The 71519-nt window shown below is 39.0% G+C and overlaps 6 protein-coding genes across 8 annotated transcripts; 5 read left to right on the top strand and 1 right to left on the bottom strand.

Annotated features, from left to right (window-relative positions):
- Positions 1-1870: 1870 nt before the first annotated feature.
- On the top strand, positions 1871-4252 carry p2ry12 (purinergic receptor P2Y12). 2 transcript variants are annotated; one of them, XM_062419256.1, is made up of 3 exons: positions 1871-1980; positions 2229-2492; positions 3010-4252. In XM_062419256.1, the coding sequence occupies exons 2-3, from the start codon at positions 2241-2243 to the stop codon at positions 3853-3855; spliced, it is 1098 nt and encodes a 365-aa protein (XP_062275240.1). In that variant the 5' UTR covers positions 1871-1980; positions 2229-2240; the 3' UTR covers positions 3856-4252. The 2 variants fall into 2 exon arrangements, with proteins under 2 accessions (XP_062275240.1, XP_062275239.1); XM_062419255.1 differs by having other exon boundaries at positions 1871-1984.
- Positions 4253-7316: 3064 nt separating this feature from the next.
- Positions 7317-8285, top strand: LOC133980597 (P2Y purinoceptor 13-like). The gene has a single exon (XM_062419355.1). The coding sequence runs from the start codon at positions 7317-7319 to the stop codon at positions 8283-8285; it is 969 nt and encodes a 322-aa protein (XP_062275339.1).
- A 2177-nt stretch (positions 8286-10462) lies between these two features.
- Positions 10463-11673, top strand: LOC133980595 (P2Y purinoceptor 13-like). The gene is made up of 2 exons (XM_062419353.1): positions 10463-10505; positions 10661-11673. The coding sequence occupies exons 1-2, from the start codon at positions 10463-10465 to the stop codon at positions 11671-11673; spliced, it is 1056 nt and encodes a 351-aa protein (XP_062275337.1).
- A 1479-nt stretch (positions 11674-13152) lies between these two features.
- LOC133980362 (P2Y purinoceptor 13-like) lies at positions 13153-16763 on the top strand. 2 transcript variants are annotated; one of them, XM_062419065.1, is made up of 5 exons: positions 13153-13401; positions 13609-13643; positions 14457-14647; positions 14734-15123; positions 15760-16763. In XM_062419065.1, exons 3-5 carry the CDS (start codon positions 14465-14467, stop codon positions 16231-16233), a joined length of 1047 nt encoding a protein of 348 aa, XP_062275049.1. In that variant the 5' UTR covers positions 13153-13401; positions 13609-13643; positions 14457-14464; the 3' UTR covers positions 16234-16763. The 2 variants fall into 2 exon arrangements, with proteins under 2 accessions (XP_062275049.1, XP_062275050.1); XM_062419066.1 differs by lacking the exon at positions 13153-13401 and having other exon boundaries at positions 13487-13643.
- Positions 16764-20377: 3614 nt separating this feature from the next.
- mfsd1 (major facilitator superfamily domain containing 1) lies at positions 20378-29411 on the top strand. The gene is made up of 16 exons (XM_062418895.1): positions 20378-20615; positions 20793-20845; positions 21043-21155; positions 21272-21314; positions 21465-21532; positions 21800-21908; positions 22069-22171; positions 22657-22755; positions 23116-23227; positions 24678-24734; positions 25180-25336; positions 25716-25813; positions 25937-26049; positions 26186-26233; positions 26400-26466; positions 28473-29411. The coding sequence occupies exons 1-16, from the start codon at positions 20447-20449 to the stop codon at positions 28474-28476; spliced, it is 1413 nt and encodes a 470-aa protein (XP_062274879.1). The 5' UTR covers positions 20378-20446; the 3' UTR covers positions 28477-29411.
- Positions 29412-31380: 1969 nt separating this feature from the next.
- On the bottom strand, positions 31381-32373 carry LOC133980594 (P2Y purinoceptor 3-like). The gene has a single exon (XM_062419351.1). It carries the CDS (start codon positions 32371-32373, stop codon positions 31381-31383), a length of 993 nt encoding a protein of 330 aa, XP_062275335.1.
- Between the last annotated feature and the right edge of the window lie 39146 nt (positions 32374-71519).

Raw genomic sequence — 71519 nt, 5'->3', positions numbered from 1 at the left:
TGGATAACAGTCAGTTATAAGATATACTGAATGAGAATTGGTGTCATCGTGACAAGCAGATGGTTGTAAATATATTTATCTTTTGCTTCTTTGACACCTGGACTATGCCGGACTATGCTACCTGAAGACTTTTACACTTTTTCAGTTCCTTACTAATTTATTTTATTAACTGTTACTTATTAAAACATGAGAAATATTTCAAATCTTTTGGTTAAAAAATGTATAGGGTGATCAGTAAATTAATAATTATATGATACTATTCTACATTTAATTCTGATGAATGCATATCATTTTAAATGGAAGCTTTACTGTGTTATTGCATTTACTAATGTGTCATTTTGTGGACAGTCCATTTGTCTTCTGTTTTAATATTCAGGAGGTCACAGCTCACTTAAGACATGTTTTATTATTCCTTTGACACACTCCAGACTTACTGGGCTGCTAGAATATCACCTCACTGATACATTATCCATTCTGCAGACTACCTCAGTCACCGTTGACTTGACACACAAAAGTTGAGAAATTTCAATAGTAAGAAATGGTAATTATTAATGACTGTGAGACACCTTAGACATTGAACATAACTACTGGGTAACTTTTTAGTTAGTCTGTTTGTTTTGTTTTTGTTTTGTTTGCTTGTTTGTTGTTGTTGTTTTTTCTTGGTCATAATTATGTTTTGTTTGGAGACCTTTAGACTGGACTCTGTTTGCTGTACAACAGTTGAAGGACATTTCCTCATGTTTTCTCTTCGAGAGAGAGAGATTGGACAAAGAAACAACTTGAAACAAACAAAACAAATGGCAAGAATTGTCTATTTCACAGCATCACACATGGTTTAGACAGCTCATAGTAAATAATGTTACAACCAAAATTACCTGGCAAGGCAGAGAGTTCAAAATCTGAACTGGGCTATGAGCAGTGGGAAAGTTTTATACCACTGAAGCATCTTCCAAAAACTGTCTCATATTTGTTTCCACTATGGAACAGAGGGTTTTGCTTCCAAGCTGTTTGCTTTAAAAGAACCTGCATTATATTGTGTCAGTGTTTTGTTTTTTGTGGGGTTTTTTTGCACGTTGGGGGATATTGTTAATGTAAACAGCTGTACATGTTAAAATAAAGAAATGTGTGTTCAGACAGTTCTGGGATAGGATACAGTTCACCAACCCTGTCAGGGAACAAGAAGTTATAGAAAAAAGAGGATGTTATTATGACTCATGATTTGACAAGTCATTTTTCCCAGCACACCCCATGTCTGGTGGTAGGTTTTCCACTTTTTGAGGAATTTAGAAGCAATAGATCAATGGAAATAACAACAGTTTTAAAGGGACAAATTACTGTTTAGTAGGAATTTATTTATTCAAAGAAAAAATCATAAGTAAAAGTTCAGCTTGGCCATGACGTGAAAAAATGCAGAAGTAGCAAAGATTACACAATAATCCAAACAAGAGGAAGCACATTCACATTTCAAAAGAGCAAATAGGAGTCATATATTTATATGATCCTAAAATACAAACTGCTTCTCCATATTTGAGAGTGCAGCAGAAAAGCTGATTGAAAGACTGCAAATATAGGGTTCTTAATATGACAATAACCTGATTGAGTGATGATGAAGTTTTTTAGTGTGCACTCAAGCTGTTTTTAGCTGTCTTTTGCTTGTGTAGAGTCTTCAAGCATGTTAAAATAGATCTAGAGTCTGTAGTCTGCAGCCTTTCCTCATGTCAGGAAACAGAAAGGAGAAGACCAAGCGAAAGTCTTCCTGTGTGTTACGCATCACAAGCCTACACACGCACGCACGCACACCCACACACACACACACACACACAGACACGCTGCACACTTTGCAACAATGAAACTGTCTGGATCTCTCACATGGTGTGTGTCACAGCACATTTCTGCAGTATACACACGACAGAAGGACCACAAACTCAATAAGACCTCCACTGGGACCAAGGAGTGATCGTTCTGGGGCTGAACTAAAAGGCAGGTCAGTTAAAGTTTTCTGTACTTACCAATGTTGAAATGTATTATTCAATAACAACAAAAGTTCATGTTGAATGTTTTTAAAATTATGAACCCATGCAAAATTGGTGTTATATTGTATTTCTTTTTATTGTAACGGTTTAGATATAATGTTGCAGCTTCTGTATTAGTCATTATAAACATTATTTACTTTTCCCCCGAAAAGTTTTGAGAACTCATGGAGAGCATATTTATCTTGTATTTTTTAGAAGACTATCTCCATGGACAGAAATGCAACTTTCCCCCTGTTCCCTGGCAATCACAGCCACTCCAACAGCACTTGTTCCCGTGACAACATTTTGAAGACGGTGGTTTTTCCCGTTCTCTACTCCTTCCTCTTCCTGGTGGGGTTGTCTCTCAATGGCCTGGCAGTTTGGGTGTTTTTACGCATCCCCTCACGGTCTCACTTCATTATATACCTGAAGAATATTGTGGTTGCAGATGTCATTATGACTTTCACATTCCCTTTTAAGGTTTGTCTAAACTCATGCCACTTTCTTTTTTAAAGCACCCTTTATGAAGGTTGTATTAATACTTTATGGATCAGCCATAGACCATTAATAAGAAAAACTCTTTGGTTACCAGATTGTGAAAAATCTTTCTTGTTTAATACATGTAATTCAATTATTATCTCTTCTAATGTGTAAGTCATTGAAAATGGGTAATAAACATCAATTGTCCAGTTGCGCATGTTTATCATTGATAAAGGATACTGAGTTTCCCACTTTCCAATAAACAGCAAAAAAATCTGCAAAATTTGGTAAGTTATCTTAAATGATGCACCCTAAATATTAAGTCATTGACTCCCTGCAGCTCAAAAGACACACCAAGTGGAGGAGGATAAACAACCTGGCAACACAAAGGTTTTTCTGATTAATGATTTTGATGAGTTATACTACAGTTAACTGTAGATAGAATAAATTGCATGAATTTGAAATAAGTTTAAAACTGTAAATTAAACTGTAAATACCCAATTCTGTGTATCTACAGGTGTTATCAGACTCCAACACGGCATCCACTGGTCTGCGTATATTTGTGTGTCGAGTTTCCTCAGTGCTCTTCTACCTTACCATGTACATCAGCATCCTCTTCTTTGGCCTCATCAGCATCGATCGCTGCAGAAAGACCCTCATGCCCTTTAGGGGGACAAACACGGCCAGGTTGACCCGTAGGAAGCTCCTCTCTGGAGCCATCTGGATCTTTTTGCTGCTTCTCTGTCTGCCCAATGTGATCCTGACAAATAAAACTCCAACTTCACCATACTTCAAGTGCAGTGACCTGAAGACACCCGCTGGCCTCTACTGGCATGAGGTGGTAAATCATGTCTGCCAGGTTATCTTCTGGGGCAACCTGGTGACTGTAATAATATGTTACACCTTAATCACCAAAGAGCTGTATAAATCTTACTCCCGCACAAAGTCTCACAGCACTGAAGGGACTATATGTAGAGCACCAAGCAGGACTACAACCCGGAAGCCCCACCAGGCAAAAAGAAAAATGAGTGCAAACGTATTTCTAGTTCTGGCAGTGTTCTTTGTGTGCTTTGTGCCGTTTCACTTTGCCCGTGTGCCGTACACCATGAGCCAGACCCGAGGCCTTCTCTTTGACTGTAAACTCAAACTTTTCTTCTTTCAGTTGAAGGAAAGTACGCTCTTCCTCTCATCCCTTAACTCTCTTCTGGACCCCCTCATTTACTTCTTTCTCTGTAAGTCCTTCAGGACAACCTTGTTCAAGACCCTGCAGCTGCCACCTGGAACCTGTAGCTGGCTAACAGGGAAAGGATCAGACACAGACTCAGGCAGCACTGCCTTGAGAGACTCCTCGGACTGTACATAGAGCCACTGGACATGATGAAAACTTCAGTAATGTATCTGAATGTGCAGCTTCTGATGGCATATGACACATCCAAATCCAGCTTTGTGACTGAACATCAAAGGACATACTGCAGCTAATATATTTTCTGCCATTTTAATCAACTGTGACTTGTGATTTTTACCAAAAAACAGTCAAAATGAAATACATAGTTTTGCTGATGTTTCCTTTCTCTTGTGTCAAATGTAGAGCAGACACAGCAGGTTTTTGTTGTTTTTCTTTCTGTACTCTATTCCAGTTGATAACAACATGAAGTTTCCCTTCTATTTTTTCCAAAACCTGATAATTTTGAAAAGAAGTAATGTGATGTTTACACTGTGAAAATAAATCTAATATCAAGACCATCCTCAGTATTCCTCACACATGGCTGATCTGCATAAAATTCATGTGGTCTCAAAAACAATCTCACAATCCCTCCATCCATCCATCCATCTTCTTTCCGCTTATCCGGGGTCGGGTCGCGGGGGCAGCAGCCTAAGCAGGGAAACCCAGACTTCCCTCTCCCCAGCCACTTCGTCCAGCTCTTCTCGGGGGATCCCGAGGCGTTCCCTGGCCAGCCGAGAGACATAGTCTCTCCAGCGTGTCCTGGGTCTTCCCCGGGGTCTCCTACCGGTGGGACGTGCCCTGAACACCTCACCCGGGAGGCGTCCAGGAGGCATCCTAACTAGATGCCCGAGCCACCTCATCTGGCTCTTCTCAACGCGGAGGAGCAGCGGGTCTACTCCGAGCTCCTCCCGGATGACCAAGCTTCTCACCCTATCTCTAAGGGAGAGCCCAGCCACCCTACGGAGGAAGCTCATTTCGGCCGCTTGTACCCGCGATCTCGTTCTTTCGGTCACTACCCAAAGCTCATGACCATAGGTGAGGGTAGGAACGAAGATCGACTGGTAAATCGAGAGCTTCGCCTTTCGGCTCAGCTCTCTCTTCACCACGACGGATCTGTGCAGAGCCCGCATTACTGCAGACGCTGCACCGATCCGCCTGTTGATCTCCCGCTCCATCCCTCCCTCACTCGTGAACAAGATCCCGAGGTACTTGAACTCCTCCACTTGGGGCAGGATCTCATCCCCGACCCGAAGGGTGCACTCCACCCTTTTCCGGCTGAGGACCATGGACTCGGATTTGGAGGTGCTGATTCTCATCCCGGCCGCTTCACACTCGGCGGCGAACCGATCCAGTGAGAGTCGGAGGTCACGGTCTGATGAAGCCAACAGGACCACATCATCTGCAAAAAGCAGTGACCCAATCCTGAGGTCACCAAACCGGAACCCCTCAACGCCCTGGCTGTGCCTAGAAATCCTGTCCATAAAAATTATGAACAGGATCGGTGACAAAGGGCAGCCCTGGCGGAGTCCAACCCCCACCGGAAACGAGTCCGACTTACTACCAGCTATGCGGACCAAGCTCTGACACCGGTCGTACAGGGAACGGACGGCCTGTATCAGGGGGGCCGATACCCCGTACTCCCGGAGAACCCCCCACAGGACCCCCCGGGGGACATGGTCGAATGCCTTTTCCAAGTCCACAAAGCACATGTGGACTGGTTGGGCAAACTCCCATGCACCCTCAAGGATCCTGCAGAGGGTGTAGAGCTGGTCCACAGTTCCACGACCCGGACGAAAACCACATTGCTCCTCCTGGATCCGAGATTCGACTATCCGACGGACCCTCCTCTCCAGTACCCCCGAATAGACCTTACCACACACTCACACTCACAATCCCTGTTATTATTAAATGTGGATGAAGGTTATGTTGTTTAGTTGTTATGCAATGATTGATCGTTAGGATAGTAAAACCTCAGTACAAGAACAATACACATTACCTGCTCCATACAGGCAAATCTGATGTCATGTGTGAGCATTTCAGAAATTCAGTAACAAAAGATTTATTGTACAATTAAGCTTGAGTTGCGACATAAAATTGAACAAACACTGATGTCTTTTGAAATCTCTCCGCAAATTTAAACTGATTTATGTCCTTACACTGAATAATTATATAATAACAATTATTAGTATTAGGAAAAAAGCACACAAAACATATAAGTGGTACTTTATCTTATGCCATTCCTCTGTATATTGTCACACATTAATGCTGTGGCATTAAACTCCAAAAACGTGTAATCTCTCTGACAAGTTAAGACAAGCTAAGCACATTTAAAAAACAGAAATTGCTTCACTGTACCCTAAAAAAACATGGCCAACCACATTGTATGTTATTTGAAACTCACTCTCCTTTGGAGCAGCTCACTGTTCATGGATTTGCATCTCTCTGTTTGAAAGGGCTGACACACTTTAATAGTTTTTCTTCTAATGTGTTTATCTCCCAAGCTGCATGGTGTAAAGGTAAGGAGATAGCATTCTTGGTGAGTGGATGAATGTTAAGCTTTATTTGTTTTGGGAAAAGAAAATGTTACATTTACAAGTTGGATAGAAAAAAGATTGGTTAATTTAGACTGAACATGAAATAATTTTAAGAACATTTTAGTGTGGCTTATAGTTTTGTTAACAGTATATCTATGCACATTCATTGCTGTTAAAATACAATCAACCCTGAGTAACCTTTCTCAAAATGAAATGGTTTAGAGCACAAAAAAACAAAGATCTTTCTGTGCAGTGGGAGAGATATTTCAAAGTTAGCCAGACACAAAACAGTGGAGATGATTGGAGGATAAATTGTAAAAAATGTCATTAATCCTACAATAAAAGCTTATTGCGCAGAAGCTTTAATTTAGCTTGCTCTGTATTTCTTCTTCTTTGATCACTGTTAATCAAAGGCCCTTAAATGCACAAATAAACAATAAATGTGTATAATTTCAGTGTGAATATACTGGTGAGGTGAATCCAGTTATTGATTATTATTAAATCCAAAACTATTACAAAGAGGACAGAAAGATGTCCCTAAAATGTGTTTCTATTTATAAGAATGTATATAACATGTCTCTATGTGATGAAATAATACAGTCCAGTCCAGTTTTTGTTCTTCACTATGGTGAAAACAATTTGCAATTGCATAACTTCCATCTCACAGTATCAAAAGTGGAAGTGTCAGGTTCAGCATTCAGCGTACATTCAAATGCTCTGGTTGAGCATTCATAAACAAATCATGGTAGAAAATGTCTTGTAACTAATGGTAAATGCAAATCAGGTTCAACTTTGCAAGTTGGAAACATTAATAGCAGTTGTTCCCTGTTTCAAACCAGTTCTAGGCAGCAGTCACCAGACAAATTCAGATGATTTTTGTCTTGCATCACAAAATGGTGCAACCTAGTTGCAATTGAAATGCCACCCACATTATGGTACAACCTAAATGCCTCCTGTCTGCTTCATTTGTTAACAATTTTTTTTTCAAACAGAGTCTGCTGAAAACTCTTAGTTTGCTATCTTTATTTGATCTGTATTTGTTTTTATATTCCAGACTCTATGATGATGTCCAACAACTCATCACACCTCTCTTCAGGTTGTGCCCAGTTCAGACTTGTGAGTGTAAATGAGGCTGTCACCTACCTCTTCTTCATCTCATTCCCCATTGCATTGCTGCTCAATGGCATAGCAGCCTGGGTGTCTGTCCACCTCCAGTCCACCTCCACCTTCATAGTTTATCTCAAAAACCTGGTGGCTACTGACCTGCTCATGACACTGACAAGCCCGCTGATGGCAGCTAGCATGCACCCCAGAGCCACATTACAGTTAAAGGCGTTTGCGTGCCGTTTCTCCAGTGTCATTTTCTACTGCTGTTTGTACACAAGCATTACCTTTATGGGTCTCATCAGTCTGGATCGCTTCTTCAAAATTGTTAGGCCATGTGGAAAGTTGTTAGGACAAAGCCTGGCCTTCAGTGTTGCAATGTCCACCTTGGTTTGGGTTGTGTTATTTGGTAGCACAGCTATCCCAACTATGATACTAACTAACCAGGATCCTGTTAATGAAACAGGAGATTTCTGTATGTCCCTGAAAAGTCCAGCTGGTGTGACTCTTCACAAGTTTGTGGTTATATTTATGGAGATTCTTTTCTGGCTCGTAAGCTTACTGATTGTGTTTGGCTACATCTGCATCACCCTGAAAGTCCTGCAGTCCTTCAGAAACTCCGGGAGCAACAACAACAATGGAAAGAAAAAGACTAAGCTGCGAGTCTTCTTGATCCTACTTGTGTTTTTCGTGTGCTTTCTGCCTCTCCACATCATGCGCATTCGGTTCACACTTTATGAAATCTTTGGCATTAATGTCTGTGCTGATACATGGGTGATGACAGCTTACAATTTTGTTTTGTGGCTCTCTACTACTAATGCCTGCCTGGATCCTCTTCTCTACATTTACCTGTGCAGGGAGTTCAAAGACAAACTGGTTGATATGTTGAAAGCTAGAGGTGTTGAGTTATATTCAGGAGAAAAAGAGTAGACTTCACAGTAGAGAGAAGCTAACAATTAGTTATCAATACATGAAAACATTTTTCAGCAGTTAGAGGCAAAAAATTGTAGTTTCACTTTATGGCCAGGTGATTAAGCATTCTAATAGTAATGTTTCATGTTTATGTTTTATATTGTACCGCCCTCTAGTGAACTATTGAGGACTAGCATCTAGATGAAAGGTCCACTAAGACTAGATCAACAATGTATGATGAATAAAATTTCAATTTGATTGTTATATATATGGTCTATTCAAATATATTTTGCTTTGTGTGTCAATGTTTAAACCTCTGTGAATATGTCTCAGAGCAGTGTATACTTTATGCATGCACCTTGTACTGTATGTGTTTTTATATTTATGTAAGTACATTCTTTTCCTTCAAGTTTTCAACAACTCAGTGTTTTAATTCCACATTGAAGTGTTTCTGTGAGAACTATACCAATAAATTTGACTATGAAGTCATCTTAATGTTTAGTTTTTTCTGTTGTGAGGAGCCTCCTCAGTCACAGTCTTCATTAGCCATTAGTAATGATATAACTCTGTTTTGCCATGGGTTTATAAGGGAGGAGATTTAATTTTAACAGTATAATGAAAACAATATAGGAGGACACTTTAGGAGAATTTAGGAGAAGAATAAGAAATTAGGAGAATATAGGGGAATTTAGAGGTTATCCCCTTCATAATTACTACTTTTATTGACCAATCAATACAAAATAGTGGACATTCAACTACATGAAAGAAAAATAGAATTGAAAGCCATAAATTTTGGACCTATTATATCTTGATCTGAAATAAAGTATAGCATCCTTGCTAAAGAGCATTGCTCAGTTGCCAAGAATCTGTTTCTTTAAACTGAATTAATTTCTTAAGTTTTTCATCACCTCATTAAATGACTTCATTGTCTTTAACTACTCTCTATAAACATATACTAAAGATTTTTAATTGGTTTGATTGAAATGGTGCTGTCAGAATAGTTCATATACAAATCAAGGAAGCTTCTACAACGTGGTGTTACCACTGTGGCCAGGGTGTATGACGTCTGTGTTGCTTTTGGATAAATAGCAAGTTTTTCCTATTTTTGCATAAGTTGTGATGAATTGCCAGCCTTATTACAGCTGAAATGCTGATTTGTTTGTTAGGTAAATCCACATTGTTTCTATAACACTCAGTGCATCACTGGTCCACCTGACTACTTTGTGCTCAAGAAGAGTGATTCAAGTCATCAACTGTAAGTCATTATTAAATTCTAGCATTTGAAATAAGAGTGGTTAATCTGTGACGAGAAAAATATACATTCAACTAATTCTTTTAACATCAATTCTCTTTAAAGAAGTCATTTAAAAGGTAAGTTCACATGTTTTCAAGTCTTTCTCCACACTTCAGCAAGGAAAAGCTGTTTGGTAATATTTAGTCTCTTACTACCATGAAATAAATGTCAACCCATCCTTTAATGAATGCACTGAAGCAAAGAATTGAATGATGTCACACCAAAAACAAAACAAAAAATATAGACTATAATTAATGAAAATATGTTCAATTTCAATTGAATCAGGCACATCTGATTCAATTTAAATTGACTGGATAAAATTGAAAACTGGATCAAATTGAAGTGAGCTTTTTTTGTCTTCTGTAGACTAAAAGGAAAACAGATAATATCCTGGAAGGCAATGTTGTTGAACTTGGAAAAGTAATACTCTTTGACTAATGCCCAGTAAGATTTCCATGGGCTCAATCAGTTTGAATTTGTTACTTTTTCATCTACTTTCAGGCAAATCACATGCACCTCTTACAAAGTTTAGCAGAGGGGGGAACAAGCCTTCCAGAACACAGAAACCTATAAATTGTCCTCAGTAAAACTATATGTCTATTCAAATATAACTGCACTTCTTAATTTACTTTATGTTCTTTTGTATTTTTTTCCTGTCACAGTAAATATGGAAAAGACCCTTCTCTGTGCTGTATGTAACAGAAGATATAAGCTAGAAAGAAACACTGTAAAATGGGAGGAAAGGGTTGAAAACTGGAAAGGAACTGATTACTTTCTGAATGATGATATGAGATATGAATAAGAACAAATCAATTACACAATGAAAAAACTATATCAGCTGCTCCCTTTGCTTTGTCTAGCCCACTATCTGTGCAACCTGGACTCGCATAGGTGGTCAAAAATGGGTGAATGGATGGATCCTCCCTTTGACAGTGGCCAAGAGAGTGAGTGGAGAACTCAAAGATTAATCTTAGTGTCACTATTAAAAGTCAAAAATTGTCCAAATAATATTGAACATTTATAGTCTACATCAACAACATGTTTCTTGGCAATAGCTGAACAGCTAAAATTTGTTTTAAACTCTTTAATTTTCTTTCAGGTACAGCGATGCCATCGGATCTGACATCTCACAATCATGTGGGGTGTACCAGTTTTATTTACAACACAAGCATTGTCCCAGCTCTGTACTGGTTAACATTCCCCATAGCCTTAGTGCTGAATGGCGTGGCAGCTTGGGTGTCTCTGCACCTCAAGTCCACCACCACCTTTGTGGTGTACCTGAAAAATCTAGTGGCAGCTGATCTAATCATGACCTTGATCATCCCAATCAAAGCCGCCAGTGACATGTCGAGTGCATCAAACATGTTATTTGAATTTTCATGTCGTTATTCCAGTGTCATTTTCTACAGTACACTGTACGCATGTATCACTTTGCTGGGCCTTATCGGTCTGGACCGTTTCTTCAAGATCGTGACACCCCGCAGCAAGTTTGGTCAGAATCTAACCGTAAGCAAACTGATATCAGCCTCAGTCTGGTTGATCATGTTTGGAGGCACTGCTTTACCTAATATAATTCTGAGTAACAAATCAGTAGCTAATTTGACAGAGAACAAGAATTGCATGAGGTTTAAAGGACCGGTTGGACTTCAATTCCATCACAATGTAGTAATTTATCTGAATAGTTTATTCTGGTTTGTCAGTGTGGTCATTGTGGTTTGCTACATTTGTATTGCAAAGAAGGTTATCCAATCTTTCAGAAAGTCTGGCAGCAATAACAACCAGGGAAAGAAGAAGATCAAACTACGTGTTTTCCTGGTTGTCATTGTGTTTTTTGTGTCATTTGGACCATACCACATTGTCCGTATCCCGTACACTTTCCAACAAGTCCAATATTCTTCTGAGGCTAGCTGCGCTTACCTAATAGGCAAGTTTGCTAAGGAACTCAGCTTGTGGCTTGCAACCACCAACATCTGCCTTGACCCACTTCTCTATGTCTTCTTGTGTCGAGAGTTCGAGGACAAGCTTATTTCTTTGATGAAAAATGTATCCATCTTATTCAAAGTAGCCTCAGCAGGCAAAGAAGAGGGCACTTTACCACAGAGTAGATTCTGACAGGTCGTGCATAATAAAGCTTTAATGTATGCTACATGGACTGAACGCAGATGTCCCTGAAGATTGTAGACTAAAAGCCAAGTTACTGTTTCAAATGCTTTCACACTTTGCTATTTATGCAATTGATTTTTTTATAGCCCATGTTGAAGTCATTGTTTTGTGTCTTGTCTAAATGGCTTTAGAACCAGGAAAACAGGAAATACAATAAGGATGAATGAGATAAACATGAGACAAGTGGGTGATGTTATGAGGCTGTTTTTATGTCAACAAAACAGTTTTATGGTAGCACTGGAAGTTCAAAATCAGAAGGCCAATAGAGTTCTAGGAGGAGAGACTGTAAATGAAACTACCATGCAAAACAAGTTTAGTTAAAGCTAGTTAACATTTGCATCTCTTTGGCAAGTTTGTGGTTACACTTAAAATGTGTCATATCCGTAATGGGGTTGTGCAAATGTGCAATGTGACCACCAGCTAGGGTAGTCAACTGCAACATGCTCATCAGCTTTTAACATTGTACTACAAAGAAAATAATGCATGCAAAAAAGAACAAGTATGTTTATTCATCTTTCTTCTATCACATATATTGTAACACAAAAAACGTGTATTGTAAAACTGGCTGAAAACTTGACTGACATTTATATCTTTTAGTACACTGTGATAAAAATAAAAAGTTAGATAAAAGAGTTTTTTTTTGTTTGTGGTTACCTGATGAGTGACACTGTGCTTATTTATCAGAAGACACAGTCCTTGCATGTTCTGGAAACCACACGTGTCTGTTCCATTTACAGTAAAACAGATTCTACTTAACATAACAACTACAACAAGTTACTGTCGCATAGATTGAAAGTTCACTCTAGTAAACACATGCATGTTATTTCTCAGCTACTCTTTCCACATCTGTCAAAAATTCCTGGTCCAGATCCAAATAAAGTCACACAGGAAATCGTGTTGTGTTCTCAGAATGCACTATTTTTATCAAGAAAGCACGAAAGGGAATAAAACTCTAAGACAACAAAGATATTAGATACGAGGGGAAGAGAATATTCATTCATTTATACTGTATTTCTGTGAAATGTTGTGCTTGACAACTTAAAGATTATAAAATTTACAATAAAGTTTAAAGTACAAATTTAGTCTCAGTAAAAATATGAAAAACAAATAAGAAGATAATAAATAATACATTTTGTTACAAACTTGTTAACTAATATAACTCTTCTGTCTAGCGTGCATTTAAGGTAAAATTGAAAAGAACAAAAAAAATACATTCGGTGAGATGTGAATAACATACATATACTGTACATCATCGTCATTCATGCCCACTAAAACCACAGTCACGCTGGTGGCTGAGAGATAGAGGTGGGGTAAATAAGCTGCAGAATGGAGGGAGGAGCAGAGGGGTGCAGAAGGTCTCTAGACCTGGAGTGTGGAGTGGAGAAATGAGTCCATGCCTTTGGTGTTCGCCTGTCAGCAGCTACAGAGACTGACGCAAGCGAACGGAGGCAGAGGGATTGGCACGGAGCAGAACAAGCCTCTCTGCAGACAATTGGGACAGGAAGCAAGGAAGGAAAGGGTCTTTTACCCGGAGGAAGACTGGCAACCTCGTTGGGATTGTGACAAGACAGCCACACAGTAGCTCCAGAGACCACCCATTGTAAGAGCATCAAACACACATACTTAAAGGAACGGAGAGAGACATACTGAGAAAGACCAAGACTGAAACCTCCTTAGGTCAGGAGAAGTATTTTGTGATATTTCTAAATTGGTTGAAAAACTAAAGTAACACTTGGAGTTTTTGGAGATTTTCAATTTTGTTTTTTCTTTTGTTACATATTTGTCCAGGGGTTAAGAAAGGACAAGCAGAAACGTGTAGTTCCTTATTTTGAAATACTGTGGTTTTTTGTTGCTTTATTCTTTGCTCTTCACATGCTCCCACAGTCCATAGTCACAGACGATAAGGACACCGCAAGAAGGTAAGACTCAGTTATTAGCTTTACAAGTACATATTCTTGGTAAAATAGCTGTCTATGCTTGGAACAAAGACCATATAATTTGCTCAACAATTGTTGTAACAGGTCTAATTAACATTAGTGTGCACAGACAAACGTTTTATTGTATATCTTGGTTGCCATAGTACCTGCTCCTGCCCTCAATGTTATTCTGAGCTGTTAAGGCTTTCAATGTAAAGACCACACACTCTGCAGTGGCATGTTAGTGACTGAGATAGAATAAAAGAAATGCACTAGTGCTTGGCAGTCTTCAACACTACATACCCAGTATATCTCTATATCTCAACTGACAGACTTAACTGGTCAAATAATCATCACATCACTAAGAGCTGGCTGTGAAAGCAGTTACTGCTATTTGGTTCGTCCCTTTCTCAATGTGGTAGAGTGTAGGGGTTACACTGTATATAGAGTGCGCAGAAAACAAATTACTTATTAGAATGTTTTTGGTTTTAATTTACTTTATTTAAAGACAGAGAAATACCTAACCCTTAAGACTAAATAAACCAAATAAACTAACCTAAATAAAGTACATAAATAAATAAATAAATAACTCTTTGTCAATAATAAACAATAAGTCAGCTATAGTTATTCAGAAAAGATGTAATCATTCCATACATATCTATGTACAGGTAATTAGAATTTATATTTGTGGCCTTTCATTATAATTTCTTTATATCTTCATATGAACACTGTCTCTATAATATGTATCAATTTCATCATTATTAATGTTATTTTATTATGTCTACTCTCTCTCAACCTTTCTAACGTCCAATGAAGACTGCAAGATGAACAACAGCCTGCCCAACGCCTCTGTCAAGTGCCTGCGGGATACCAGTGTGACAGCTGTGGTTTTCCCCTGTCTGTACAGCATACTCTTTATAGTTGCCCTTGTACTGAATTCCCTGGCTGCATGGATCTTCTTTAGCATCCCCAGCACCTCGACATTTGTTGTCTTTCTAAAGAACGTGGTAAGACACAGAGGGTTTTGATTCATGAATTTTGTTGTCGATGCAGAGCATCAAAATAGAAAGAAAAATGTGTGATCGTTTAACAGGTGGTGGCTGATTTGCTGATGACTCTGACCATCCCTCTGAGAATCTTGAGTGATGCAGGTGTGGGTTCCTGGCATCTACGGGCCTTTCACTGCCGGTACTCTGCAGTTCTCTTCTACATCACCATGTACATCAGCATCCTCTTGCTGGGCCTCATCAGCCTGGACCGCTACCTGAAGATAGTCAGGCCATTTGGAAAGTGCGCCCTGCAGCGGGTCCGTGTCGGTCAGATGCTGAGTGCAGCTGTCTGGGCAGTGATGTTATCTTTAGCACTACCCAACGTCATTTTAAGTGATCAGCCACCACGCATTTCTGGAGGAAGGTTGAAGTGCAGCTCCATGAAGAGCAAAGCTGGCCTGCTTTGGCATGAAGGATTCAACTACTTCTGTCAGGTAGCTATTAAATAAATGAATTGTTGGACATTTTTGAAAATGCACTAATTTATTTATATATTTTTGTTGAGAGTTAGATGAGAGGACTGATACCACTCTTATCTAATATTTCTAATATAACTTACACATTTTTTTAGCCAAATAACTTGTTTCACTGTCTGAATTTGATCGATTCTGTCTGTTGACATTTCAAAAGTCTAGAAGAGCTGCACGATGAAATCATTTTATCTACATTCAAGTTAGCTGGGGGTCTAAACTGGAAGTTTCCAGTGAGCATGTTCCATGAGAGCATTGGGTTGATGGAACGTGCAGTTTTCAGGAAGTGGCTTTTTTGGTTTCTGTATCTAGTTCTCTTTATGAATCCTGTATCTAGTCTTTATGATAAAAGTTAACCAGCTGCCGGACAGTGGTATTGATCTTTTCACCTATTGACAAGAAAGCAAATAAGCTAATTTACCAAAAAGCTTAAAATTCCCCTTATAAATCTGCTGTGTGCACGATTCCCTAAAATAATTATTACAATATTGATATAACATCTGACTTTTGAATTTCAGCTATAATTCAGAAGTAGTCATGAGAAACGTTGTGGGAGGGTGCTGCTTTGTTTGATGTCTTGTGGATATGTTTTACTTACAGGTGATTTTCTGGGGCACCCTGGCCTTGATGGTGGTTTGCTACACGTTCATCAGCAAGAAGGTGTATGAGTCCTACAAAGCCTCAAAGAGCAGATCTCAGGCCGCCAGTCGCAAAACAAAAGCAAAGGTCTTCGTGGTGGTGGGGGTGTTTTTCATCTGCTTCGCCCCCTTTCACTTTGCCCGCGTTCCCTACACTCTGACCCAAACCCGCAACATGGCGAGTCATTGCCAGGCACAGAATGCACTCTACATTGCCAAGGAAACCACCCTGTGGCTGTCGGCTACTAATGTATGTCTGGACCCGCTCATCTACGTGTTCCTGTGCAAAGTATTTAGGAAAAGACTGACAGCTGCACTCGGCCCTAAAGCCCTCCACAAAGGTGCCATGGATTCTCTCACGGCAACATCAACTCAGCTGGAGATGTCACAGATACCCCACAGTAAAAGACTGTCATACAATGGCATGCCAGAGTGACACACTGGACAATGTACACTGGGACATGATTAGTAACTGTCGAGGCACATGAACAATTGTGTAATTTGACCTGTCAATAGCCTATTGTTTTGATGACAGGGCATGTAAATATTCCAAAATTACTGCAAGATGATCAAAATCTGCTGATAGGACAATGCTACGTCACAGAAAAAAGTCAAATGGTCATGAAGTTTCATTACAGCAATGACTTCCGTTTCTGATATAGTACTAACCAAACTTGCGCATGTTTGCTAACTCATCCAACACATTTCCTTAACTGTGCTCACTGTCATTTTTCTACTTCCTTCTCTCTAATCTTGTTTAAACTGCACTTTCCCTTTGCAAAACATTGGCTATGGGGCAAACATCTTGACAGGACATATTCTCAAATGATTACACCCCACACACAGCATGACCAAGGACTGAATTATAACAATTTTATAATAATTTAACAATACAGCTCAAATATATGTATAATATAAATAGATAATAATAAAAAAAATGTCCTACTGTAACTGTATGTTGTTAAAGTTATAGAGCTTATCATTGTGTTTTAAGTGTTTTTGTGATGAGAACAGCTTCTTAGTGAACATGCTACAGCATATTACATATGTCACAATTAAGGTGAACAGGTTGGAGATGAGTCTAAAGCGTATAGTCAAATGCCATTTCTTTTACATGGGACAGAGCAGATGAACCCAAATGCAGACACACAGAGGCTTTGGATTTGGTAGGACAAGATATTTAGTAAAGCAGGCCAGGGGAAACTAGTACTGATAGCTGGAAAAGTGGGGCAGAAGCTTGGACTGAGCTGAGGCAGTCTGGGGCAAGGGGAGCAGGTCCATAGGGAAACCTGTGGATGCAGGATAGAGTGGGGTACCAGGGGAGAGAAGCAGGGCTGAAAAGACAAGGGACAGGAGACAGGGACTAAAGCAAGAGCAGATAGGACTGCAGGTCACAGGAGACAAGCAACAATTAGAAAACTGATAAATGCAAGAGACATGGCTTTGTAGTGTGAATCTGGCAGGGCTTAATGAAAGTAAAGTTCTTGATTATGGAATTGGTTACAGCTGGTGGGGCTCTGCTGAGAGAGCCACTGGGGAAGTGGCAACAGGTAGTGACAATTTCTTATAAAACCTGAGACATAAAAGAAGATCACTGTATGAAAACAGAGCTGAGATGAGATGACAGTGCAGCATAGGCAGCCAAATAGTAAAGAGGACAGAACTATATGGTTCCTTTAGTACAGTAGTGCTGACATAGGTTTCTGATGAAAGCTCATAACATGCTGAGGCTGATGTATAGAGGAAATGAAAGTGTTTTGTTTTTTTAATTATTTTTAAAAACTTTTAGAAACATCAGCTATTTGTTGTTACTTCCTGTATGAAAAGCACTAGACTAGAGGTGCTTACGTTTCCTTATCTTTATATTTCCACGTAATCTACAGTAGTGATCGGTACCTTGGGTACATTTGATCATTACTGAGCAACAACAACTGCAGACTGCAGAGATTAGGTTGTTGATTAGACTGAATGTATACCACATCTACAAATGTCCAGCTCTGCCTGGAAGTAGGGCATGTATCCTTTCACAATACTGCATACTGCATTAAGCACCTGATTAATTTTTGAATCGAACAAGGGGAGGAAAAAGTATATAACTGGAATAAATTGACTTTTTCCAACACTGCAGCCCCCCGTAAGATGAGTTTCAGGACATTCACAAACTGGCTCTGCAGGATTAATGTCACATCCCACCTGATTTACAATTGTGTCTGCATGTGGGTCTGATTAATGTAATAATGAATATGTAATATCATCTTCCTCCATCCCACCCTCTGTTGGCTACGACAGAGGCTGATATTTGGGCAGGAAATTAATGGGCTACAGAGCGGTCGGAGCGGCGACTGCAGCCAAAGGAAGGACCGTTCATCACCCTCAGATTAAATCCTCTGACAGATGACCCTGCAGTAGTGAATTATGAGAAATTCTAAATGACATTCATGGAAATTAAATAAACCCCAGAGATAGGGTTGCCTAGCAGTATGCACAGACACAAGTTGGGGACAGAAAAGGGCCAGATAAATAGGGGGCAGGTGGAGGTGGGGGCTGACAGCTTCATATAACTGGATCCTTGTGGAGGTCCTGATGAAACAAGGTGCTACAGCTTGCATATCAGAAACATCTGTCAAGCCCATGTGTCAGTGATGACAACCAGCAGTGGTTTCACTGTTTTATGTCAAGACACTCTAGAAAGATGGCTTTAAGGCTACTTATCAAAGCTTTAGATGAAGTTTAAGGTCAAAAAAGTTATTTTGACACATTGTTCAACTGTTCAAAATTCCAGTGTGAGAAAAAGATTGAAACTGAATGAGATTACCTCACTTTTCTAAAACTTTAGTTGAAATGAAGGATGTGCATTTTATATAACCAAAGATACAAGACTTTAAAGTCAGCCCACAAACAGAGCTGGAGCTCTAGGGCATGCAAGACCACATGAATCCTACACTTTGACATTCAGTTGGGCAAAGTATAGAGAAAGCAAGTCTGAGGCCATATCTTTAAGTCTGCAACAATAAATTTTGTCCACTAGGGTAAATTAAGGGTTAGAAGAAGAAAACAAACCTGACAGACACACAAAGCAGAAACTGTATTGCTTGTAGAGTTGATAGGTTTTCAATATGTGCCTATTACATGTCAAGCAAATCTGCAGGAATTGTCCGTCTGGGAAAATGACAAATCCAGTCATTGTCCTTAGCTGCATTGCCACCACCTAAAAAAAAGGAAAAAAAACAATTGTACATAGCTTTCTTCTGCTACTTGCCTGCCACTTGTTGCTGGGCATTTAGCAGGTTCATCAGAGACTGTTTGCACAATGCAGGAACAGCTGCTTGTTGCTTCTGCTCTTCTGCTGGAAGTATGGTTACAGAAACTGAACCATACTTAACTGTTCAGACTTGTCAAACTAAAATGAAGCTTGTAGATTTAAAATAATGTAAAAAGAAAAAGAAAAAAAAGAAAAGCTAATTCATTCTGATACATCACACTACACATAAAAAGGTGTAAAAGAAACGATTGATGGCCTTCACAGTCTCAAGGTTAGATACAATTTTGTGTTTGTGTTTCTTGACATTACATTCCTTATAAATGCCTAAAAGTATTTCTATCAATAGGCTTTTTGTCTCTGGCCGATGAGTAAAATAAATTGTAGTAGCCTATTCCCAAAGCCAAAAAACAAACAAACAAACAAACAAAAAACAACTTAACTTTCCTCCATTCACTTATGAGATACCTTTATTTCCTGTTCTTGTATGGTAAGATGTTGATGATATTTTGCTTTTCTCAGATTAGGGATATAAAGGTTTGTGGTTTTAAAACATCTCTATTTTAGTTTTTTCGAGTAAACAAGGCAAGGCAAGGCAGCTTCATTTATATAGCGCATTTCATACCAAGGGGCAACTCAATGTGCTTTACATATAAATAATCATTTAGCAGTAAGAATAGGAAACAAAGAACATAAAAACATACAATAAAAAAACAACCCCCCCCCCCCAATAATAGTAAATATTGGAAACATTAAAACATACAATTAAAAACAAAAAACACAAATAATAATAAAAATAAAAACAAAGTACAGAAAAATAGAAAGAGACACATAAAAAACTAGACTAAAAACTAGACTAAACAAGGTGCACAAACATATTTGTAGCGAGTCTAATGACTGTAGACTACTTTAAAACTCTATCCATATATTTTTGTTAAGAGAGTTTGCTCAAAAAGTCGATCAAATATCTGAGAGTTGAAGCTTTTCTGTGCGCGTTCACGCCAGTCGCTTCACGACAGGTGCGCGCGTCAACATAGCAGCAGATGTCGTATTTTTATCCTAGTTGGGCGAAGTCACGACTCGCCCTACTCTGCCTTTGACTGGCCTATCCTGTTATTCTTGCTTTAACTATAACCAATCTCACTCAGCATGCTTACATTTAACCAACCAAAACAACGAAGACAACAAATACTAACCAATCAGAAGCAGGGTTGGGCGGGTTATACCTTTGCCATCCTAGGAAAGAAAATATCTCACCGCTTGTATGGCTAAAAGCTACAAGGCTAAACCCACGTGACGCGCCTTTTGGGTCATATGATCGACCGCCTACGTCTGCCAGTATTCTCCCGGCTGCCCCCCTCCCCTCTATCCAAATCCCAAACAAACGAACATGGCGGATTTTGAAGAGCGGCGGAGTCTTTTGGGAGATGAAGATGAGGGGTCGTTACCCAGCAGACAGGCGGCCAAGGGACCGGGCAGACCACTGCCGGCCATCTGCGACCCCAGCCACCTACTGCACCGAATCGTTGTCCTGATATTCATGTGCTTCCTGGGATTCGGTGAGCTGGAACAAGTTCAACTTCACTAAGCATCCTCACGTGTTATTGTGGAGATTTTTGACTTATTTAAGTTATTCTATATGTACATGAAGCCTGTACTGTTCTTACTTATCGTGGCACACTTATTTAATGTTTAAGAAATGCAGTCACGACTGTTAATATGCTATTTTGTTCCAGGAAGTTACTTCTGTTATGACAACCCAGCTGCACTTCAGACTGAAGTCATCCAGGTAATTTATCCGCTGTGAATCCAAAGCATCATATCTTAAAACACTGTGGCCCCTTTAGATAGATACACACAATTAAACATAAAAAAGTCTGTAATTAGAGGATTTTGTCATTATTTAAGTCAACACTCTCTACTCTGTTTTCCACTCCTAGACTATTAAGGAATGTAACTGTGATGTTTTCTCACTCTCTATACTAGGATATGAACCTAAACACTGCAAAGTTCATGCAACTATATGCCTGGTACTCCTGGCCCAATGTGGTTCTCTGCTTCTTTGGGGGATTCCTCCTCGACAGGGTGTTTGGTATCAGGTGTGATTACCAATAGTCACTTTCAGTTTTGAACTCTGTGTTTGTTTATGTGTTTTGGCCATAAGTGAAACAATTTTCAGCTTGGTTGGTTTCACCTTTTGTTGTTTTCTTTGTAGGCTGGGAACCATCATCTTTTCCCTGTTTGTCTGTGTTGGACAGGTAGGCCTACAGTATGTTTATCGAGGTTATGAGCATTAATAATTATAATGTATCTGTACTGTCAGAAATGCATTCAGAAGCACATTTTTCATATAGGTCTCTTACATGGACAAATACATATATTTTATTCTAACTTTTCTGTCTGCACAGGTCATATTTGCTACTGGAGCTTTAGTAAATCGTTTCTGGCTGATGGAAGTTGGACGTTTTGTGTTCGGGTGAGAAAATAATTGTAACATTATGTTGAAAACTATTCATTTTATTAATGTAATCCAACAAATGTGCATGTCAGTAGCCAGTTTCCTGCATTCATATTGCACATACAATACAAAGACCCTGTGTTGACTGTCCAAAACTGACCCGTCTGTTCTAATTTGGTCACAGATTTTCTACTGCAAACGGCTTTGAAAATCCGATGATTCTCTGGTTGGTCTTGTACTACCACATAGCTTACACACACCCACTCTTTGTTTTCTTTTGGGTAGAATTGGAGGAGAGTCCTTGGCTGTGGCCCAGAACACCTATGCAGTCAACTGGTTTAAAGGAAAGGAGCTCAATTTGGTGTTTGGCCTTCAGTTGAGCATGGCTCGCCTGGTAAGGACGCTGCCAACGAAACATCAAGTTATCTACACTTTCAGATAATGTGTTAATGCTTGTCTTCATTGTAACTATGGTGAATGAACCTGTTATACAAATCACATAGTCATTTATACAGTAAATATATGCTTTAAGTCCATTCATCCTCCGTCTCAAGGGCAGCACAGTGAACATGAACATCATGGGCTGGGTGTACAGCAAAGTTGTCAACCTCGTGGGCTCTCCTGGACACACCGCACTAGGCGCCTCACTGATGATAGGTAAAGTGTGGAACTGAAATTGCCAAGGGTTAAACATGAAGACTCAGGTTACAGATGATTTATCTTTATGTCAGATAGAGATACTAGATCCTTTTTCTGTAATTAGTGATCTCAGATAACACAGCCAGCAGAGACACAGAGAAGTGATATAGAGAACTAAAAGTGCTGCTGGCTGCAACAGATGAATCACACGTTAGAAGAAGTGTCAGTTCTTGTAATTTTCTGCAGTTACTTGGCAGTGCTAAAAGTGCTTTTGCAAACCTTGCAAGTGTGCAGTTTCTTTTGTATTTCGCCTCCACTGCCACTGCTAATTCAACTTTAATCTGACCATTTGATATCAGCTAATGTGAAAAATAGAATTAATCAGCAGTCAAACTCCCTGATAATCTTTTCACCAAAGTATAATTGCAGTGTGTCTTTACGTACTTTATTTTTTCTCTCCTCCATATTTATTTATGTTTTTAATTCCTGTTTTCTTTCCTTAGCTGCGGTTACCTGCATATTCTCACTGACCTGTGCCTTGGTGTTGGCATTCCTTGACAAAAGAGCAGAGAAAATCCTTCACAAGGAGCAGGGCAAAACAGGTGATTCTGACAATGTCTTTCCTATCTGTTGTTTGTCCTCTTTGACCCACACATGTCAAAAACTACTAGCTTGTCATAGTCAGTGTGGACCCCAAGACTTTCGGGTCACATTTTGTTGTTGTTTGTTATCTACTTAAAGTTGAAATTCTAGTCTAGACTACTAATAAGCTTTAGCCCTCTCTGTTTTGCTGTAGTTTCTTTTATAAATGGCAGGTGTGGTTCAGTTCAATGTGTGCTATGTGTGGTGAATTTTCCCTTTGGAATTTGACTTCATTGTCAGAGAAGCTTTCCCTCTTTTTACAGTGGTCGAAAACCAATATGCTCTCAAGCTGATCTGTGTGTGTTAAACTTGCACATTAGGTGAGGTGATCAAGCTGACAGACGTGAAAGACTTCCCCCTCCCCCTGTGGATCATCTTCATCATATGTGTGTGCTACTACGTGGCCATCTTCCCTTTTATTGGATTGGGACAGTGAGTATTTAATTGGTGCCATCCCACGAAAAAAACTTCATTGGTGCTGACACGTCTTATGTATTTATATACTGTTATGATGTCAGATGTCTGTTAAACATAGTCAGGTCCAAGGTCTAAAACTTGAGGTGAATCAATGTTAAAATGCTGAATGAAAATCAAAAGCCAAGGCTTTATCCTGCTCGGAATGCTCCATTTGCAATGTTACCTCTACTTCCTCCTCATGATGATATCAGATTGCTTGTGCATTCCCTGAAACGGCTGTCAGTTGTAGTCTTAGTTGCTAAGGTTGTTCCATGGGTTTTTCACGTTGTCTATGCACATATTTCATATCGGATTTGGGCATAGACATGTATGGAGGTATTTGAGAAGTTCCCATTTTGGGTAAAGAGTAAAAACAAGAGGTGGAATCCGGCAATTATTGTTCGTGTATTAAGCTCTAGAAACGGTCTGTAGTCGACCGTGATGCAGCTGCTGGAAGGCTTATCAATCATAACAGAATGGGCTCATCAGGAGGGAGGCCATAAAGAGACAGGAGCTAAAACGTTCTGTTTCAAACAGAGGCTGAACTGAGGGGCTGCATAAAGGGCCAGCATAAGATAAATAAGGAGGTTTTTTTTAATTGTAAATAATGCAAAGATATTCCAGTAGACCCCCAGAATATAAACATAGACCTGGAAATGTTCATGGTATGTCCCCGTTAAGAATTTTTTATTCAAAGAAAATAAACAGGGTTACTTGGATTACTACAATGGAAAGGTTACGTGTTGGTATTTCTTTTCTTATTAAGGTTCATATGTAGAATTGGACTTCTAGACCCTCAAGTAGCACAAGTTATTACTGTAGAAAAAAAAATTCCAATATGCTATGGAAGATGCTATAATTACATAAAATATATATTCTTTGGGGCTTTAATACGATACACACTGAATACAGAAATGGTATGTTGTGTTTCATGCCTGATGAAATATCTTGATTGCCCTTGTGTGAAGAAAGAATAGAACCCAACCTCTAAATAAAATTGCATCATGCTTTATGTATGTGGTGAATAAAATAGAGTACCTCAATAAATTAGTGCAAAAAGTGTGTCTGAGGAAAGAGTCAATGGTGCAACCTCCCAATGCTGCGTTGTCATCAAACCACAAAGGGAGGGTGAGGGGGGTCAGAAATGGAAGGTGCTTTGACAAATGGGTTGTCAGTGAAAGAAACCAATTGAAGCTATCACAACCTACATTTCCTTCGCTGAAAGGCACTCTCAAATCACTTAGCAACTGACATGGTTTTTCCACAGAGGGTCAGTGCTTACAGAGCAAATAGTTATAATGCAAATGGGGCAGAAAACAATGTATGCAAGACTGATAGCTGCTGCAGGAGTCCTCTCAATACCTCCTCCTCCTCTTGTGGTCACAGCAGCTGTGTGTAGCTCATTGTCTTGTCTTTTCATTTACAGGGTGTTCTTCATTGAAAAATTCAACTTTTCCCCAGCTGAAGCCAGAGCTGTCAACAGGTAACTCAGGTGTAATAGGTCATTGAGAGACCAATACACCTTCATCTTGCAGTTGTTGTTTGGGCGCATTTTTCTTATTCCAATGAATTACTGGCCAAAATTACATTTGCAGTACAAGGCTTTTGTCAGCTATTTGAAGCCATGATCAAACTAAAATCCCACATAATGCTAAAAACAAATAAACAAACAAAAAAAAGTTGAAATTATACATAAGGTCTGACTTTTGCAGATAGCTCGTGTTATTTCAGATTTCTGTTATTAATCAAACTACAGAATCTTACTTGTATAGTATCCAGTTATAAAATCATGTTTGACTTAGTCATCAGTCTGAGGCTCAGTCTCAATCAACTCCAGTAAAGTAGATATACTGCACTATATCTACTTTATCATATTGAACAGTGTCTCTTTAGCATTCACCCTTTATGATCTTCTCTGTTTTTCCCAGTATCGTGTACATCATCTCAGCCCCTGCATCTCCAATTTTGGGCTTCCTAGTTGACAAGACAGGGAAGAATGTGATTTGGGTCATATGTGCGGTGGTCACCACACTTGCCTCTCACATGATGCTGGCCTTCACCTTTTGGAACCCATGGATCGGCATGGTAACCTTAAAACGTACCTATACTCCAAACAAAGTTATATTTTGTACATTCATAAACTGCTGTCATTTATTTGCATTGTTTGCAAATGTCAGTGTATTCATTGGAAATCTAGGTCTGTTAGGTGAGGTAAACTGTGTAGCTTCTCAAAACACATTTAAAGTTATTGGTGAACTTCTGCAACTGTAGTTACGCTAGTATGACTTAGATACTGAATAATAAGGTCTTATTGTTGATGTAGGTGTTGACACAGGGACATTTTGTAAAACACTAGAAAAGAGCACTAAATGCCAAATTGACAGTCGCAGATCATACCAAGGAATTCTGTGGAGAGTCATTGAATATTTTAAGTAATTTGAGAGCATGTGTGTGTGTTTTCCAGTCACTCCTGGGTGTCTCCTACTCCTTACTGGCCTGTGCACTGTGGCCCATGGTGGCCTTTGTGGTGCCTGAGCATCAACTTGGGACTGCTTATGGCTTGTACGTACCCCTAATGGCATCATCATAACTTACTTCATACATATTTTGTTTTGCTCAGTCAATCCAGCAACAATCAGTTAATGTTATTTTTCATTCACAATGATGTTGATCATCTGCCCCCAGCATGCAGTCAATCCAGAACCTGGGACTTGCTCTCATTGCCATGGCAGCAGGATCCATACTAGACACCAGAGGATATCTGTTTTTGGAAGTGTTTTTCTGCGCCTGCATCTGCAGTCAGTATTTTGTGTCTGTCTGTCTGCTTGTGTGTGTGTTTTTATGAGAGTAAAATCATTCAAACTCCAGTTGTACTTTTTTGAGTGACAGTCTCAGTGATCTTCCCTGTTGTTTTTATACTCGCCTGTCTTGCAGTTGCACTGATGGCGGTGGTGATGCTCTACTTTGTGGATTATCTCAGAGGTAAGAGAAGACTGACGCCTTGAACTGCTCCCCCTCTCTGACTCTCCTCTTCTTTCTCTCTACACAATCTTAGATTTCCTTCATTCTTACCACCACCACCACCACACTCACTACTCTTCCACAATTGCCCACTTCTTCATCTCTCCATCTCCCTCTCTTGCTTCAGGAGGAGATTTGAACCGGTCAGCCTCAGACAGAGCCAAACTCCACAAAGAAGGCACTTCAGACGCAGAGTAAGTACCCTCCGTCACTGCTTTTCCACCCACTCACCCAACAATTAGACAAGCATCTCAGAAAAATAATGAACAGCCCACTCCTATAATCAAGTGGTACAGGCATTTTTTGGAACACTTGTAAGAGCTCCTGTTCTAATTTATTCAAGATTTTTCCTTAGTTAAGCCTGCTGCAGTCAATTTAATACAAATCCACTGAAATTGGTATAAATTCAATTCTGTTCTAGTCTGAGTGTCCAGTGAGATAAAAATAAACGATTTAACTAGGGGTGTGACGAGACGAAACACGGTTTTCTATCGATCATTTGCACGTCATGTCTTCTTTTTATAATGTCACGTGTGGATCATTAACCTTGTTGCAGCCTCTACCTGCTGAGAAGATGTCAGTCAGCAGTAGGAGATGAGGAGAGGAACAGTGGTAAGTTGACCTCAGGTCTCTATACTGAAAGCCTGAGGTAGGAGGAGCAGGGAATCTAGCAGCTATGGAAGCCTAATGATGGAAAAAGTAAAATGAGTAACACAATTTATATGTTGTTCTACTTGTGTATTTATGTGATACAGGATTTGTGCAATTTACTTTTATTTCTGTGTTTTTTTTATTAGCAATATGTTATAAGTTGAGATAATTGGATTCTTTATTTAATTTATATTTATATATTAGAATTGTTTCTAGTCTTTACAATTTACTTTTTAGTATTTGTGATTGTATCTAACTTTTGTATTTATGGTTGTTATTTCCATAAATACCAAAATTATCCATCTATAAAATATCTATATGGGGAAACCTTTTACAGTGTTGCATACTGCATATGATATTTATATATTTAGAAAGTAGAAAAAAGTGATTCATTACAAGCTGATTAGTTCAAACATTTCAATTCAATTTCCATTTTGTGAATTTTAAATAAAGGAACAGTCACGCATTTCCTCATTTCTTAAAAATATAGTTAAAATCTCGTCTCGTCTCGATCTCGGGAACCCAATATCTCGTCTCGTCTCGTGAGCTGAGTGTATCGTCACACCCCTTAGATTTAACAGTTGAGCATGATTTTTCAATGTGTTAGTTATGGTAAATGCTGCTGCTCTCCTCATAAAGTGACTCTCAACAGATGTTTTTTATGGAGTTGTTCTTTGGTCCCATATTCTACCCTCGGACCACATGACTCACATGTAGAGTTGCAGAATATTGCTTTATTTTATGTCTACAGCTCATAGTTAAAATGGTTTACAGTTTGGAGAGGTGAGGAGTCACGTTATCAATGACATGTTGGCGGATTGGTTTATCTGATTGGGCTGACATTTTTTTTGATAGCCTATTTCCACAAAACTGCTCATGGTAACAAGTTAGAGTGTGATAATTATTACTATCAATATTGATATATTTATATGTATGCTGTTTTCCATTTCTGCCTAGCTTATTGCAAACAATTTGTCAACATTAGTCTTGTGGACTTAAAAACTGTCTAGACAACCGCTCCTTGTACTGACACCAGAAAAACAAAGCATAATATACTCTGGTGTCTTAAGTTGTGCCGTTTCAATTCGCTTTTACTCATCTTCTTGGGTGGTGACATAAAGAAATCATGTTAGAAATATATTAGTTTAGTCTAACTAGAGTTTGTCTGGCATTAATTATGACATGAAAGCAGAAAGCAAAGCAACAAAGAAATGAGGCTTCCTCGTACCACAACATGATGGATGGAATTGTTGCTCTGTAAACAAAAATTAAATTCATGCATACTCAATGTCACATGCCAATACCACACAAACCTGTGGTTGGATTATATTGTGTTTGCAACAGAAAAACAAACCACACACGTTCTTTCGGTGGTTATGATTACTTTCAGTTCTCAGTCTTTGCATGAGATGCTTTGCTTGGGTCAGTTTCTTTATTAATGTATCTCATCAGTCTAATCTATATACATAATGTGTATGTTTTCTCCAGCTGATGCTATGTGAAAGTACAGACTAACATGCCGGTCCGTGCTGTAATTGATATTTTCCAGATGATGATGATGATGATGATGAGGGAACACACATGGTCCTGGGCTTCAGAGCCAGCAGGCTGCATTGTCTACCCCAGAGCTGTCAATCATCTGCCATGGGGCAGTACTGCACTACTGACTCCGCCCAGTGCTGTCATCTGTGGCTCTTCCCAGCAGAACTGACTGTCTGGCCCTGGCCATTATATAACCAACCGTGTATTAATAGCTGATTACATCCCAATCGACACTGACAAATGACAATTCTCAGTTTGGACTCCACAGTTACTGACATCTACTCCATTATTTACTCTCTACTGACACCTGTGTGCGTCAAACTTCAGCAAGTTTCTTCAGTTTCAGAAGAAGGTTCAGATGCTTGAAGAGTGTTTTTAAAACATTTTAAATGTCTTAACTGTTGAGCAGAAGATTATTTATATCCTGTGGAAAGGTGCCTATATCCCTGATAAATAGTATATGATTTGATTACATGCAAATGCAACTCTAAATATAGGATTCCTATTTTAATTCAGTTGTTTTATATGTATATAGAGGTACCTCTCTGGGTATTTTTAAAATGTTTTTTATATGTTTCTCTTTATGTAAATTGTTATGAGCTGGAGTCTGTTACTTGCCTTACTGCAGATCATCCAGCAGAACATCTATGTACAAATCATTTGTTAGTATTCACAATAATTGCCAACCAAAATCTCCCTTCCTGGTCTCTCCTTTTATATTCAGTTTTAATCACAAGCTATTGACATTTTATGGTGGATAATCTCAAAAAGAGCATAGCTCTTTAATGTTTAAATCCTTATTGCTCATTTCTTTCATTTTTTAATTCCTTTATCTGCTCTTCGCTGGTTTTGGAGGTTCGTAAAATGTATTTTTTGTCACATCATCAAATGCTACATTACTATAATGATAAGATACAAAAATAAAAAAGGCACACTTTTGATTGCATTTAAGCTGTAATATAATTCACAATTTCAGCTTTTTAAAAGCTTTTATTAATATGACCTTTTGAAGAATCAGTTCCACATATAAATTATGTTTTATAGACTGTTTTGCTCTTTGATCAAGTTCAGGTAATGAACTTATTGTAAAAACTGTCCGCTTTCTTCATCTGAATGGTGCAACAAAATATTACTGCAGTCTGCTTAATACTCATCATTCCAGTAATACAGGGAGAATTTTGTCTCCTGTGTTTTTATCAGGGTCACATACTGTGGATGATAGACATTCACTACCTCAGTTGGGCAAACTAGCCTTCTAAAAAATGTAAAGAAAAAGCCCTACACCTGTAAGGAAATGGTCAGTAGCATAACGTTAAAATGTTGTAATTGCACATTAAAATGACCACTTGGTCACACAGACAGAAACATGCTACTCTCCTCACTCATTTGCATCATTGTGTTGAGACAGAAGTTCAGTCTTTGCTTGACTACGAATATTTTTGTTAAAAATTGCTAACTGTCATTGAGCTGTGTATAAGAACTAATGTATTTGAGAAATTACAGAAAATCAATTGTGTCATCAAACAGAAAGTAAAATCAGATGTAAAGTCACTTGAATAATCACCTTAAGTCTTTTGTAAAACCAAATCACATTTGATACTGTTCCTGGAACAATGACATTACATTAAAAACTATTTATTTGAAGGCATTTGAAATATGTTCTGCAGTACATTTTCTTCCCCCACCGTTGGTGAATAGTTACTTTCTCAGCCTTCCATAGCAGAGTGTAAGCGATTCATTCTGCTGGTAATATTTATATAACTGCTCATGTTAGTGTTGGCTGTAGAGATGATAAAGATGGCAACATTATTATTCCTGCAGGATTAAAAGGCGGCCCAGTAAGCTGACAGAGGGTGAGCAGGCTAGAGTAACACCCATGTCTGCTTTCGGCTTACGCAATCGGTACCTCTCCAGGTTGGGCACACAGGTATGTGCACACATAAATTGACTGGACGATTAGACATGATTCAAACAGAAATCCATATATGAATTCAGTCAGCCACTAATCTTAACACTGGTAATACATTCGTTTTTTAATAAGAAAAATCCAGGATTGGTTTTACTGCAACACCACTGTGTAATTATATGTGCGCCTCCTGCTATAACTGTGGTCTTTAATCTTGCTTGTTCCCTCTCTGCTCTCAGCTCCCAGACCACTGTTCGACCCATTTGTCATCACTTGCCCACAGGAGTGTTCTGAAATGATGCCCTTCATTCAAATGTCTGCTCCTCCAACTATGTTGCTCTGTGGCTCCAGACAAGCATACAGTAAAAAAAATGCTCACAAGGTTTCCCTTTTTGCACTAGATATTGAGGCACTTTTTTTTTTTTTTTACCTTCAAGGTATTTATAACCTTCACATGACTAACTGCTGTTGCTGTGACTTCAAGTATTATCACCACAGATGTTATTTTTGTACTTTTTGTAGTTAGTTTCTTTTTGCACTTGGTTTCTTGTGCCTTTATCATAGAACTAGCAAACACAACAAAAATATTTTTCACAAGGTGGAATCATTTAAAATTGAACTGCTGCAATAGGGCTATTATGCTGTTTTAGAGACTCCACACTCTGCAAACGACAGAGGGCACCAATTCCCTCAAATATAATCTCTGGCCACATTATCATTGTTTTTTTTAATGGGTACCATAGTATTTGCGACATTAGTTATTTGCTTTTGCTGACCCTCTAGGTTTTATAGATTGCATTCATTTATTTGAATGAGTTGTTGTTTACAAAAAATGTTACATCTCATAAGTCAGACCTCAGTGGCCTGTTGAATGCTGTCAAATATTTCTTATTTTTATAATAATAAAAAGATGTTAAACAAAGCTGGTAGACAGTCTTGGCACATTCCTTAGTGTTATTTCTGCACACTAACTCGTGATAAAAGTCACTGTTAAGAAGATAGATGTTCTCTATCCTCCCGACCTGTGTGTGCTACCTGCATCAACCAGACACAAACTGGGCTGCACTCTCGTCTTCCTGATCCACAGACAGGTCCTGAGCTTCCGACGGTGACTGTCAGAGCCCCAAAAGTACAAGAGAGGATTTGCGCAGCAGTTGAAACTGACCGCAGGCTTCAAGACCTTGAAGCAGATCATGGCCACGTTCAGCAGATGACAGTCCCCGGGCATGTAGACCCTCACAAACAAGTAGACAGTCCGAGCAATATGATAAGGCACAAAACATATCACAAACATGAGGCACACAACCAAAAGAGTGCACACAGACTTTTTGCGCATACGAGCTGTCCTGGCAGTAGAGATGCTGTCCACCGCCCTGCAATAAAGCACCTTCATCATGGTGCAGTAACAGGTGACAATGACAAGAAATGGGATCAGAAACCCTACTATGGCTAAAAACAATCCATAAGGGAAGTAAACCTTAAATTGTTGCGGGTTTGTCATTTCAAAACATACGGTCATGTTGTTGATCACACCTGTGTGCGCAAAGACCAGGGTCGGCAAAATCTCCGCAGTGGCCAAGACCCAAACCGACCCTGATGCAAACAGGGCGAGTTTTCTGGTCCTGAGGCGCACGGCAGCGATGGGGAAGCACACTCCGATGAAACGGTGCACGCTGACGCAGGTGAGGAACATCATGCTGCAGTGGAGGTTAACAAAAAAGAAGAACCTGACGGCTTTGCAGATGATGTTGCCGAAAGGCCAAAGGCCTCCCATGGCATTGCTGATGATGAGAGGGGGCAATGCCAGCACGTAGAGGAGATCCGCCACGGCGAGGTTGATCAGGTAGATGACGGTGCTGCTCCAGCGGCGCGTCTGACAGCACACACTCCATAGCAGGGCGCCGTTCAAACCCAGGCCTAGCAGGAACACAACGCTGTAGGTCACCGGTAGAAGGATCATTTGGTAATACTTAGTCACCGGACAGATTTTGAAGTCCTCCATTTAAAAGATCAACTCGGATGATTTGATAATAACCTTAATTCATAGATGCACACGTTCTTTTGCCTCACCTGTCTGCTGCTCTAACTGCTGACGTGTGCTTCTTTAAAAAAACAAAAAAACAAACAAATGCAGGTGTTTGTTCAACTTGTGCGTACCTCCTTTTCCCAGCCCACACCTGTGTGATAATGTAAACCATTATAACGCCATATCTAGGCTATGAGCAAATAGATTGGAAAACGTACCGCAAGGCATTTCAAAAGCCTGGTATAATGGTCTGAGATACAGTAGCATGCGATTGCCCTTCCCAAGAGAGAAGGCGTGCAGAATAATGAATACAGTGATTAAAGCCCGACTGCCAAGTTAAATGACACAGTCAACACGCGCAAGCGGGGGGCGCTCTATTTAAAAAAAAAGAAAAGAAAAAACGCGCGCACACTCAGCATCCCATTGGCTGCGAGAATGTTCCAAGTCTGAGCTCTCTCTGGCTGCTCCCGTCTCAAAGTGCTCACTTCGTCTCTGTCTGTCCACACAGAGGGAGCTCGACATGCTGAGGAACGGCACGTACAGGTTAGTGTCACATCCAGCGACTGCTCTCAGAAAGGAATGTATGGCAACCGTGTTCATGCAGGACAAATGATCCAGTGTAGGCTGCTCCGACATGAACTGATGTGTGATTTATTTTTTTTCAAAGAAAGAAAGAAAAAATCCTGCATAACGATAAGCTCTGTAGCTTGGACACAGACGAGTACAGGCTGTTCACATGCTAAAGGCTCACAACTGATTTTATATTTAGAGAGTTTGTGTGTGTGTGTGTGTGTGTGTGTGTGTGTGTCTGTGTCTCAACTTGAGCGGTGTCCTTCCAGAAGCATGTACCAGGGAGAGGAGGCGAGGCTGCGCAGCGGGAGTCTGGTTCAAGAGAGGAAACACCTCGCTCTGTGTATTAACAGCCAGGTAAGAAACACTCAGAGGAGAAGGCAATAGGCAGATAATGCGTAGTTAATGAGAAGAGGATGGTGTGTGTTTCTTACCGGTGATATACTCTCATATGGTAGGTGGAACATTTTTAGCAATGATGTCATTCACTTTCTAATCTTTTTTTTTTTTTTTAGAGCAGTAAGTTGATATTTATAGTGCTCACAATAGCAGAGGCGCCCCTAAGGGAAAATAAGTCTTCACAGACCATACACACATCCTTTTTAAAAAAACTCATTATCTTGAATATGACAATGTTATGGCAACTATTCCTCAGTGGTTTGCAGCTGGAGAAACTATCAGCACCATGGAGAGCGAAACCTTTTATCATGTGCATAACTAAATCATAGTGACCTTAACTTCTTTGACTTTTGCTTCCCTTATTAACCAGTTAAAATGGCACATCTGGCTGAATTCAATTTACTTAGAGAAATTACCTTTTCATGCTCGCTTGAGGCCACCTTGAAGATTTTTGTCATGACAGCAGCTGAAAAGGTCTCATTAATTCTACGTATTCTACCTTCCACTGTAAATGTCTATCATTCCCAGGAAGGAGTGCTAAGGGGCTCAGCTGACTCAAGGTGTCATGCTTTCCTCAGGTTGAGAACAGAGCTCATGCAACATGTTTTAAAAACTCAGACTTGATTTGAGGAGAGTTGCTGTTGTAATTTTCTTCATAATGCAGATTAGTTTTGCTAGAATCAGTTACACACTTCCTTTGTATGGTTGGGTGAGTGTAGGTGCACAGGTTCACCTGGTTGTGTGGAGCCTCTGAATATTTAATGCCAGTGATGTAGTGTTGCGCATTATCGGCGGCTGGGGATATTGAGCACGTGAGCTCTGAAAGCACTGTTCCATCACAGCTTTCAACTTACTCTGCAATATATTGGGATGGTGCAACACACACTTGTGTTCACTGCTTGTACCCCTAAACTTCTTCATTTTGGGTGTGCAACTGTTCCAGTCCGTTTCCGCTGCTGCACTACTTGACAGCTGACTTTCATTATCACTCTCCAAAAAACTGACATTCCCAAATTGATACAGAGGGGGACATGCAGAGCGGAAGCTTGCCGAAGGCCTAACCAGTAGTAATTGGCGTGTGAAATATGAGTGAGGATAGAAATGCAGGTTATTGGATATGGAGGCTGCTCCACTTGCTTGTGTCCATATGAGTGATTCAGATTCATTGCCGAGGCGTGAACCCCCCTGAGAAACACATTAATCTATCCAGCTATTACCCCATAATCAATTGGACAGCTGAATTTTACGGCCATGGGCGCGTGTTGTTAACCATTTTACACATAGCTTATTTAAACAGCATACCCAAATGGGGGGTTGGGGGGGTTGGGGTGCATGAAATACAACACAGGTGACATCGTTGACACAGAATTTGCAAGCTGGAATCTTGAAATCACTCATCAATATTTTGCATGAAGCCTTTAGTTGTTGCTCCTAATTCACTAATTAAAAAAATGTCCTAGCACGCCACTTTCTGAATAAACTGATCTGTTTGTGTTGAACAGGGAAACAGAAATCCAACATACACAGGAGTCAATTAGACTCTGTATCATTGGAAGGGGCATGCTCACTGTGCTGTAATATATAGAGGGTTGTATATAGCCTAGTGGTAGTGTGGTGCCAGGGAAGGTGTCATATTTCAGAAGTGCATTATCGTCTCTCCCCCAGTGGGACAGAGCTGTACTGAGTGCTGTTTGCACCATCTCACTCAAACACCCCACAATTGAGTCGTAATAACCTGCGGAGGAGTGAGACAAGCCTGCACACTGACAGATAGTCTCTCTGCTCGTCACGGTCATATGACGAAGAGATATATCCCGTGTGATTGAGTGTGGAGCTTTAGTCCAATGCCACAAAAAAGCTCTTTTCTTCTTTCTTTTGTTTCATTTTATTTAATTGCACCATGACGCCTCCAAAACGCAAACGCACACACACAGACACACATGCGCACACACTCACTTCTCTCTCTCTCTCTCTCTCTCTCTCTCTCTCTCTCTCTCTCTCTCTCTCTCTCTCTCTCTCTCTCTCTCTCTCTCTCTCTCTCTCTCTCTCTCTCTCTCTCTCCCTCCCCTGCCATTTAAAAAAAAAGTAATTTCCATCCCATCCCATTACCATGTCTTGGAAGGCTGGTTTGGTCTAAATGAGTGAGCTTAGTCTTTGATCACTGAAAGAAGCCCCCTTACCAATGATGTGGGTGTGCTTGTGTGAACATGCTCGCCCTCACTCCCTCCCTCGCCATATGTTAACCAGAGCAGCTCTCTTACTGTTTAATAGTGGCAGGGGGAATAGTCCCAAGCACTCCATTTTGCATTTTGATAGTCTGTATGATCATTTTCTCACTCGTCACACCCCACCCACCTCCTCACTTCTCGCTCGGGATATCTTTTTCTTTTTCCCCCTCTTCCAGATTAGAATAAAAGTGTGCCCTCCTCTTTTTCCAGATTGATACCCCTTTAACTATTTCCTTCACAGCTCGATCACTGTCTTAACACATGAAGGTCTGAAGACTCCTATGTATGTGTCAGTAATTAATCAATTAACTGATTGAGAGAAAATTAATCCCTAACAATTTGGATAATCCATCAATAGTTATTTATCAAGCAGAAATGCCAAGCATTAGCTTGTTCCAGCTTCTCAAATGTGAAGATCTGCAGCTTTTTAGTGATTGTTATTGGACAAAACGAGCACTGTAGAGATATGAAATTAATCTCACATCTGTATGTGCACGTGATGTAAACCTCCTTGGTGTTGCTGTTCCTTATCTGTGCCTCATACTGTAGGTCAGTTTACATCGCCTGCTCCAGCCTAGTGTTGATGGCTGTGAAACTGCAGTAGTGGCCTGGACATTGTATGAATATATAGGTCTCTACACATGGTTATCTGATCAGAGTGAAACTGCTCTCTCGCTGCAGTCAACAAATATTTAACATTTTGATTCTTTGTCAATTTACAACTCTAAATTTGAGTGCCTTTTTCTTTCTCTCTCCTGCTTGTGTGTATCATCCTCCCTGCTCAAATAGAGTTTAAAGGTTCTAGCAAAATTACATAAATGCATCCAAGTACTTGTTTTACCCCCATAGACATAACACTAAGAGAAAATAGCATCTTGCATCATATAATCATGTGAGCACATCAGTCACACCTACATCTCTCAGCGGGCTCTTTTTGTACTCAGGGAATCAGCCGAAAGAGTAAATGTTGACTTCCATATTACTCCTCGCACGCGCTGCGCATGTAAATTGATTTCCGATGTTGCGATTAACAAGCATCTCCACTGGCACACCTCCTCTCCTGATTGGACATTTCCCCGTGCTGATGGGCAAGTCGAGCTGCGCCTCTAACAGCAAATAGCTTGATGCAGATGTTTCAGCGCATCACCATACTGCAGTCAAATCCTCTGAGGGCAGATTGATGTGTGTGTTAACATGTGACTGTGCGTTGGAGTGTGTATACATGCAGGCATGTTTGCTCTATTAGTGCACTCAGGTGTGCGTATGTGCTTGTGTGTGTGTGTGAGTTTATTTCACTGATAGACCACACCAGTCTGAAGGGCACAAAGAGCTGATCATTGCTCACACACAGGATAGATTTGGCGTGTGCGTTTGTGTGTTAGTATTTTGGCCATCGATCTCTGTGATAGAACTAGGACTCTGAGAAATAATGATTATAATAACCCATCAATTAAATGGCAGCAGGCTGTGCCATGCCATTGTTTTCTCTTCTCTTCCTTCTTCTTCTCCCTTCTCTCATTTTTCAGCCTCATAGTGTATTGATCACCCTCATTTTGATACTGAAAATAATGCTATTAAGCTGTTTACAGGCCCAGCCGGAGAAGGTTCTGTTAATATCCACGTTTTTATGCAGGCACGTATTCTGCTATTGGTTTAATGGATTGTCATGTACCCTATAGACCACAAGGAATGCATTTCTCCTGTCATACATTACGATTGCTTGTAAACACACACAATATAGTAGCTGTTAAAAAGGAGTTAAAAAACAGAGCAACACAAGGAATATCTAGTAAGTGTTGCAATATTTAAAAACTTCAATTGTGAGTTCATGTTTCAGTCATAGTGCTCTTCATGCTAAATCATGCAATAAAACCAGACAATTCATTATTGTCATGTCATTAAAGTGTATTATTTGGACTTTAAAATAGTTATTTCTTGCACTCCTCCAGCACAGTATATTTCATCATATAAAACGTTGTGTCTTTAAAAATGCACTTTAGTAACACATTTATTTATTTTCACTCCCAAATGAGACACCACAATTATCATTTCTCATGGATTTGTAATTTTAGTTTGTGCATCTGGATGGCATCCACAGCTAATACAGCATAACACTTGTTGCTACAGTTATGTTTTAAAGACTTATTGGCCTTCTGCCTGGCATCCTGAACACTTAATCCCTTCTGGCTTGACTGTGTGGAGAAGCAGGAACATTCAGAACTGTTCAGCAAATACAACAACAGCACACAGTGTCTCAATTACACATCCCCAAATGTACACAACGTGAGCTTAAAGATGTACAAAAACAATGTAAACTGCTTGTGGGTTTTCTACTGCTGCCCGAAAATGTAAACACATTTTAAGTTTGCTCTTCATGCTTTCACAGAAAATATAACATCAGATTGTGTGGAAGATATTGAAATTGGGGAATGAGTTAAGACATTTGCTCTTGATGTTTCTGAGACATTCTCATTTAGAGAGAACAAACTGAAAATTGAAAACTCTGTTTTTGAAAATGTTATGCTTAAGTAGGATTAAATAATGTGTTTTGTGTGGTCACAGTTTTTTTGTTGTATAATCTTAAAATTAATCTAAGAATATTGTGAGTATATTCAATCCTGAACTCTTTATTGTACTGAACTGTGAGCAGACAGAAAAAATGAGTGAATACTAGAGATTGGAGTGGAGCTGCTTTGCTGCTTCTGGAGCACATCCATCTGCCCAGTCCAACTGAGCTCTATGGCAGCGTCCCCATGCAGAGCTGCCTGAGATCTGTCTCACCCCCTGGCCTGCAGCTGCTGTCTGGCTGGTTAGCACCAGCAGAGCACAGATGCTGTTATCCATCAGAGTATACACCACACAAACCAGGTGTTTTTTTTCCTACTATTATGTGTTTACTATTATTTACACTTATGTTAACAGACCCAGAAAAGCTGCCACGCTTAAGGTTAATAAACAGATAACTGAAAGAAATTATATAAAGAACCATTTTCCTGTTTGGGCTCAGTAATGCAGCTACAGACAATAGACAATACGCGAGGGTGGCAGAACAATTACACATACACAAAATACTGTAGATTTATTATTGTATCTTACTGAAGCGCAACTCCTCCTGTGTCACAACCTTGGCATAGAGAATTAAAAACCTTGTTGACATGTTGCTTTTCACTGAGCAGGAAGAAGTGAAGAGGTATCATCGCTACTGTAACCACAGTGGAGGGCAAGCAGTTTCCAAGGTGGAAAGGTAAGACACCACATAGTAGTGTCTCCATTTTTTCCCTAAAAATATATCTCATACAAGACCCTTTTTTCCTAACACAACAATGCTTTATTTTACAATGGGAAGCTGTTACTCTTACATAGTGTTTTCTCTACCAACGTTAGTGTTTATTTTAGGACCTCCAATATTACTTGAAATATAAACTCATTCATTAGTAGAATATGAGTTGTAAACAGCTTTGGGTTGTTTTGATAAAAATCAATATTTTTGTCATTTTTGACCTGATATACCTTTTTTGCTTTACTTATGTCATAGAAGCCGTCTCTGTAGGAGTGAAGAGGAGGATGACAATAGACCTCATCGCCGCGAGCAACGGCATCATCTAGAGATCAACGCTATTGTGTGAGTTTCACCTGTGGCTTGTCTGTGCATTTTTATGTTTATTTTTGCTAAATATCTGTGTTACCTATTACCTCAAAAGTGTATCACATATGTTTTGTGGTACAGATCAATTTATGTGTGGCTTTAATTACATTTTTCCATTTGATTAGGTTTCAGTGTCAGGGTCAGAGTTCATGAACCCGCTCAGAGTGCCACCTAACACCATTTTACTTAAACATGGCCCAATGCTTTTATAGGTGTAACAGGTAACATGGCTCATGCCTCAGGCTCTCACTTCCTTGAAAGTGGAGGATGGAGAAGAGAAAGCCAATGTTTATGTGTAGACTTAACATGATTGGGGTGTAGAGAGGTGAAAAAAATGTCAGGAGAAGGCAGTGGAACAGGAGGCATAGACAGGGCGAATGGAGAGATAGAGGGAGCAAAGAGAGAATAAAAGTGGAGGAAAGAAAGGGGGAAAGGTATTGGAGCCAGGAGTTATGGCTTAATTCAATTTGTTCCATTTGGCTCAGCTGTCTCTCTGCTCCACTAGAGGTGAATGTGTTTCTCCATTGGGTAATTGATCCTACACTCCTGGACCCTGGAGTTGGGGTGACTATGGGGATGAAAGAAAGTAGAAAGTGAGAGAGATGACAAGAGCAGTGTATGGAGGTTGAGAACATGGGTGGGAAGAGGTCAGGAAAGTGTGTGAGCAAGATTCAAAGACAAAAAAATAAGCAGAGGCTAAGAAACAGAAAGGAAAGTCACAGAAGAGGTCAATTGAGTATGAAAAAGAGCAACATGGTAAGCTGTATGGTAATATCAGTTATCTGCTCTGTGTTTCTAGAGTAGTTATGAAGTCAATGCTTTGATCTACACACAATAGATCAATTTTCTGTTATATCTACCCATTCTCTTTGTGTGTGAAAATAAGTATTTTACACCCAGTTTTATCTGTTAGTGGGAGGAGCTTCTAGTTTTTTTTTTGTTAAATTAAAGAACAGATATTTTGTAACGCAGTTGCTCATCTTTTGTACAGATAATTAAACTTGCAGAGTATCATGTCCATTCAAACCTTGGAAATGCTCAACTAACATTGCAGAACATGAACAAAACCTTTACTTTAGGAACTCAGGATGTCCTTGAATTACTCCTCCCCGTTGTCAACTTCCTACCCAAATTCTTCACAATTTCGTTATTTTCATTGTTACACAACCTGATACTAAAGCTAATGAATGCAATTGATATTGAAATGTAGATGTCACTGTTATATTTCATCCACTTACATTTCCAGGATCCAGCGTGCCTGGCGTGCCAGCATGTCTCGCAGAGGGAGCTGGCATGGGCAAGACAAGAACCTTACCAGTCTTCAGCAGGATGAGACGGTGCCTTCAAAGAGCCTCCAGGACCCTGTGATGACCACCAACATTTCTCCGGTAAGAATTCTTAAAGAAAATCAAAAAGACAACCATATGGTGCCACATGAGAACGAAGCAGGTGGCGAGAGATCTAGCCGTCTTTAACTTAACTGCTATCTAGTTATCAGCCATGATCTGTTGTTTCTACAGATAATGAAAAAACAATGGGTGAGTGGATGCATGGATGGATTTACTAATTAAGAACACAGCAAAGGAGGTGATGATGGGAGGGGTGTTTACCTCTAGTGTCATCTGGGGGACCGCGGGGGTCGTATTGGTGGAGGTGGAAGGGGTGCCAATTGGCATTGTGCCCAGATCTGTAATTACCCATTAATTAGGTACATTTTCAAAGCTGGTTGATTGATTAATGAAGTGCCTCTGCCCTTGTCCTCCTCCGCCTCTCCCCTCCTCCCCCTCCTCACCTCTTCCTACTCCTGAGAGAGTGCAGGGGGAGAATTAAACAGTGTTCACATGGCATGGCATGGCAGCCAAACAAAAGCCAGAGAAAATAAAACATAGTCTGAGCAGCAGATAAACAGTAAGAACAGAAGGAGGGACAAAGAAGCAAAGTCAGGGAAAGGCGGAGGCAGAGATGAAGAGATGAATGCAGAGATGCGGAAAAAATGCCTTTAAGACTGCCCGAAGTTCTAAGTGACAGACAAGGACACGCAGGCTCACATGCACAGTCTGCTGTGCTGGTTTCTCAGTCTGTGTTTGGCTGTAACAGTGTAGTAATCACACTGAGACACACAAGCTGCCTGCCCACGCTCTTTGCAGAGACTGAAAAATATGATGTCATGTCTGCATACTCAGTAGTGTGTGTGGGATGCATTTTTCCCACTCTCCTTTCTAAGCAGTGCTGGAAGAAAGCAAAATTCTCTCAGCAAACAGATGGGCCGGTGTCCTGGTGAGACTCTGTGTGCTGTGTGTGTGTGTGCGCGTGTGTTTGTTTGCGTTTGTGTGTGTGCTTGTTTTGTTTTTAGGTTGTTTGTTCTGCTTGAAAGAGTTTGTTGATAATTAGCACAGCGGCAAATGTCTTCCTAATTAGAAAGTTACTGTAACTTAAAAACCAAGATGACAAAGAACCCCACCGTCCCAACTCCTCCTCCTCCATCGCCACCGTCTGACTTTTTTTCAACAATATCTTTATTGGAAATATAAATTATTTATTACATTATTGTGACAATGTGTAAAACATGTGTCTCCCACATCATCGAGTCCCTCCAATATTCATCTCTCATCTCTCTTTAACCACTCTCTTTTTAACAAAAAAATACATGATCACAAACAAAATACATTATCCATATAAACATATATATAAGTAAAAGTGTAAAATTACAAAAGGGGTAAGTTTCTTTTAAGTATAAAATACCAACTTTTTATCTTCTAAAACACTTCACCATTTCATGGTTAGAAACTGAGTTGATGTTTTTCACTCCAACTCCTTTACCCTCTCCACTAGCTTGCATCACTCCTCCTTCCTCCACCTCTGCTCAGTTTTTTTTTTAGTATTTTCCCCTCTCACACTTTCTCTGTTTTGCTCTCTTTGCCTGTCCTCCTTCATACACTGGATCACTTTCCTGTGGCTGTTGTGCTCTCTGAAGGACAGACATTCATCAGCGTAAGTCCAGGGTGCCACATTATATCTGTGTGTGTGTGTGCGTGTGTGTGTGCGTGCGTGCGTGCGTGTTCATGTGGGCTTGAAGGACTTTGCTACTGCCCTGTAGGGGAGGGGGGGAAGGTTCAAACATACTTCATGCATATTTCATGATACTCTGATATTGAATACTTCGCACACACACACACACACACACACACACACACACACACACACACACACACACACACACACACACACACACACACACACACTCACACACACTCACACACACACACAGACATAGATAAGACACTGCAGCACGCACTGAGATTTTTCTCCCTCATCTGCTACAACATAGAGAAATATCCTCAATCCACACATTTACTCTCAATAACACCTGAAACTGCTTGTATCAATATCCAGTTTTCTCTTGCATTTTCGATATAATACAGATGTATGTCCAGCAACGGTGGTCACAGGCCCACTGCGACCCTAGATCCGGATGTATTATATCTACACCAAGGGGCCAGGCCCTACATGCCCTGCACTGGTCACTCCTGGACTGTTGATAGTAAATCAATAGGTCTGACTGTTCTGAACACATTGCTGCTGAATGTTGGATGACCTTTGGGGGTTGATGTGTAGACTGTGTAAGAGGCAGGTTGTTCTAACCTAAAGGTCAGTAGATGAGCTTTTAAAAGCATCATCTCAGCACCTGGGAAAGTATGATCAACAATGCTATAACTTCCCTCAGACATTGTTATTTTATGGGATAGTAAAAATCTTACTTAAAGGGGACGTATTGTGTTTTTTCTGGTGTCCTGTTATTTGTATACTGTAATAATGCCCAAAACTTTCAAACGTTTCATCTGTAGTGTTTTTTTCTTCCATGCCTACAAGCTGACGTCGGCTCATCATGCATGCCGATGAATGGCTATCTATTCCGTAGCCTTGGTTGCTAAGGTTGTTGCCAAAAAAAAACATATGTTGTTTGCATCGTTCACTCACATATTGCAGATTATATTTTGCTTAGAACTATGATGTACAGATGTATTTGTGAGGTTGACATCACAAGTAGGGAACGAGAAAAAGTAGTGAAATCTTATTACCATAGTTTGTTGTGGTTCCCCCCCAAGCAGCTGGAAGTTGGCTGTGATGCAGCTTCCCAAAGCTAACCAGTCAGGACAGAGTAGGCTCATTGGGGGGGCTTAAAGAGACAGGAGCTAAAATATTGTTTAAAATAGAGGTTGAACTCAGGGGGGTCGTAAAGGTTCAGTATGAGTTAAATAAGGAGTTTTTTTTTACTTTAAATCATGCAAAAATATTCCAGTTGAGCTCCACATTCAAAATTTAGACCTGGAAAATATGCATAATATGTCCCCTTTTTAAAGAAATTATTTTAGGAGATGCATTAATTCGCTTTCTTGCCGAGCGTTAGGTGAGAAGATGGATGTCATGTACTCTAATGGCAGTCCATTAAATATCAAGCTACCAGCAGGACATAGTTAGTTTAGCTTAGCATAAAGACTGAAACACAGGCAAAGATGAAGCTAGAAAAATGTCTCTACTAACATCTCTAAAGCTCACTAATTAACATATTATTCTCATTTATATTAACTGTACAAAAACCAAAGTGTAAAGCCAAAACAGTGTGGTTTTAAGGGAAGTTATGTCTGAGATTATTTGTCCTAGCTGTAGCTTCCTATTTAGTTTACACATATGAGAATGCTATCAGTTTTCTCATTTATCTTTAAAGCAAGAAAGCAATTATGTCTGGTTTCTGGAAATGTTAAACTAATCCTTTAATGCCACTTAAAATACTGGCATTCACTCAAATTCTTAACTTGTTAAAGGAAAAACACTCCCCCTGCTCCCCTGCTCATAGTAGTACAAGCCATGCCTCCAACTTGCCTCCAGGCTAAACTTGTCCACTTATCCTGGTGAAAGATACCTAATATCTGATTGGCTGCAATTTTGAATACAGATGAGCTCTTGGACACAGTGGAGAGCCTAGACCTGCAAGATATTATGGACACAAGGTGGATTGCAGTGGTGTATTTTATTAGCATAAATAGTGACTATTATTAGGTAGCTTGCACAGTTTGTTCTGTATTTAGCTCAGAAACTATGCTCTTTTGTAGTGTGACAGGAATTTTTGCCTTTGTACATGTGGAGAATTGTGTGTCCGTACATACTGACTTTGTTGTGTGAGAAATCCCCATGATTCACAGCTGAGCATGGCCCTCTGGGATGGCTTGGTGAGTTGTATTCAAAGACACAAACCAGTGATCAAAGCTTAAGTGTTGAGTTGAGAGCGAAAATGGAGTGCTTCAGTGTTGTGCCTGTCATTACAAAGAAACTAATACTGCTGCAAGGCTGCCTGATCACTAATGAAATGATTTTAGCGATGGATTGTGAAGAGAAGTGAAGGATTGCCAGCAAAGGAGAGAAAAAGGGTAAAGCTGAGTGAAAAATAAAGAAAAAAAAATGCACAAGAGCATGAAAGCTTGGGTAACTGTGCTAATACAAGTTTGTGTGTCCATGGCTGTGTTTGTTTGCTAGCAGTGTTTGCAGAAATTGATCTGTTCCCATCTCTGTGACATGTCGCATTTTCTTTCCCCTTCTTTTTGTGGGGCCCCAGCGGAGGGAAAGTGTTAGTGTAAGCATTCCTGCAGCCTGCGTGGGACATCATTCTCTCATCTCTCACCGCCAAGAATCTCACAAAGCGAAGTGATGGCTTCATCCATGCCTCCACCTCTACCCCCCTTAATCCCTTTTTCCCACCCTCACTCTATGTCATCCCTAGCTTTCCCTCCCACTGCCTCTTGATGCACAGGCACAGGCACACTCACACACCAGTCCCCCATTTCTGTAGACAGATGCTAACAGATTACTTGTTTTATTAGTGTCAGTCGGTGTCTCATTTGAAATACATTTATATACTTCTGCCCTGGAGTTGACATCGATCAGGCTTAACTCATTTAATAGCCATGACATTTGCCTATTAGTTTATTTACTGTCAAAACAGGCCCAGGCTCAGCTGGCATCCTGAGAGACAGTAACTCTCACATTTGTATCCGTTATCCGGTAGAAAATGTGATTGCTTGTGCAAAATATAAACTCCAGAGGAATATTCAATCCAAGTCCACACACATAAGCTGTGTCTCAATTCAGGAGCTGCATCCTTGTAAGGACGCGGCCTCGCGGTCTTTGAAGACCGCGTGCTACTGAGGAACCTCAGAAGGATGCATCAAGCGTTGTAAAATGGGACGGTCTAGCCTTCGAAGCATTTCCTGGTTGCGTCACCAGCTGTTCCCGCCCATAAGACGAGAAAGGCACACACAGAAGAAAAAACGCACAGAAGTAAAAGACAAACAGAAGAAAGAAGAGGTGGTGGTGGTGGTGGTGGTTGAAGATGTTACATATTTTATTATTTTTTAGTTATTATAGTATCATATAATTTCATTATTATAACACATATTTCAAATACTACTCATGTTATTTAAAAAAAAGAAAAAGAAAAAAAGAAAAGGAAACGGATATTTATCATTGCCACCCAATGGATGATGCGCAAAGCAACACTGCTTGACCCAATACACCGAGGGGACCACATGAAGCCACCTGAGCTAAGTGATATAAAAGCAGAACTGGTAGCGGAGATGACGGCGGCAGCAGAAGCAATACGTCTTTTGCACAGCAAATTTTTGAGTGTTTAATTAATTATTAATCTAAATGATTTAGAATTTTATTGTTTTTAGTATAATTCGTTTCGTTCGTTTAAGACCTTGGTTAAGATCATTTTATATAATTCGCTTTGCACGGGGGGGACGGCGGCATCGTCCATCGGACCAACCCCAGTGGACAGTGGAGACCAGACCCCCAAACACCCTGAATACCAGCCCAGATGATGTCCCACTGACCACAGAAGACACCAGACCCATCCAGCCCAGAAGCACTGCCAGGGACTCCTGCTCAGCCTATTACATTATTTTTTTCATTTTTTATTTTATTAATTTGTTATTATTTATTAATTTATTTTTTTATTATTGTAAATCATTTGGAATTTTAGTAGTGTTGTATTTAATAATACATATTTTGTTAATAGTTTGTTCATAATTGTCTCTATAAATAGTTATTTCTGATGTATTTTTTGTAAATAGTTAAATGTTAAGACTGCCCCCTTGTAGAGTTAAGTTTCATCCTTTGCTAATAAAAGAAAATATTAAATCCCTTGTTGTTCCTGAACAGTAGCACTTTATGCCGTTTGCTAATCCTGTTATAAATTGTACTTAAGTTGTAAATACTAAATGGAAAAGACAACGTACAATGACAACAAGCAACAAAGACAACAATTAACAATATCTTTTTATTTTATAACAATACCATATAAAAACATAAACATTTATTAACAATAACAACCATTGTTCTTTTCGCGGGACTGCACATAGATATATATGGAACACGTGTTCTATAGATATCTATGGGACTGAACAGCGGCGCACAAAGGATCTTGGGATATATAAGGCCGCTAAGGATAGTAGCGATGCATCCTCAAAAACAGGGAAAACAAGGACGCATTTTGAGGCTGCGTTTGAGCATTCGTTTGAGGAGTCTTCGAATTGGGACAGGCCTTGGCGCGGCGCTGTGACGTAACCGCCCTTAAAATGCGTCCTTACAAGGATGCAGCCCCTGAATTGAGACACAGCCATAGTCATGGATTCAGACACACTTAACACCCATCATGCATAATGTAATTTCCAAGAGGTGGGGTCATTGTTGACCTGAACTGCAGAGGTCTAAGCCTTTACTTGAAACAAACTTACATTAAAGATATGCATATGTTTTTATTCCTGTGTTTTTTTTAATGTTCCAGTTTTCTTTTGCTGTTTCTGCTGTATGTTGATAATGCAAAACTCCATCAGCACAAGTGAGATTCATTTTTTTTTTGTGTCAATGTCGGTTTCAAAAATGATTTAAAGTGGCAAATTTCTTATTATTTGTAATGTTACTTGTAGTGTTATTATTGTAAACCACGTGTCATATGATAGTGAAAATATAGTGTTACTGAAACTCAACACTTCCTGCTCAGATGTTTCACAGTAAATACCTCTTTAAATGCATTTTTTATGTGAAAAATCAGCAAAAAGTGTTGACCAGAGCTTAGCTACGAACAATAACAAAGTGGAAGCGGTTATAATTAGTAACTGATTACTGATAAAAAGGAAACTCAGAACAGAGGCCTGGTTGCATTCAATTTGGATTTGTGCAGATGTACGCCAATAGATGATTTCACCCCCCATCGTTGTTTAACCCTGCCTTTATTAGGGACTAGAATTAATTATTATTGGTTTATGCTGGGCATGTAATTGGCCATAATGTAAGACTTGGACAAAATTTTAATAATGGGTTTTATTTGAGAATGTTCACTATATGAGAGTCCAAATGGAGACAGTGTACCTTGTCCGGCATGCACACAAGCTTATGTCTAGAAAGCAATGCTCCAAAATAGCCATTGATTTTGTAAAAGCCCATTGGGAAGGTATCCCAGAGATTTATCATGGCTATACAGTGTGTTAGAGGGAAAATGAGGAGAGTGCTGGTGACTCCAGGAGGTGGAGAGAGGACGATGGATGGCTAGAAAGCTGAAATGAGGAGGAGAAAGAACATAGAAAAGATGTGGATTTTGGAGTGGTAATGAGGATAATAACTCTGCATTAGAGCCCCCATGAGCCAACATTCGTGTGGGTGCATGAGTGTACATGCAGGCGCAGGTATGTGTGTCCAAGTGTCTAATTTCTTCCTCATCTCTGTCTCTGTCCAACCTGCACCAAAGATAAATGTTGACTATTAAAGCCATGACCTGCAAAGATACACACATTTCCACGCTTATGCCAGCTCATGTACACAAAATATAAACACACCAACAGCCTTCAGTGGCACATTAAGAGCATCTTATGACCCCTCCAAAAAAAATCAATGGAAGCTGTTACACAAATAGAGCAGAGCTGACAAGTGGAGAAGCTGAGACAGCAAGATAGATCTTGATCAAGACACAAGGGAAAGATAGGAAGAATATGGAGTGAAAAGGGAGTGAACATTTCAGCTCTCTTTAGTCAGCACACTTCTCACTTTATGACATTTACTGTTGTTTTAAGGATCTTGAATCGCTCGATTGGATATTTACAACAAGCTGTGTGCAGCATTTAGATAAGAGCAATAGTTTACAGGTGGTGTATGGGGATTTGATTGGATGTTATAGCTTACTTCAAACTCCTCCTGAGCTTTTAATTGGTTATTTATCTAGAAAATATGTCATTTAGCTGACATTACTTAAACTAAACAAGCATATAGCAGCGTGCATGCACGCATATGGTGTCATACAGACATGGAAGTGGCACATATTTATACACACACAGACTACAGCAACACATAAATCTGCTAGAAGCGTCTCCCAACCATCTGCACCAGTAATAACAATCTGGTACCTAAGGCTATATGCTCTACTGTTCTATTGCAGCACATTTCTCTCTGCACACACATTTTCCCTACAGTTATCTACTTCACTCTCTCTCCCGTTCTCCAGTTTTTCTTTCCTCATCCATTCTTCCACTATCACTTTCAGTCTCCCGCTGCTCCTTCTCCTCTTACACATAGGGCTTGTCCCCTTTCTTTAGCCCATCTCATACGCAGATAGGCTCAGTCATCATGGCCAGTGAGTCTGCCATAATGAGATCCCTGGAGGAGAGAGTAGTATAAAGAGCAGAGGAGGGCAGCTGAAGGGAGAGAAAGTGTTGAGGGTTGATCTCCTCTCTGACCTACTGCAGCAGGAAACCTCAGGAATAGTTCACCCCCATATTTCTTACTATCACCATTCCCCTTTTACTCTTACTTCATCATCTCCTCCTCTTACCACTACTCTGTTAATCAGCCGTCCACCATTAATGTCCATTAACCAGATCAGAGGCATTATAATCCTCCTCTGACAGCTTCCTGCTGTGTGTACACTTGGTTTTGTGAGGAGGGGCTGAAGGTAGGCTGAGTTACATGGTAGCTGTCCTCAGAGAGGAGAGGATAGCTGGGTTGTAGAGTTAAATCAAAAGTATGCATATGTAAGCAGAGGCTGGGGACAGCAGTGGAGCAATGAAGGGTCAGTGGAGAAAGAGAAAATGAAGTCCAGGCTGTGAGTTACATGTTTTATCTCATCAGTGTGCATAGTGGGCCCATAAGGTATTCACTTCCTCTCTTCTGATCTGATCATCTGCTCCTTGCTGGTTAGAAAAACCACAATTCTGAGAGAGAGAAAGACAGCCAATGCATATAATATCTTCTACAAAACACCTGTCCTTTTTGGGATAACTCATTTATTTTGTTTTTTAACTTGATTGTCCCCGCTCAACAATAATCCCTCTTCTCTTATTTAGCTTCAGTGAATACCTTTCACAGATTAGTCCTCAGTCCATCGACCATAATCAGGCTGAGTAGAGAGAACTGATGAGCCAGTCATTGACTGTTAAACTGGAGGCACCTCCCTGATATCATAAAGTTCAGGCTCTGGCAGCTAGCTGCATTTTGTCTCATTACCCTGCACACTAACAGGGCTGCTCATCACAGCTCTAATGGTGTATTAAGAGTTTAAGCAGGAATTCAATAAAAAAGCCCATTAATGAAATGTTCTCTGGTTGTTTAAGGAGACATTGTTTTTGGCAAAGTGGTAGTGGTTGTCCTTACACACACACATGCACGTATCCCCTCTCCCTATATCTATTTATCTAGCTTTTTGTCGGTCCATCCATCTGTTCATCCATCTCTTTTTCTATCTCTGAGGCATATGCAAGTTAGTATTTCTACTATGGTTTAGGATTCTTTGCTGGGCATTGGGTATTTCTCCTCTTTTTAACAAGCTGCTCACTGGAATTTTTCATTTTCAAATGGACACTGTTGTACAAAATGTGTTTTTAGCACTCATCATCAAAGCTGCCACAAATTACCCACCAGAAATGTTTTTGAACCAATTTGAGGCGCATTTGCAAAGTCATCCATCATTTTATTTTTACGGTGAAAGGTTACAGAGATTGCAAGGCAACATTTCTCATCATTATCATGTAATATTTAACTTTTTAGTCTGGCTTGCAGCTGCAGGGCATTGTTGATTTTCAATTGATGTCTTCCAGGTTAAAATCTCGTATTGAAAACTGACCTTCTGAGATTTAGGTTGGCTTTTGCAAGGCTAACCTTTTAACCACTCAGATACGTTCAATGTGTGTGTCAGTGTATGAAAGTGTGTATCCATAATACTGGATAAGCGCATGGGGTATGCCAGGGGAGGCCCTGGAGATATCTTGTGGGTGGATTTCTCACAGACACATTTGATCTCTGTCTGCCCTTTCTCATGTCTTTTTGATCTATGAGTTGGAGATGAGGGGAGAGGGTTATTATCCTCTAGTTTGATGCATATAATGAGTTTCCACTCTTTACGGCATCACAAAGAAAAGAACATAACACATTAAAGGGGTGAAAAGAAAGATATAAGATTTCTTTGGGCTGAATTCTATTGTAGCGTATGTGCACATATTGGTGTGCAAAAACTGTGTTAGTGTTGTCAGATGAGCGTGCTTCAGTGTGTTGGGGAATCTTCTCAGCCAAAGGCCTTTGCTTTGAAGTTATGCCTTTGTCTATAATAGATTGTTGAATCTTTGAAGCCACTGTTTAAGCGCTTGTATTTGCATAGGCATTTACATCAATCAATCAATTTAAACATACTATACGGGCATGTGTAGTATGTAGACAGTACAGTATGTGTGCCCAAGTGTCTCATGCACACTCTCAGACCTTCCCCCCTAGAAGCTTAAATGCTGGCCCAATGTGTCCACATAATCTTCTACCATCACCATGGTAACAGTGAACTTGCTCATGATGTCCGTATTTACCTATGCAAATGACGTCCAGCAGCTCTCCCACCTGTCAGCCATGATCCTAAGCATATTGTAAAAAAATTCGCCAAAAGGGGACCGTCAATGGTACGTCCGTTACATAACCTTCACTGAGCACCCGTTTGTCAAAGCCAAGTGCTCTCAGTTGAATTCAGTGCCTCTAAAAGTTTTTGAGGCAGTGGAAAATCTCACAACACCTCATGGTAATTTCAGCATGGTACGGATATGAAATCCTTTTCTCTTGTTTATGTATTTACAATCCTAAAATTCATGTATTTTTGTTATGTTTTGCTGTTTTTGTAACTGTGATTTTTTTGCAAATGTTTTTATAAAAAATGTATGTGCAGGCTTCAAGCAGCCCCATCAGCATTTCACTTATATTTGTTGTTTATTTTGTGTGCATCTAAAATAGAAATGGCTGCAATGTTTTAGGAAATTAAGGATGATTTACTGCTGCCTGAACATGTAAAAGCTACAGAAATCCCTGACTGAGCCTTACCTCCTGAGATTGCTTGTGTTCATTTTCTTCTTTTTGCAATAGCAGAAATTCTTATTCTTCCAGCTTCACTATCTCTCTCCTCTCCTTGTATCCACTTACCTTTTCTCTTCCAATCTCCTCCTTCTCAGCAGCTCCTTCCGAAAACTCTCCTCCCAAGTGTCATATTTTTTCTGCAGCTGATAACATTTTTTTTATCAACTCTTATACGTTTCATCTTCTGAAACCACTGGATTTTTTGTGCAAGTCATCCCAATATGTGCTCAAAATACAAAGAATGCAATAGAACTGTAGAGCAAACATGCAGTATCTTACTCCAAACAAGGTTGCACAGTCCATTATTGGCTAATCCATCTGGGATGAGACACTTCCAAGTCCGAGGCCATGATATTCTGCTGGAAAATGCGGCTTTAGGACTAGGAACAAATTGCTGCCCCAAGTGTTGCTGCCCCAAGTGAAGGAGATCAAGTATCGTGGGGTCTTGTATAGGAGTGAGGGTGAGATTGACAGGTGGATCAATGCAACATCTGCAGTAATGCCGGCATTGTTGTGGTGAAGAGGGAGCAAAGCATGATGGCAGAGTTTTTAATTTACATTTTGTTAGGGGTGGATATCATGTATGAAAAAAATGTATTAAAAAAATTAATTGATAAAAATGGAAATGATGAAAACGCTTGTGAATTGAAAAAAGAGTGATAAATTATCAAATTATTTGATTAATTTGATTAAAACAGTCGTGATATAATGAAAACAGAGCCATGTTTCATCATTTTCTCCATCTTACATTCATCATTCACAACACAAAATTGCCATTTATCATTTAAGAAAAGTAGCCTCAAGGGTGGAAGTAACAAAAAATAATGTTAAAAAACGGAAGTGAATAAAATGCTTATGAATTAATAATAGAAGTAATTAAATGTATGTGAATTGAAAAATACAGTGATGAATTGTTTTTAATTGATTTGATAAATTTCATTCTACTATTCATCATTCACCACACCTAACTGACATTTATCGTTTACAGCAAGCAATTTTTGTTACTTCCGCGCAAATGACAAATCAAAAACCACACCCACTGACTAGCTGATCGAGTTTTTGGCTCTCAACTTGCAGGCCTGGCCAGCTCGTGAGTTTAGATATAGAAACTTATTTATTCTTTTAATATATTTTTTTTTAAATATTTGTTTTCTCAAAGAAAAAAACCCATGTCAAATAATAACGGTTGTCTGTCTCCCAGTCTTGATTTTATTAATAGATACAGGTCTCAGTATCTAACAGAGCTGAAGTTTGGCTGAGTGATCAGCCTTCTTTAGTCTGGGACACAAGGGGCTCGAAACCCAGTGTGGTAACGCTCCTTCGCAAAAGAGTTTATTGAAGAACACTTATTTTAACCTATAGTTAGCGATGTGGGAGAAAACGAGTAGAAAGGTTGTTGATACTTGAGTGAAAACCAAAACAAACCCACCCTCCCTTCCTGCTCCTTTTGGAGGGAAGTTCATGGACGTGCATTGTCATGGCAACGGACGTAACCACTGCGCAAACTGACCAACATGGTGGAGTCTGAAGCGTCTGCTGCGGGACTGTAAGTTAGCTCAACACTGTCCTGATTGGGCCGTCTTTTTGCGCTCGCAAGATCAGGTAGGCCAGGCTTTTCTCCTCATTGGGTTGACCAATGCACGGCACATGGGCTTTGAGCATTGGCATAACCAGGGACTTATGGAGCCGAATTTTCAAATTTCACAAATTTGAAAGATTTAAATGTTGAAGTTCTATCCAATCTGCTGATGCCTGACTATCATGTTGGAGACTGGGGTTTGTTTCCCACTTTGGCCGAAAAGATTCACGTGTGACACTGGGTGCCGTAGACCCGGACGAGTGTGGGGAAAATTTTGGGGCGTGAATGTAATGGATGCAGTTGTAAAATATAACCCTAATCCTAACCCTGTGGGAACATAGGACCTAATTTTGAAAAAAAAGTTAGAAATGTGGGAACATAGAGCTGTGGCAACATAGAGCTGTGGGAACATAGGGCTGACCCCTTTACAGCTAACAGCATATCCTGACTAGCTAAACATTGAGTGTACCAAATCTAGAAGACACTTGGGATTTTGTATCCCATTTGGCCTGTGAACACCTTGGGATCACTGGAGGAAGTCATTAAGGTGAAGGGCATCGGGGATATGCTGCCTTTGTATAGATGAATGCATGGAAAATGACTGTATTATATTGTGAAAATGCAAGATGTGGTAGTAATATCTTACTTTAGATTATTTGCATATGGTGGTATATGGCATTTCTTGGGCCAGATGATAGTCACTAGTTTTTTTAAATAAATGATCGCAATATCCCTATGTGAAACATAAATAGCTCAGTGATCTTCTTCATGAAGCAATTTCAAAAAGCCTGACCAGTAATGGCAAACAGGAAACACTCTGGGTCTGTAGGTACTGCTTATGGCTAATAGACTATTCATGAGTTACTGTTCTATCTTCACGCACATAATGGTGTGTGTGTGTGTGTGTGTGTGTGTGTGTGTGTGTGTGTGTGTGTGTGTGTGTGTGTGTGTGTGTGTGTGTGTGTGTGTGTGTGTGTGTGTGTGTTTGTGTGTGTGTGTGTGTGTGTGTGAGGGTAAGGAGGTTTACGTATAAGGATTTTCAACAGGTCAATTTTAAAATAACTAAAATGGGAATATCTATTGCAGTAGTTCAAACATTAAGAATGTAAAGTACACATAAAGTCATATTAAAATAGTAAATTAGGTGTTTTATGTGTTTTTTCATCTCAATGAATTAGAACTGACCTTAAAAAAAGTCATGTGGTGCGACCATGATCTATCTTAAAATAAATGAATTTCCTTAACATGCTTAAATATTTTTTTACAAGTTTTGAGCAATATAAAGTGTTTAGAAACAAATTATTTGCATGTCTATTGAGTTTTTGTAAATAATAATCTCATATTTATGTTCTATAATGTCACAGTTGACTTCTTAAATGTATGCAAGACTTATTTTTCCTGTAGATTGCTTAAAAATGATTTTAAGAATTAAAAAATACAATTCAGTTAAGCATACTGTATCAGTGATTAATATTACTGCCACAGAAAAGTGATATTTCACTCTGACTTTAATACAGTTATTGGTATTATTGGTCGCACCACATGATGAATGGTCGCACTAAATGACATAAAGACCTCATATCATTAAAAATCTATTGAAAGAAATAAAAAAAACAATGACTTTAATACAAAATAGAATTAAACCAGTGGTTTTATTACAATTTCACAGAATTTTAATAAACTCAAACATTTCATGAACATTTTTTAAAACATAAGTGCAGCACGCATTCATGGCTTTGTCATGAACAAACTTTTCATTTAACTTGACAATGGAATAAGTCAATTTTGATTATTGAATCATTTAGATCAGAAATATTTATTATCTAGTCATCATCAAGCTGACTTGATTTTATATACTGAACCTTTCCATACTGTTTTTTCTTCATTGGTAGCTGAGACAGAAATGCAAAGTCATGCCATAAATCTATGGTGTATAATCTATTTTACTTTGGACTATTGATATATTTTATCTGCAAAAGTATTGAGATACACCTCTTAATCATTGAATTCAGGTGTTTCATTTAGACCCATTGTCTCAGGTGTATAAAATCAAGCATCTAACCATGTAGTCTGCATTTACACACATGTGTGAAAGAATGAGTTGCTCTGAAGAGTTCAATGAATTCAATTCCTGCTAGATATTTCACTGTCAACTGTAAACAGTATTATTGAAAAGTGGAAGTGTTTAAGAACAACAGCAACTCAGCCACGACTAGTGTCTAGTTCATCACAAAGATGGGGTTGAGATTATGAGCCAGGCCTTCTCATCCAACATCGATGTCCGATCTCAGCAATGCTCTATTCCCACAGCCATAATCTTGTGGAAAGCCTTCCAGAAGAGTGGAAGCAGTAATAGTTACAAAATTCCATTTTAATTCCTGTGGATTTAAAAAGGGATATCATGAATGCTCATGTAGGTGTAATGGACACATGGCCCAATACTTACTCTATACTCTATATAGTGTAGATGAACATGCATACAAAAATTACAATCCCTCCAGGTAATGAAAAACATACAAGAGTGATATGTACTTCATGGTGCTTTATTTTTGGCTTTCATTTTTAACAATTTTTACCTTTCTCTTCTCCTAGCAGGGTACACCGCTCTTGCTGTAGGCTCAGAATTAACACAGTGCCAATGGCAAGCAGTTTTTACCTTGCATGGGAGTGCGATCTGGTAAAATAGATTATAACAGTTAGAAATAAATAATGCATTACAAATAAATGCATAATTGCCAAAGTGACATTGCATTTTTCTCATGATATAAAAAAAAAATTAAACATAAACTGTTGCTTCTGAAATCTTAGAAAAAATGACTCAAATTGCATACAAATATATTCCAAATAATACTAAAATAAAAGAATTAATTAAATAAATCATTGACTGAATATAAAAGTTTCTAATCTAGGACATATCTTTCATTGAAAACACTCTGCAATGGTCGCACCACATGATATTTGGTCGCACCAAATGATATTTTCAAGTTCAGTCAAAATTTACAGGCACATAATTGACCACCTAAACAAAACAAGCTAGCTTGCCACAAAAGGTCACTATGAAATTTATAATCAAAATATATATTTGTAAAAATAACGTAATATTTATTGTTTTCTTGAGGTCATACCACATGATATCCAAATATGGCAACTACATACCAGCCATTGAAAAGCTTAATTTTTTCCATATTTTAGAAAGAGTTACAAACCTGCTTGTTGCATCCATGGGTCCTTGGCAAACTAGTGTATGATGCAGCATCCTGCCTTTGAATGATTTTCATCATAAAAGTCCCAGAGTGGTTGTTTCTTGATGGTCGCACCACATGATATTTCATAAAATCATCATCGTCAGACAAAGTTTGTTTTTATGTTATGATGGAAAAATAAATACAAATGGTTTGCAATGTTGTACAGTACTGTACAACAGTCTGGAAATCATGCCAAACAGGGCAGAAAATACATTTGAATAGATTTGGAGTAATTTCAAATAAGTTTTCATAACAGCAGTCATGGCCAGACGGTCGCACCACATGATATTTAGTCACTTTAAATAACAGAAAAATTACTAATAACTTGTGGTTTTTGAAAACTTAAAGTGAGTACATATAAAGGAAAGCTACTACATATGTATGGGATTTTTTTTATCCATTTAAAACATTTTCAAACTGAATAAAATGCAGTCGGACTGAAAATGTAGGCGTCACGTCATTGACCCATGTATGTATGTATGTATGTATGTATGTATGTATAAGACTAAAATAAACTCTAACAACGTGCACTGACGTTTCCTCGTTAGGCATTTTAATCTCAATTTTAGTGTTTTCTCTTATGCTGCTTTGGTTGTGTTTTAGTTATTTCAAACTATCTATATATAACAGTACTCTAGATGCCTATTTCCACCATGAAAAGTGTGCTGGAGTGCACAGTAGGCGTTCATATGTGATAAGAGTCTGGAGTTGGGCATTTCATAATTTTAAACCATAGATCATTTAAGATTGATCATTCTACAAAAGTTATGAATGCATAACTAATTACTCCTGAACTACATTATTTAAACAAACAAGGTTCCAGCCAAAAATCCACTGATATATCTCTCTGCATAGTCTTCACAATCACATTTTCTGAGAGATGATGTCTTCAATTTGCTTGTTTTGTCTGAACAAAGGTCAAAAACCCCAAAATATTTTATTTACAATGATATGAAACAGAGAAAAACAGCAAATCGTCAAATTTCAGAAGCTGGAACAAGCAAATGTTAGCCCTTTTTACCAAAGTATTAATTGATTATAAATTATATATACATTTTCTGTCAAGCGATGAATAAATAATTGATTTGTTGTTTCAGCACTGATGTCCACCTAGTGCACACGAGTCCTATAACCTGCATGTGTTTAAGCTTCTCCTCTTCTCCCTCTCAGAGTGCTCACCTTTCTCAGCCTATCTTATTTTAATATCTGGTACAATGCATTATTGTAAAGTAAGAAGGGGTATGTGTGTGAGACAGAGAGAGACAATATAATACAGGGTTACCAAGCACAACAAAATTTACATGATACATCATCATACGTATTCAATGAGAATTGCTCAGAGACATAAGAGACTAGCAGGCAGGGGGTGAGGAGATAAAAAGCCTAGGTGAAGAATGGGGGGTATGAATCTTTAAAATCGTAATATGCAGCTTTCATGAAGAAAAATGACTTATAGCATAATTTTTATTTTTCCAATTTATGGCCACACAGAACATTTTTAAGAGAGGCAACTATGAGAGTATGTTATATTGCAGGAGCGTAGCACCATTACAGCAAAACAACTAATTACTAACCCCAGATGGCATTCTGGGGATCCAACTTTTCCTCTGATGGAATTGTATTTACCCAGCACTAAAGACTATAAGTAACATTTTTCCTAATAATTTTTATCCTTTTAATTTGCACTTGGTGATGAGAATGGCTGCATGAGTGTAGATAGTTAAAAATACAGGAAGAGACGGAGGGATAACTACTGGGTCTATGAGCTCAGTTTTAATCACCTCTCATCTCACAAACTATATCTTTTTACTTCTCAACCTCCCTTGTTCTTGTTCTCTCACACATTGTGTGTTGACTGTTAATTAGCATGTCTGTCACCCCAAAAATACTTCTCTCTCTGTGGTTTGCGAGGAATATAAATATACTTTTTCTTTTAGCCTCATTCCCTTGTTCAACTCACATGAAATTGCAGTATAAAGCAGTGTGGTGTATTTGTGTTTCAGAAAATGACATCTGTTCTTTCATAATGACTGATTAAAGTAAGGTATTTTTAAGACACAGTAACCAAAAAAACAAAAAAAAAGCCTCAAAATGCTTCAAAAGGAACACAGATATCTTATATATATTGTGACAAACTAATATGTCACAAGTTGGGAATTTTTCAGTGTAAACCATATTTCATTTTTGTTTTTCACATCTTCAGTATCTTTCACTGTTTCTCTCACTTTCTCTCTGTTCCTTTATTCTCTTTTTGTTCTTTCTAACAAAAAAGTATGACACCGCATTAAATCATTGCCTGTGCCTTGTGCACCTTTCACAGTGGCACTGCTGGGCAAGGTCACAATGTTGATATATGGAGCCCACACATTCACATTGACAGATATTTTTGCAGGGCAGAGCACAAGAAGTGTGAAAGAAGCAGATCTGTGACTCCATGTGCTGAAACAGAATACGAATGTTTAATGCTGTCATGTCTGCAGCAACAAAAGCACTAATTACCTCCTCATTAACCTGTGGCCAGCTGTGTGTGTGTGTGTGTGTGTGTGTGTGTGTGTGTGTGTGTGTGTGTGTGTGTGTGTGTGTGTGTGTGTGTGTGTTTGTGGCCTCCTTAAATATTCACTTTCCTCTCTGAGTGTTCTTTCATATTGCTCTCTGTTTCTATCAATAGTAAGGATGGTGTCACCTCTATCATGCCTGCTTTGTCTGACACATAGAGGGCAACTTCACACACACTAAGTCCACCACAATGTCTCACCACCCTAAAAAGAGACTGCTGTTTCAGGATTAGATAAAACAAAGGACAACGGGACATGGAGATTTATGTTAACTAATTATCCGTTGTTAGGGATACCTCTTTAAACGTAAAGCTTGTTTCAAAAATAATCACAAGCTCCTTCTCTAAGTCAGTCCAACTGAAATTAGAAATTAGATCTTTTTTCATCTGCAACAGCTTATATATCTGCTCTGAAAATCAATTGTCCTGTGTTCTCCTTTGAAAAAAAAAATCAGAAACCAAAATGTTTCATTAATTTGATATAATTTGAGTATACAGAAATACTCTTCTGCTATCCATAGATGTATTCCATATTTCTATACATCCAATCAAAAAATGTGCATAAAGCAATAACTTAGGCATAATCATAGGCAGAGCTAACAGTCACACTGAGCCTGATAGCATCCTGCTTCACATCACAAGAGCCACAAACTGAACAACAACCCACATTAGCTTTCCTGCTAAAGTCTCCTTCTCAGCTAACTTACAAACATGGAAACACATCTTGTCTCACACCTTAGCTCATAGACTTAGACTCTAATATCCTTGCTTCAACTTAGCTCATTTGTATAAATAAACAGCCAATATACAAGAGACAAACTACTATTATCAACATAAGTGAAGGAAAGACCTAATGATTGAATATCCCAAACAAAAATAAGACGAACATCTGTAAATTTAATATCAGTAAAGTATACTGTAAAGTCAAACACACTTGAGCTAAATCAAGATAATTCAGCACTTTGTTGGAAGGAGTTTGGCTATATCAGTGACAGCAGGGCTAGTGGCTGTAGTAGCATGTGTAGAGGCTCTGTAATGGTTATATTTAGCTCCTTATCTCCCAGACGGCTCTCTCAGCACACTGTCGCCTGGCACAGCAGCCTATTCTGGTGAAATCTGTGAAAAGTGGGAACAGTTAATGCCACTCTGGCCTTGACAGAGCTATAGCCTTAGTAATAATCTTTTGTTTGGGCAAAACCTTGCACTTGCCCCAAAGTGTATAATAATAGTGCTTCTTTTGCAGTGATTGACAGTTTTAGTTTACCCTACCTTTACTTGCAGCATAAGAAATACAGATTTCCCTCATTTTTTAAAGTTTTTCAATTCCTATGTGTTTTCTCTTCACCTGTATTGTCTCTCTTTGCCTTCTTTCATTTTCTCCCAGAGCTTGTTTCTCTCAATAATCTGTCTGGCTGAATGAGAGTTGAAAGGAGGAATTGTGTTTTTGTGAAAGTGTGTGATGTTCCATATGATCCCTCCGAGTGTTTGAAGCTGAATTACATCAGACTCGCTATCCTGCCTCTAAAGCCCCTCTGTCATAGTGTATCTATTTGTGAGGAGGAAGGGGGCTGAAGGCTGTGATTTCCACATATATCCTGTATAAACATGAGAAACACACATACACAGGAATTCTGAAATAGGTGTACTCACAAAACTCATTCATGTATGCATGCATGTTGCACACTTGTACATTTACAGGTATGAGCGCTGTACTCAAGATGACATTAGTATACTTTGCTGCTGCTGATGAAACACTGGGGCTTTCTCCTCTGCATTATAGATGAGGAAGCTGTGAACAGCTTGTTTGCTTTCTAATTTAAGTTTTTCTCTCTTCTCTTTCTCTGTGCCACTGCCTCTCTCTGAGTTTTTTGTATATTGGCTTTTTACACCTCATAAGAGCCTAAGCTTGTGCATGTCAGTAGTAGTTTCTGTTTTTCTGCATGTTTGCGCACGTGTGTTCACAAGTGTAAGGAGGGCTCTCTGCTGGTATTTGGTGTGAGCGGCTCTCATCTTTAATGCATGTTACCCTGTGTATATGGAAGTAACACCCTCTAAGCTAAAGGCTTTCCTGCCTGTTAGCCTCTAGTGAATTGCAGCTAGTCACTAAGCACATGCTCACATACAGTATATTCACTCCTATGTCTCCTATGTAAGACTCCGCAGTACAAGTCTGCAACATCTGTTTCCTTCCTATCAATTTTACTATAAACTGGAACTATTGCTGAATGTGTAAATCAATGCAGAATGCCATTAGACGCAATTCTTCTAATGGTCACTAGATGATGGCTCTAAAACCTCTCAAGCTTTATTGAAGTTAATAGGAAAACCCCGCTTTGCATACTAAATTAAATCATTTTTTCCACACAAAATGTTCTTGATATGTAATTTCAGAGTTTTTAAATCAGGTGTCGGTGGCAACATTCCTGCACTGTCCAGATGAATGCACACTACTAGTACCACCAAAGACTTCCGCCGGCTGAACAGCTAATATCCTGTCAGCCCTCCGCTAACTTGATTGAGGATAAAGAAAATTAACGCTCTAATTAAAGCTGTTCTAGATTTTCCAAATATTCCGAATGTATCAAATTCTGATCCATTCATCCATCAGTTCATGGGGGTTGTGTTACGCTCACAACAATATATCAACTGTTTTACAGCTGCAAAAGTAGCGACTTAGTAGGCTATTGTGGATCCTATGACATAAGCAGTGTGATTTTGTAATTACTCTCACTGCCAGAAAGGGGAGACAAAAGTCCTGCACTCCATCTTTAAGAGGCTTCAAGAGTATGTTTTGAGACATGTTTGCCTTGACCCTTTGCTATCACACTAAGCTATGCTGGTTGCTACTTCATCAATAAAGCTTCACCCAGCCTTTGTCTCATTGTACTCATTTTCTTGCTCCAACAAGATGGCAGCTAAGGGAAATCTGAAATCCAGACTTGCTTTGTCACTAGCTCCAGCTCTGACTATCTCCAGTGACACTGTGTGTTTCTTTGTTTTGTCTTCTTGGTTTGGTTTATTTAAGAACAACACGAGTATATTCCAGATTGGCGAGATCACAACAAACTGCATTGCCAGTTCAGTGAAATCTGTCCACAGTAATTATACAGAATGAACTGTTCTGCTGTGCAATTCCAGTGACTCTAAGTAACAGATTGCTTTTTAAGAGTTGTCATTTTTTCTACTCCACCAAACACATGCTGAGTGATGACATATCTTATTGGATCAATAACTGTTTTCAGTATGGTTTATTTGAATAACCCAAATAGCAAAATACACTCATTTATTAGGTTACACTGAGCTAAACCTGAGGTAGTCTGATGCAATAAATCCTACCTTCATGAATACTGGTAATGTTCAGATTTTGTTTCAACTTCATGGCCATAGTCACATATTAGAAATAGTATATTAGCCTTTATTTAAATAATATTCAGACTGTATGAACTGAGCGACTTCCTACATCGATTTGGGAGCTGCCAGCAGGAGCTCAGTCATAAGATATCTAATTTGCTATTCTATCAATATCTGATTTCTTATGTAGACTTTGGCATATATAAACAGAGTGAACTCAGGCAGACATAAAGTCTGTCTTTTGATGCACTGAAAGAGAGTTTAGTATGGATAAATGGATTGAACTAGCAGCATTTCTGTCTATTGACTCTTATCACTATCCAACTTTCTTACTCTGTCTGGGTCTTACTGAGGTGTGGGTGGGTGGATCAGAAGTTCTTTGCACCTTAGGTATAACCCATAGCCAGGTGGGGCACTGCTGTCTGTTTTATTTGTCTCTGGTTTTGTTCTTTGGTCAGGCTTAGACAGAGCTGGGTCGGAGGCCATTGATTCACAGAGAGACAAACAAAAAGGTAGATTGAAGAAGACAGAGTTGCTTCACAGTTTGCTGGTGCAAATGCTGTTTCTCACACACACCTTTCACTCTTTTTTCTCTAAAAATACTTGCTGGTATACTACAGTGCATGCACCACATGTGCAACCAAACATAAATAAGAGTCTCTGCCTGGGTGGCAGTGACTGTCCTGTGAATGCCTCTGGGCTTGTTGGTATCTTGTGCTGTGGTTGATCTCTAACATTGACTGTTCACTTTACAGACACACATATGATCAAATGGTCTGTTGGATTCACAGAACATGATTATGGTGTGTGATGTCTCTCTCTCTCGAAAGACTCTCCCCTGCCCTGGGCAGCGTATTCCCATGTCAGGAACCCCAACTACCCTGAATGTCAGGGAGAAATGACTGAAAAATGGCCCCCATGGGTTAGCTATCCAGAGGTCAGCTCTCCTTCCTCTCTTTCCCTGTTCCTCTCTAACTTTCTTTTCACTCTGTCCAGCGGGACAGAGAGTCACTGACTGACATTTATCTCCATGGATATGGAGTAGGCTCTCAGACTGGGAAATAGGTTTTCTCAATGTGTGCGTGCGTGCGTGCTTGGATGAAAATGTGCCCTTTAGCTCTGAATAGAATCATTTTTGCAGCTGGTCCACTAATGGTGAAAGCTGCCATTTGTAAGATTTTAACTGCTGAACTGCTTCTAAAATGTTTCCATGAATGTATCAGTAGCTTAAGCTTCAATGCCATTGTGTCAAAGAATATATTCTTACATTTAGTGCCTTTAGTGCAGTCTGACGTCTTGACATGATTTTAAAGCTCTGGTGACTTTAAATAGGCAGATATCTCAGAACTAAAAGATAAAATCTATCTGCATGACATCATAAATGTGTAAATGTTTATGTGTAGCAAAAAAAATGTCAATTCAAAGTCCATTTTCAGAGCTTTCAGTTGTATTTCAATATTCATGCTGCATATGACTATTTGTTATCAGATTTAAAACATGATCTAAAGAAAATTTAATTTGAAGTATGTGAAGGCTAAAAAAGCGAGTAAGTGATATTGAATTGTGATGTACTCAAATGTGTTTTTGTAATTTTGGTTAATAGACCCATTATCGTCACTCCAGCTAAACCAAATTCTGGTGTTTTTCTTTCAACTTTGTTCAATTGTTTGGAACAAATGTATTGTGGAGCTGTCACAGGATACAAATAATAATTTTCACATGTTAATTAGCTTCAGGATGATACAATAACCACCAAAAGATGCTCAATCAAATATCCTTTGGGTGTAGCTGACAAGCTGAAGCTTTATGGTTAGCTTTATGTTGATATATGTGAAAGCATGTTCAATAATATGAGGCAGAGCTAGTCCATGCTGTGATAACACAACAGCTGTCCATCTTTTCAAAGGTAACCCACAGTGTTGCTCTGAGACCAGCAGATGGTAAAGCCGCCCAACTACTGCAGATATTGCATTTAACAGCTACAACACACATGTAAACGCACCATAGTCCCCACCATCCCCTTCTTTTCCTCTGGGGTTGTATTATGGTCTGATTGAGATTCTATACCAAGCCTGGCTCTGCGCTCATTGCTTTTATCAGTGGACTTTTATCTCTTCCCCCCACAACCTCCATCCTCCCACCTCGACCCAGCAGTCAGATATCACAGAGCCTGCCCCTGAGCCCTCTGAGCTGCCAGGGTGGCCAGCTGCTTCCTACCCCCCCCGCATCACTACCACCAGCTCCACTGTCATCAAATGAGCCGTTTCACTGTTAGGGATGAGTTACATGGACAACAATGTGAAACGCATGCTACAGTATATTTCAATATGCTGTCTTGTCCTTGTGTGCAAGCATTTGAACAAACAAGTGACTTAAAAAGGAAGAACGAGAGTGATATTATTAAGGCTTTGTTTACAATAGCAATAGGGTCAGAATGGGTTTATCAGTGGGTGCGTCTGCAGGCAGCTCTTGTCTGAGGGGCATTTAATTAGATCTGGCCAATTTTCTCACTTGCCCTCCAACAACCCCCCCCCCCCCCCCCCCCCCTCCATTTTTCTTTCCTTTTGCATCTCTTGATCTCTTATCTCTCTCATGCTCATTCATGATAAGATATATAACCACTTCGCACGCACCCACGCATGCATGCAGACACACACACACACACACACACACACACACACAGTTTTTAGGTGTTGCCTTTCAGGGATGAACCCTATAGCTTTTAAAGCGTACAGTTAAACCATAGTGGGATTATGTGCACACATTTACACATTACACATGCCTGTAAAGTGTAAATATGTCAGCTGCATAAAGGTGGAGAGTGATATGTAAAACAGGTCACGTCGACAAGGACGTGTGTGTGTCTGTGCATGGAGATGTGTGTGTGTGTGTGTGCGTGTGTCCGTGTGTGTGTGTGTGTGCGTGCGTGCGTGCGTGCGTGTGTGTGTGTGTGTGTGTGTGTGTGTGTGTGTGTGTGTGTGTGTGTGTGTGTGTGTGCGCGTGTTTGAATATCTGCTGACATAGGCTCTGTGCCCTCCAGCAGTTCTCTTTGCTTACCCAACTCTTATTAAAGCAGTAAATATGGCCAGGACATAAATATGGCCAGGACATAAATTTGACGTCATGATTTAATTCCACCCTCCACCTCTGTGGCTCTCTTGGCACTTTCTCTCCATCTCTCTCTCTCTCTTTCTATCTCTCTATCTCTCTATCTCTCTCTCTCTCTCTTTCTCTCTCTCTGTTTGTGTGTGTCTGTTTGGGCTTTCTGATTCTCATTAATATGGCATTAATGTTGCCTTCTAATTACAAGAAGCCAAAAATTGCTGGGGGCCAAAGTTTGATGCATTCTGTTTCAGGGTGCTCCTTACTCTTTTGAAATATGCCAACCTTTACATTCCTCATCAATCTAGTTTAGAGTTGGTGATATATTGTTGCCCGTGTGAGTTTTTATGAGTGTGTGTAATTGGAGTTTTATGTAGATGTTCTTGGGCTGTTAAAGAGCCAAACACTCTCCAGGTGTTACTGTGGCCTCTGCTCTCGTCTTCAAGGTACTTTGGACGGTTGTAACACAATGCAATGCAAGAAAATACACACTCAGAAGATAACACAATGTATGTACAAGTGCGCAGTGCAGGGCCATGGATTTGTCAGCTCTTTTCATAAAAAATATAACCACTTCCCATAAAAAAAAGTGAGATTTGCTGTAAAGATAATTAATCCCCTCTTTAATTTTGAGTTTGGCACATTTACTGTAACTGAGATGAGATATGACTGTTTCAAGTATAGCCATCATCACATGATCATACACTTTATCACATATCAGTGACTTTGAAGGAAACTTTTAATTTATGTAGTCAGTCTGTTTATTTCTCTTTCCATGTCATGTCAAGCATTTGGCCCATCCCACATGACGTTACACCACACAAATGTATAGACAAATCTGGGTTAAAAGCTAAAATAAACTATCTGCCATGCTGCAGTAGCATCTCGCTGGAAAACTGACACAGTAACACATAGTTTGAAACACAATGCCTGCAAAGGTGTTGATGTTGATTGAACACTTTTGCAAAAACTTTATGTCAAGCATCTCATGTAGATTATTTTAAATGTTACAGTTATGGTCACTGAATGCCACTAAAATGAGAAAACAAATGATCTAAAATGTTTTCAACAACATTTAGTCTAGTTTGAATAGGAAGCCAGACATGTTACACCTGCAAATCACTGTGTGTTTGTGGTGTGATCTTGGTCTCTTGGTGGGGTACATATTGCAAATGTTTCATCACCAGATTTCTACTTTTGCGATTTCATATTTTTTATAAATTTTTTAGATTATGCATTACATGTGATAACCATGCAAGTAAGCACAGATTGAATGTTTGTTGATTTATAATCATAAACTAGTAAGCAATGTCAGCCAGGATTACTCAGCATCCAGACTGTGGTTGTAAAACAAAAGGGATTGAATAACTTCTACGTTCACACAGAATACCTACCTTTTATCAGAAGTGATTGCTGGGCATGTTCAGAACAACCATACAGTATCTGCTCTCACTGTAAGTGAAATTGCATTCAGTCTAACTTTGCCACTACAGTAATAGCAGCATTGCCAGAGCACGCAAGAAATAAATCAACCGGCAGATTAATTTTAAACAGACATTAAACATGCAACAAGACATTCACTGATAACACACACACACAAAGCCAAAGGAAAGACAATCAATCATCTAATAATCTGCCTACAGTAATTCAGTTCATGTGTTGATATACAAACTTTCAAATAAATTGTGTACCAAATAGTAGTAAAAGAGGAAGTTATATGTTTATACCAATTTTTATTCTGACTAAAGGACTCATCTTCCTTATCTCCCAGGCTTTTTTGTGAGTAACTTTATGGTTTTGTAAATGGTAAATGGACTGCTCTTATATAGCGCCTTTTCTACCTTACAATTTTTGCCTCTTATTCACCCGTTCATACACACACTCACACACTGATGGTGGCAGAGTTGCCATGTAAGGCACTGGCCTGATCATCAGGAGCAACTTGGGGTTCAGTGTCCTGCTTAAAAGCACTTCAATACATAGTGTAGACAAGCAGTGGATCAAACTGCGACCTCTGCAGTTCGTAGACGACCCGCTCTACCTCCTGAGTCATGTGACTATAGGCAACTATGCATGTAAATAATAAGTTAGTCAATAAGTGTTCTAATACACATGTCTTTTTTGCTCTTCCTGTGTTTGCTTGATTTTATATCTGGGTTTTGCTTAGATTTAAAAATTTGATGGTTCTCATTTTTCATCTTTAATGGCTAATGCAACGTATGGACCAGGGGAAAGGTTGAAAATTAGATCAATGTGCACTTAACCTTTAAACATGAAATGAAAAGGATATACTTATTTTCATGTAACTTATTAATTTATATCATATACATGTATATGGGTCAATGACGTGACGCCTACATTTTCAGTCCGACTGCATTTTATTCAGTTTGAAAATGTTTTAAATGGATAAAAAAAATCCCATACATATGTAGTAGCTTTCCTTTATATGTACTCACTTTAAGTTTTCAAAAACCACAAGTTATTAGTAATTTTTCTGTTATTTAAAGTGACTAAATATCATGTGGTGCGACCGTCTGGCCATGACTGCTGTTATGAAAACTTATTTGAAATTACTCCAAATCTATTCAAATGTATTTTCTGCCCTGTTTGGCATGATTTCCAGACTGTTGTACAGTACTGTACAACATTGCAAACCATTTGTATTTATTTTTCCATCATAACATAAAAACAAACTTTGTCTGACGATGATGATTTTATGAAATATCATGTGGTGCGACCATCAAGAAACAACCACTCTGGGACTTTTATGATGAAAATCATTCAAAGGCAGGATGCTGCATCATACACTAGTTTGCCAAGGACCCATGGATGCAACAAGCAGGTTTGTAACTCTTTCTAAAATATGGAAAAAATTAAGCTTTTCAATGGCTGGTATGTAGTTGCCATATTTGGATATCATGTGGTATGACCTCAAGAAAACAATAAATATTACGTTATTTTTACAAATATATATTTTGATTATAAATTTCATAGTGACCTTTTGTGGCAAGCTAGCTTGTTTTGTTTAGGTGGTCAATTATGTGCCTGTAAATTTTGACTGAACTTGAAAATATCATTTGGTGCGACCAAATATCATGTGGTGCGACCATTGCAGAGTGTTTTCAATGAAAGATATGTCCTAGATTAGAAACTTTTATATTCAGTCAATGATTTATTTAATTAATTCTTTTATTTTAGTATTATTTGGAATATATTTGTATGCAATTTGAGTCATTTTTTCTAAGATTTCAGAAGCAACAGTTTATGTTTAATTTTTTTTTTATATCATGAGAAAAATGCAATGTCACTTTGGCAATTATGCATTTATTTGTAATGCATTATTTATTTCTAACTGTTATAATCTATTTTACCAGATCGCACTCCCATGCAAGGTAAAAACTGCTTGCCATTGGCACTGTGTTAATTCTGAGCCTACAGCAAGAGCGGTGTACCCTGCTAGGAGAAAAGAAAGGTAAAAATTGTTAAAAATGAAAGCCAAAAATAAAGCACCATGAAGTACATATCACTCTTGTATGTTTTTCATTACCTGGAGGGATTGTAATTTTTGTATGCATGTTCATCTACACTATATAGAGTATAGAGTAAGTATTGGGCCATGTGTCCATTACACCTACATGAGCATTCATGATATCCCTTTTTAAATCCACAGGAATTAAAATGGAATTTTGTAACTATTACTGCTTCCACTCTTCTGGAAGGCTTTCCACAAGATTATGGCTGTGGGAATAGAGCATTGCTGAGATCGGACATCGATGTTGGATGAGAAGGCCTGGCTCATAATCTCAACCCCATCTTTGTGATGAACTAGACACTAGTCGTGGCTGAGTTGCTGTTGTTCTTAAACACTTCCACTTTTCAATAATACTGTTTACAGTTGACAGTGAAATATCTAGCAGGAATTGAATTCATTGAACTCTTCAGAGCAACTCATTCTTTCACACATGTGTGTAAATGCAGACTACATGGTTAGATGCTTGATTTTATACACCTGAGACAATGGGTCTAAATGAAACACCTGAATTCAATGATTAAGAGGTGTATCTCAATACTTTTGCAGATAAAATATATCAATAGTCCAAAGTAAAATAGATTATACACCATAGATTTATGGCATGACTTTGCATTTCTGTCTCAGCTACCAATGAAGAAAAAACAGTATGGAAAGGTTCAGTATATAAAATCAAGTCAGCTTGATGATGACTAGATAATAAATATTTCTGATCTAAATGATTCAATAATCAAAATTGACTTATTCCATTGTCAAGTTAAATGAAAAGTTTGTTCATGACAAAGCCATGAATGCGTGCTGCACTTATGTTTTAAAAAATGTTCATGAAATGTTTGAGTTTATTAAAATTCTGTGAAATTGTAATAAAACCACTGGTTTAATTCTATTTTGTATTAAAGTCATTGTTTTTTTTATTTCTTTCAATAGATTTTTAATGATATGAGGTCTTTATGTCATTTAGTGCGACCATTCATCATGTGGTGCGACCAATAATACCAATAACTGTATTAAAGTCAGAGTGAAATATCACTTTTCTGTGGCAGTAATATTAATCACTGATACAGTATGCTTAACTGAATTGTATTTTTTAATTCTTAAAATCATTTTTAAGCAATCTACAGGAAAAATAAGTCTTGCATACATTTAAGAAGTCAACTGTGACATTATAGAACATAAATATGAGATTATTATTTACAAAAACTCAATAGACATGCAAATAATTTGTTTCTAAACACTTTATATTGCTCAAAACTTGTAAAAAAATATTTAAGCATGTTAAGGAAATTCATTTATTTTAAGATAGATCATGGTCGCACCACATGACTTTTTTTAAGGTCAGTTCTAATTCATTGAGATGAAAAAACACATAAAACACCTAATTTACTATTTTAATATGACTTTATGTGTACTTTACATTCTTAATGTTTGAACTACTGCAATAGATATTCCCATTTTAGTTATTTTAAAATTGACCTGTTGAAAATCCTTATACGTCATTGACCCATATATGTATATCATATACATATAAATAATGTGTATTTAGTACTGTATAACAAATACTATGTGCAATGTGTAAAATATAGGATATGAGAGAATAAGTATGTAATTATGCTAATGAATCAATTTTAATATTGTCCACGCAAGCGCTTGTAAAACAAATCCACTCTAAATTAGTTCTTCTGACAACCCAGTCAGAAGCCGTTTTGTTCCTGACAAGTATTTGCTCCAACCTTTACGAGCCCATTAAAACCACATCAAGCCAGAGAACCATCATGAACAACATGGCTCTCTTAATTTAGCTGCCATCATAGCAATTTTTATTAGTGGTAATGGTGCAAGGGAACAAATGAGATGGGCCAGGGAAGGGGAACTTCAGGTTATGTGAGCGGATTGAACTGAGGTGACACAAAGGGTTTGTTCAAGTTGGAGGACTGAAGACGCTATAATGTGCCCATTTTCCTATTTAATCTGATAGTATAGTGAACATATAAAACATGTGGACCTATGTGGAACCTGATCATATATTCCCTTTTCTCTGTCTCTGTGTGTGTGCGCGCATGTACATAAGACATGCACACACACACACACACACACACACACACACACACACACACACACACACACACACACACACACACACACATTGTTCTTGCCTCACATCTACCACTCACACACAAATCTAGTTTCCTTGGTGAATAGCTGTGAAGGAGGTTTTTCTGACTTGTGAAGGATCCATTTGGGGTGGTGCAGAGAAGAAACAGGATGGAATAGCACAAAGGAAAGAACGCTTTGCCTTTCTCTTAAACCCCCCCCCCCCTTCCTTCTGAGGTAGACTGAGACATTGAAAAAGACCATTAGTAAGAGTATGAAAGGATGAGAGGGTAAAAGCTGAACACCTCAAGGCTTCAGACAGGAACATGGTTTTCATCACCCAGCTGATAGAAAGAACAGATTGACTTTTTTGTGAATTGTTCTGTTGAATATGAT

Source organism: Scomber scombrus, chromosome 5 (genome assembly GCF_963691925.1).
Source record: "Scomber scombrus chromosome 5, fScoSco1.1, whole genome shotgun sequence".
Classification (NCBI taxonomy): domain Eukaryota; kingdom Metazoa; phylum Chordata; class Actinopteri; order Scombriformes; family Scombridae; genus Scomber; species Scomber scombrus.
This window is presented reverse-complemented; position numbering and strand designations above follow the sequence as displayed.

Coding starts and splice junctions, on each gene's coding strand:
- p2ry12 (XM_062419256.1), top strand. CDS start 2,241: ATGGACAGAAATGCAACTTTCCCCCTGTTCCCTGGCAATCACAGCCAC. Junction 2,493..3,009: donor CTTTCACATTCCCTTTTAAG/GTTTGTCTAAAC, acceptor GTGTATCTACAG/GTGTTATCAGACTCCAACAC.
- LOC133980362 (XM_062419065.1), top strand. CDS start 14,465: ATGAACAACAGCCTGCCCAACGCCTCTGTCAAGTGCCTGCGGGATACC. Junction 14,648..14,733: donor TTGTCTTTCTAAAGAACGTG/GTAAGACACAGA, acceptor ATCGTTTAACAG/GTGGTGGCTGATTTGCTGAT. Junction 15,124..15,759: donor GATTCAACTACTTCTGTCAG/GTAGCTATTAAA, acceptor TTTTACTTACAG/GTGATTTTCTGGGGCACCCT.
- LOC133980597 (XM_062419355.1), top strand. CDS start 7,317: ATGTCCAACAACTCATCACACCTCTCTTCAGGTTGTGCCCAGTTCAGA.
- mfsd1 (XM_062418895.1), top strand. CDS start 20,447: ATGGCGGATTTTGAAGAGCGGCGGAGTCTTTTGGGAGATGAAGATGAG. Junction 21,909..22,068: donor AGTTGAGCATGGCTCGCCTG/GTAAGGACGCTG, acceptor CTCCGTCTCAAG/GGCAGCACAGTGAACATGAA. Junction 25,814..25,936: donor CTTGGGACTGCTTATGGCTT/GTACGTACCCCT, acceptor ATCTGCCCCCAG/CATGCAGTCAATCCAGAACC.
- LOC133980594 (XM_062419351.1), bottom strand. CDS start 32,373: ATGGAGGACTTCAAAATCTGTCCGGTGACTAAGTATTACCAAATGATC.
- LOC133980595 (XM_062419353.1), top strand. CDS start 10,463: ATGGGTGAATGGATGGATCCTCCCTTTGACAGTGGCCAAGAGA. Junction 10,506..10,660: donor CTTTGACAGTGGCCAAGAGA/GTGAGTGGAGAA, acceptor ATTTTCTTTCAG/GTACAGCGATGCCATCGGAT.